The sequence below is a fragment of the Tachyglossus aculeatus genome, chromosome 2 (genome assembly GCF_015852505.1).
Source record: "Tachyglossus aculeatus isolate mTacAcu1 chromosome 2, mTacAcu1.pri, whole genome shotgun sequence".
NCBI classification, from domain to species: Eukaryota; Metazoa; Chordata; class Mammalia; order Monotremata; family Tachyglossidae; genus Tachyglossus; species Tachyglossus aculeatus.
Genome location: NC_052067.1, coordinates 3000236 through 3060913, shown reverse-complemented (window position 1 = coordinate 3060913; position 60678 = coordinate 3000236). Strand labels below are relative to the sequence as shown.

Here is a 60678-nt window from a genome sequence, read left to right as displayed (position 1 = left end):
TCCGGTTTCTCTCGTCAGAAAGAGCCGACTGGCCGGACGGGTGGGGACAGGGCGAGGGGAGCCTTTGGGTGGGGGGAATGAGGTGAACGTCTAAGGAATTGGAGAAGAGCCCCCGCCTTCCCCCTGGTCGGCGGGCTGCTTCGGGCCCAAGCTGTGGGGTCTTTGTTAAATCTGCCTTAGGAAGATTGGACCCAGGCTGGAAGACTCCCACCCACCCTCCACGGAGCCCGAGACGACTGCCCGGAAAGGAGGAGGGGGAAGGGGTTTGAAGACCCCGCATCCGGAGCAGAGGAGATGGAGGCAGTGGGCCTGTCCAGGTCGCGACCCTCGTGGGATCGAAAGCCCGAGACGACCGAAAGCTGGATTCCAGTCGCCCCTGGTTTCCTCTCGGGGTCTCCCCGTGTTAGCAGGGAGGCCGAGCACGCTGGCGGACCCTCCTAGCACGGTCCCAGGTAAGCGGGCCGCCAAACGACTTGTAGATGACCACCAAAGCAGCCCGCCCGGGGCCTTCTCCCGGGCCGAGGACGGTGGGACGCGGGGAGGCTGCCCGCGGGCCGGACGAGGGGCGAGAGGCCCGGCCTGAGCCGGAATGTCCCGGGGGGACCGCGGTGGAATGGGCAGAGCGTCGTAGGCCCCGCCAGGTCCGACGGGAAGCGGATTTTGCTGCCCTTCTTCCAAGGGGAATCACCGGCAACGGGGCGAGTCCCTTGAGGCGGGAGCCCCAGACGCTAAGGGGCAGCGGGCAACTCGTCTCCATCCGGGCAGTCGTTCTCAGCGGTCTCGGGAACCTCCCCAGCCCAAAGCCTCGCTACGGTCCCGGAAACCCAGAGCTCGGGGGTCAGGCTGGAGGTAGATGTGGCTAGCGGAGAGAAGCGGGGGGCAACTATCGAGACCGAGGAGTGGGCAGAGCCCAGCCGGCAGCAGGTTGAAGGGCCTAGGGAGCGTCGGAATCGCGGGCCGGGATTTCGGGCTCCCCCTCGGCCGGCTTCTCTGTCACAACGGGGAATCCGGAAACATTCAGTGGTTAATCGCTCTGGCTGAGGAAGGGGCGACACAAACATTTCCCTCTGGATCTGACGTCCTTAAACTAAGCTTCGACTCCCGTCCGCCGCCCGGACGTCCGGTCCGGTTCCCGGGGGCCGGCGAGCTCGACGGCCGACGTTCCTCCGCGTGAGAAGAGGAAGCCCTGGACTTGAAAACGAACCTATGGTCCTGGGAGTAGCTGGCCGGCCCCAAAACGGCCTAGTCCGGCTCGGCTGTTCCTCGAGACTCGGGTTCTAGTCCTGGCTCTGCCAGGCCACCTCAGGTGAGTCGCTTCTTCGTGCCGGGCCTCCGCTCCCCCTTCAGCAAGGTGGGGCTGAAGCCACTTCTCCCCGTCTCAGCGGGCCGGGGACTCTGTCCGCTCTGAAGACGCTGCCTCCACCCCAGCTTTGGGCGCGGAGTTGGGCACGTGGTCGGCATTTAATACCTCTCACCTTAGGAAGCGGGGCCCGCTCCCTTGACGTCTAGCCAGGTTCTTGTGACGAAACGGTTGAAACGTGTGAGCTCCTGAGGTCTGCTAGGGAAGGACCAGCCGACCACCTTCGACGACCACTCGGGTGAGACTCGGGGCGCTCCCTTTCTCCCCGGGGACCGCCACCAGGGTCGCGCGCCTACCGATCGAAAGCGGCGGGGCTCCCACCTGAGGGTCGGCGCGCCTTTCAAGGGCGGACCGGGTCGTCGCCGGACGACGGACCGGACGGTTGCCGGGTCCATGAAGGAAGTTGCGCTCTGGGCTTGCGGGGACACTCTCCGTCTGGAAGATCGGGGCTCCCGGCTCACCCATCCGGTGGAGGGGTCTCTCCATCTCCCTCCTCCTCCCTCTCCCTCCACATTCTTCCTGTCTGGGACTCGTGCTCGCTCTCTAAACCACACGGGGATGGGTTTTCGCTCCCGGAAGGCTCCCGTCCTGCCCACCGGTCCTCAGGTGGACGTTCCAGTTCGGCCCCCACCCTGCCGTTTTCCTCGGCCCGAAGCCGACTCTGAAACCCCTGGGAGTGGACCTCTTCTACACGACCCCCGGGGTGGGTCCCCCACGCCCCCGGCCTCGATTCCCACAGAACTCCGCAGAGGTAACCAACGATCCACAGCCCCGCCGAATAACTCGGGTCCGTAAACACTAGTAAACTCCTTGGCACAGTGGAGGAAAAAACCGCCCGCAAAGAGCGGTAAAACCCTGACTGGAGACAGAGATCCGGAGTCACTTGGGGATGGGGGATAAAGTGCAGCCGGCTAAAGACGGGAAGACACCTCTCCAACATGTCAGGGAGTGTGCGTGCGTGTGTTTGAGGGGGAGGAGAAGGGGCCTTTTTGTTGGAACCACAGGTCAACCGCCTCCTGGGTGAGCTGGGGGCTCAATCCCACGCCCCCCACTTCCAGTTTGGCAAAATCACCGCTCAGGGAGAGACCTCCCCTCCCCGCCGGTGTCGAGACCCCTTCCCGATGGGGTTTCCGTTCCCGGACGAGGAGAGCGGAAGTTGGGAAAAATCACCTTCCCCCCCTCCCGGGGCCGCATCTCAGATCCGAACCCAGATTCGGAGGGAAGGGACGCCGGAGCGTCCTCGGGGCGGCGGGTCCGGCTCGGAACTGCCAATCCTTCTTGGGGGGGCACCCCCTCGGCCCCCCGAGATCCCAGCCCGATCCCGCCGTCCGCCTCGCGGTGCGGTGCCGGGGTCGGTCGGGGTCTCTCAGCCTTTATCCCGCCCGCCCACCAACCCCCGGCCCGGCTGAGTTTTTCAAATACAAATTCTTCATGTGCGTGTGTATATATATATATATACATATAAGTATATATATTACCATCACCTGCACACGCACACACCACATACGCACCCGACACACACACACAGCACGCACACATTTCACAGCTCAAATCCCAGCTTCCTTCTCGCAGCCGCTGACGGTCGGGAACGCGTGGGCCGATCCCACCCTTCCCGTCCCTCCGTGGGCGTCTCGGGGGTCGGGGTTCGGGGGGGGGGGTGGTCAGGGGCTGCCGACGCTCGTCTTGGAAGCTTCGTGGCCGTTGGCTTGGCTGGTCTGCCTCTCGGGGGGCTCGGGGGCCTCGGGCTGGTACCTGTACCTGTAGCCGTACGGACGGAGGTGGTAGGTCAGATATTCCAGCTGGTACATAGTGGTGGGGTCCACGTAGTGGAATGAGATGGCGAGATCCGAACAGCACCCGGGACCCTAAAGGGGAAAGAAAAAAACCCCGCCAAAATTGGCTTCATCGTAACCCTCTTCCCCAATTCGGCACATCCGGTCTCGGATTTAGCATCACGAGGGCTTCTCCCTGGCAATTCATTCATTCATTCCTTCAATCGTATTGATTGAGCGCTTCCTGTGTGCACAGCACTGGACTAAGCGCTCGGGAAGTACAAACTGGCAACAGATAGAGACGATCCCTACCCAACGACGGGCTCCCAGTCTAGAAGGGGGGGGGGGGGCAGACGACAAAACATGCAGACGGGTGTCAAAATCGTCAGAACAAAAATAAGCGCTTAGTACAGTGCTCTGCACACAGTAAGCGCTCAATAATAATAATAATAATAATGGCATTTATTAAGCGCTTACAACGTGCAAAGCACTGTTCTAAGCGCTGGGGAGTTTACAAGGTGATCAGGTTGTCCCACGGGGGGCTCACAGTTTTAATCCCCATTTTCCAGATGAGGTAATAACTGAGGCACAGAGAAGTTAAGTGACTTGCCCAAGGTCACACACAGTTTTAATCCCCATTTTCCAGATGAGGTAATAACTGAGGCCCAGAGAAGTGAAGTGACTTGCCCAAGGTCACACAGCTGACAAGTGGCAGAGACAATCCCTACCCAACGACGGGCTCCCAGTCTAGAAGGGGGAGACAGACGACAAAACATGCAGACGGGGGTCAAAATCGTCAGAACAAAAATAAGCGCTTAGTACAGTGCTCTGCACACAGTAAGCGCTCAATAATAATAATAATAATAATAATGGCATTTATTAAGTGCTTACAACGTGCAAAGCACTGTTCTAAGCGCTGGGGAGCTTACAAGGTGATCAGGTTGTCCCACGGGGGGCTCACAGTTTTAATCCCCATTTTCCAGATGAGGTAATAAGTGAGGCACAGAGAAGTGAAGTGACTTGCCCAAGGTCACCCACAGTTTTAATCCCCATTTTCCGGATGAGGTAATAACTGAGGCCCAGAGAAGTGAAGTGACTTGCCCAAGGTCACACAGCTGACAAGTGGCAGAGCCGGGATTTGAACTGATGACCGCTGACTCCAAAGCCCGTGGTCTTTCCACTGAGCCACGCTGCTTCCATGAATAAATCAATCAATCAATAAATACGACTGAATGAAAATACAATTATAGCTATATATACACCATCAATAAAGCAGAGTAATAAATAAGTACAAATGTACCCAATTGGGTAGTGATAATAATAATGGCATTTGTTAAGCGCTTACTATGTGCCAAGCACCATTTTAAGCACTGGAGTAGATACAGGGTAATCAGGTTGTCCCACATCATCATCATCATCATCAATCGTATTTATTGAGCGCTTACTATGTGCAGAGCACTGTACTAAGCGCTTGGGAAGTACAAATTGGCAACACATAGAGACAGTCCCTACACAACAGTGGGCTCACAGTCTAAAAGGGGGAGACAGAGAACGAAACCAAACATATCAACAAAATAAAATAAATAAGATAGATATGTACAAGTAAAATAAATAAATAAATAAATAGAGTAATAGAGCCCACATGGGGCTCAGGTATTTGTTAAGCGCTTACTATGTGCCAAGCACTATTTTAAGCGCTGGAGTAGATACAGAGTAATCAGGTTGTCCCACATGGGGCTCACAGTCTTCATCCCCATTTTACAGATGAGGCCACTGAGGCCCAGAGAAGTTAAGTGACTTGTCCAAAGTCACACAGCTGACGAGTGGCGGAGCCGGGATTAGAACCCATGACCTCGGACTCCCAAGTCCGGGCTCGTTCCACTAAGCCACGCTGTTTTTTCTGGAAGGGAAAATGAAAACCCACCTACGTTGTGACTCAAGGATCCATTTGGGAGAAATGTCGGGGCGAGGAACTGAATCCATCAGATTAAATCAATCGTATTTATCGAGCGTTAATCAGTCTTAATCAGATTAAGGCCGTGAGCCCCGTGCGCGACACGGACTGTGCCCGGCCTGATTACTCACTGAAATTTTCATCTGTAAAATGGGGATTAAGACTGTGAGCCCCACGTGGGACAACCTGATCACTTTGTATCCCCCAAGCGCTTAGAACAGTGCTTTGCACATAGTAAGCGCTTAACAAATGCCAACATTATTATTATTATTATTATTATTATTATTATTATTATTACTCGATCTACCCAGAGTTTAGTAAAGTGCCTGACCCAGGATAAATACAGGCCTTAAATACCATTAAAATAGCTTTCAAGACCAATTAATCCTACTCATTGAGCACTTACTGTGTGCAGAGCACTGTAATAAGAATAATAATAATAATGTTGGTATTTGTTAAGCGCTTTCTATGTGCAAAGCACTGTTCTAAGCGCTGGGGGGAATGCAAGAAGATGAGGTTGTCCCATGTGGGGCTCACAGTCTTCATCCCCATTTTACAGATGAGGGAACTGAGGCCCAGAGAAGTGAAGTGACTTGCCCGAGGTCACACAGCAGACATGTGGGGGAGGCGGGATTCGAACCCCTGACCTGTGACACCCAAGCCCGCGCTCTTTCCACCGAGCCACGCTGCTGTACTAAGAGCTTAGGCGAGTACAATCAAACAAGTACGCAGGCAGGATAATAATAACATTAATAATAATATTTAATAATAATTAATAAGAATAATAACGGTATTTGTTAAGCACTTACTAATTGCCAGGCACTGTACTAAGCACTGGCGTGGCTCACTGGAAAGAGCCTGGGCTTTGGAGTCAGAGGTCATGGGTTCAAATCCCAGCTCCACCAACTGTCAGCTGTGTGACTTTGGGCAAGTCACTTCACTTCTCTGGGCCTCAGTTACCTCATCTGTAAAATGGGGATGAAGCCTGTGAGCCCCCCGTGGGACAACCTGATCACCTTGTAACCTCCCCAGCGCTTAGAACGGTGCTTTGCACATAGTAGGCGCTTAATAAATGCCATCATTATTATTATTATTACAAGCAAATTGGATTGGGCACAATCCCTGTCCCACGTGGGGCTCACAGTCTTCATCCCAATTTCGCAGATGAGGCAACTGAGGCCCAGAGACGGGAAGCGGCTTGCCCAAGGTCACACAGCAGACGAGTGGAGGAGCCAGGATTAGAACCCATGACCTGCTGACTCCCAAGCCTGGGCTCTATCCATTATGCCATGCTGCTTCTTATTTGTTTAGCTTTATGTGCCAAGCACTGTTCTAAACACTGGGGAAGATCCCGGTTCTGCCACTTGCCCGCTGTGTGACCTTGGGTGAGTCACTTCACTCCTCTGGGCCTCAGTTCCCTCATCTGTAAAATGGGGATTGAGACCGTGAGCCCCATGTGGGCCGGGGACTGTGTCCAACCCGATTAGCTTGTATCTACCCCAGTGCTTAGAACAGTGCTAGGCATATAATAAGCACCTAATAGAACTATTGTTATTTATTAAAAGGAATTTGGGGGAGCAGGGTTATTTATTTTACTTGTACTTATCTATTCTATTTATTTTATTTTGTTAGTATGTTTGGTTTTGTTCTCTGTCTCCCCCTTTTCGACTGTGAGCCCACTGTTGGGTAGGGACTGTCTCTATATGTTGCCAATTTGTACTTCCCAAGCGCTTAGTACAGTGGTCTGCACACAGTAAGCGCTCAATAAATACGATTGATGATGATGATGATGATTCTTCGCCCCCTTCTCCCGTAGGCTACGACCAGAAGAGGGGGATTCCACACTCCTCACTGTCCTCTAGACTGTAAGCTCACTGTGGGCAGGGAATGTGTCTGTTTATTGTTCTAGCGTCCTCTCCTGAGCGCTTAGTAATAATAATAATAATAATAATAATAATAATAATGACATTTATTAAGCGCTTACTATGTGCAAAGCACTGTTCTAAGCGCTAGGAAGGTTACACAGTGATCAGGTTGTCCCACAGGGGGCTCACAGTCTTAATCCCCATTTTACGGATGAGGGAACTGAGGCCCAGAGAAGTGACGTGACTTGCCCAAAGTCACCCAGCTGACAACTGGCGGAGCCAGGATTTGAACCCATGACCTCTGACTCCAAATCCTGTGCTCTTTCCACTGAGCAACGCTGCTTCTCTACAGTGCTTAGTACAGCGCTTAGGAGCAGCAGCGTGGCTCAGTGGAAAGAGCAGGGGCTTTGGAGTCAGAGGTTAGGGGTTCAAATCCTGGCTCCGCCAACTGTCAGCTTAACTTTTCTGTGCCTCAGTTTCCTCATCTGTAAAATGGGGATTAAAACCGTGACCCCCTCCCGTGGGACAACCTGATCACCTTGTAACCTCCCTAGTGCTTAGAACGGTGCTTTGCACATAGTAAGCGCTTAACAAATACCATCATTATTATTATTACAGCGCTCTGCACATAGTAAGCGCTTAACAAATACCATCATTATTATCATTACAGCGCTCTGCACACAGGAAGCGCTCGATAAATACGACCGACTGAATCCCGGTGCCACCGTGGCCTCCCGCTGTGCCGACACGTGGCTCTCTGGGCGGTGGGGCCTCCGAGGGGCCTCCCGGGGGAGGAGGAAGAGGAGGAGGAGGAGGAGGAGGAGGAGGAGGGTGCCCTGGGTGGGAGGAGGAGAGGGTGTGTTTGCCCAAGGGCCACTGGCTTATCTGATTGTGACTCACCTCCTCCGAGGTGTGGGTTACTCTGGGGCCTGGGCCAAAGGCCATTTTAACCACGTCATTCACGGGCTCCATCCTCTGCCTCTCCCTCCTCGGCCTCCGCTTCCGGCTCCTCAGCCTCCGCCTCCCCCTTCCTCAGTCTCCCTCTCTCCCTTTTCCACCTCAGCCTCCGCATCTCTCCTCAGGCTCCGCCTCCCCCTTCCTCAGTCTCCCTCTCTCCCTTTTCCACCTCAGCCCCTGCATCCCCCCTCAGCCTCCACCTCCCCCTTCCTCAGTCTCCCTCTCTCCCTTTTCCACCTCAGCCTCCACCTCCCCCCTTCCTCAGTCTCCCTCTCTCCCTTTTCCACCTCAGCCTCCGCATCTCTCCTCAGCCTCCGCCTCCCCCTTCCTCAGTCTCCCTCTCTCCCTTTTCCACCTCAGCCCCTGCATCCCCCCTCAGCCTCCACCTCCCCCCTTCCTCAGTCTCCCTCTCTCCCTTTTCCACCTCAGCCTCCACCTCCCCCTTCCTCAGTCTCCCTCTCTCCCTTTTCCACCTCAGCCTCCGCATCTCTCCTCAGGCTCCGCCTCCCCCTTCCTCAGTCTCCCTCTCTCCCTTTTCCACCTCAGCCCCTGCATCCCCCCTCAGCCTCCACCTCCCCCTTCCTCAGTCTCCCTCTCTCCCTTTTCCACCTCAGCCTCCACCTCCCCCTTCCTCAGTCTCCCTCTCTCCCTTTTCCACCTCAGCCTCCGCATCTCTCCTCAGCCTCCGCCTCCCCCTTCCTCAGTCTCCCTCTCTCCCTTTTCCACCTCAGCCCCTGCATCCCCCCTCAGCCTCCACCTCCCCCTTCCTCAGTCTCCCTCTCTCCCTTTTCCACCTCAGCCTCCACCTCCCCCTTCCTCAGTCTCCCTCTCTCCCTTTTCCACCTCAGCCTCCGCATCTCTCCTCAGCCTCCGCCTCCCCCTTCCTCAGTCTCCCTCTCTCCCTTTTCCACCTCAGCCCCTGCATCCCTCCTCAGCCTCCACCTCCCCCTTCCTCAGTCTCCCTCTCTCCCTTTTCCACCTCAGCCCCTGCATCCCTCCTCAGCCTCCACCTCCCCCTTCCTCAGTCTCCCTCTCTCCCTTTTCCACCTCAGCCTCCGCATCTCTCCTTAGCCCCCACCTCCCCCTTCCTCAGACTCCCTCTCTCCCTTTTCCACCTCAGCCCCCGCATCTCTCCTCAGCCTCCTCCTGCCCCTTCCTCAGTCTCCCTCTCTCCCTTTTCCACCTCAGCCTCCGCATCTCTCAATCAATCAATCAATCGTATTTATTGAGCGCTTACTGTGTGCAGAGCACTGTACTAAGCACTTGGGAAGTACAAGTTGGCAACATATAGAGACGGTCCCTACCCAACAGTGGGCTCACAGTCTAAAAGAGTGTGGAGTCCTCAGCCTCCACCTCCCCCTTCCTCAGTCTCCCCCCTCCCCTCTTCCGCCTCAGCCTCATCTCCCTCCTCAGCCTCCGCCTCTCATTCATTCAGTCGCATTTATTGAGCGCTTACTGCGTGCAGAGCACTATACTAAGCGCTTGGAAAGCACAATTCAGAAACAGAGACAATCCCTGCCCACACGGGCTCACGTCTAGAAGTGGGGTAGACACACATCAAAACATCCCCTTCCTCAGCCTCAGCCTCTCATTCATTCAGGCGCATTTATTGAGCGCTTACTGTGTGCAGAGCACTGTACTAAGCACTTGGAAAGTACAATTCAGAAACAGATAGAGACAATCCCTGCCCTCAACGGGCTCACAGTCTAGAAGTGGGGGAGACAGACATCAAAAGATCCCCTTCCTCAGCCTCCGCCTCTCATTCATTCAGTCGCATTTATTGAGCGCTTACTGTGTGCAGAGCACTGTACTAAGCGCTTGGAAAGCACAATTCAGAAACAGATAGAGACAATCCCTGCCCACACGGGCTCACGTCTAGAAGTGGGGGAGACACACATCAAAACATCCCCTTCCTCAGCCTCAGCCTCTCATTCATTCAGGCGCATTTATTGAGCACTTACTGTGTGCAGAGCACTGTACTAAGCACTTGGAAAGTACAATTCAGAAACAGATAGAGACAATCCCTGCCCTCAACGGGCTCACAGTCTAGAAGTGGGGGAGACAGACATCAAAAGATCCCCTTCCTCAGCCTCTGCCTCTCATTCATTGTCGCATTTATTGAGCGCTTACTGTGTGCAGAGCACTGTACTAAGCGCTTGGAAAGTACAATTCTGAAACAAATAGAGACAATCCCTGCCCTCAATGGGCTCACAGTCTAGAAGGGGGGAGACAGACATCAGAACGAGTCAGGGGCCCAGAGAAATGGTCAGAGACAAGAGGAGAGAGGGAAAGAAAGACATATTCATTCATTCATTCATTCAATCGTATTTATTGAGCGCTTACTGTGTGCAGAGCACTGTACTAAGCAGCGTGGCTCAGTGGAAGGAGCCTGGGCTTTGCAGTCAGAGGTCATGGGTTCAAATCTCACTCCGCCAATTGTCAGTTGTGTGACTTTGGGCAAGTCACTTAACCTTTAGACTGTGAGCCCACTGTTGGGTAGGGACCGTCTCTATATGTTGCGAACTTGTAATTCGCAAGTGCTTAGTACAGTGCTCTGCACGCAGTAAGCGTTCAATAAATATGATTGATTGACTGATTAACTTCTCTGTGCCTCAGTTACCTCATTTGTAAAAATGGGGATTAAGATTGTAAGCCCTCTGTGGGACAACCTGATCACCTTGTAACCTCCCCCAGCGCTTAGAACAGGGCTTTGCACATAGTAAGTGCTTAATAAATGCCATCATTATTATTATTATTATTATTATACTAAGCGCTTGGGAAGTGCAAGTTGGCAACGTATAGAGACGGTCCCAACCCAACAGCGGGCTCACAGTCTAGAAGGGGACATATAGTCGGAGACTCGGCGAAACAGCCAGAGAGCAGGGATGAACAGAGACAAGAAGAGAGAGACACACAGTAAAGGATCCAGAGACACAGAGGGTAAGTAGAGTCACAGTCTCAGCAAAACAGCCAGAGAGCAGGGATGGACAGAGACAAGAAGAGAGAGAGAGACACACAGTGACACACTATTTATTTATGTATTTATTTTACTTGTACATATCTATTCTATTTATTTTATTTTGTTAGTAGGTTTGGTTTTGTTCTCTGTCTCCCCCTTTTAGACTGTGAACCCACTGGTGGGTAGGGACCGTCTCTATATGTTGCCAACTTGGACTTCCCAAACGCTTAGTACAGTGCTCTGCACACAGTAAGCGCTCAGTGAATACGATTGATTGATTGATTGAAGGAGCCAGAGACACAGAGGGAAGTAGAGTCACGGTCTCAGCAAAACAGCCAGAGAGCAGGGGTGGACAGAGACAAGAAGAGAGAGAGAGACACACAGTGAAGGAGCCAGAGACACAGAGGGAAGTAGAGTCACGGTCTCAGCAAAACAGCCAGAGAGCAGGGATGAACAGAGACAAGAAGACAAGAATGTATATATGTATATATGTTTATTTTACCTCTACATATTCTATTTATTTTCTTTGGTTAATATGTTTTGTTTTGTTGTCGGTCTCCCCCTTCTAGACTGTGAGCCCGCTGTTGGGTAGGGACCGTCTCTATATGTTGCCAATTTGGACTTCCCAAGCGCTTAGTACAGTGCTCTGCACACAGTAAGAGCTCAATAAATACGATTGATTGATTGATTAACGATGGCATTTGCTAAGCGCTTACTATGTGCAGAGCACTGTTCTAAGCGCTGGGGGGGACACAAGGTGATCAAGTTGTCCCACAGGGGGCTCACAGTCTTAATCCCCATTTTACAGATGAGGTAACTGAGGCTCAGAGAAGTTAAGTGACTTGCCCAAGGTCACACAGCAGACATGTAGTGGAGTCGGAATTCGAACCCATAACCTCTGACTCCAAAGCCTGTGCTCTTTCCACTGAGCCACGCTGCTTCTCTATGCCATCAAAAAAAAAAAAAGAGACACTGAAAGAAGAGTTAGAACCCAGTAAAACAGCCACAGGGCAGGGACGGACAGAGAAAAGAAGAGAGCCCCATGTGGGACAACCCGATCACCTTGTAACCTCCCCAGCGCTTAGAACAGTGCTTTGCACATAGTAAGCGCTTAATAAATGCCATCAGAAAAAAAAAAAGAGACACTGAAAGGAGAGTTAGAACCCAGTAAAACAGCCAGAGGGCAGGGACGGACAGAGAAAAGGAGAGAGAGACACAGGCAGGGAGCCAGAGACATGGAGAGAAGTCCACAGGCGATGATCCGGCAAAATGGCCAATCAGTCAATCAATCAATCAATCAGTCGTATTTATTGAGCGCTCACTGTGTGCACAGCACTGTACTAAGCCCTTGGGAAGTCCAAGTTGGCAACATATAGAGACGGTCCCTACCCAGCAGTGGGCTCACAGTCTAGAAGACCAGCCCTGCCAGAGAGCAGGGACAGAGAAGGAGCCAGAGATAATGAGAGAAGAGACGTCCACAGTCCGAAAAGGCGAGATAAGTGGGCGGACTGACTCTCTCCCTCTTTCTTTCTTCTTTCTTTTTCTTTCTCTCTCTCTCTCTCTCTCTCTTTCTTTCTTTCTGTCTTTCTGTATTTCTTTCTTTCTTTCTGTCTTTCTGTCTGTCTGTCTTTCTTTCTTTCTTTCTGTCTGTCTTTCTTCCTTCCTCCCTCCCTCCCTTCTTTCTTTCTTTCTTTCTCTTTCTTTCTTTCTTTCTTTCTCTTTCTCTCTCTCTCTCTCTCTCTCTTTCTTTCTCTCTCTCTGTCTGTCTCTCTCTCTCTCTCTTTTCTCGGCCTCCCTCCTCATCCTCTGCCTCTCCTCAGCCTCCCGCTCTCCTTCTCGCCCATCCCGCCATCAACCCCTGCCCCACGTCCTACCTCTGTCCTGGAACGCCCTCCCTCCTCACGTAAGCGCTTAGTCCAGTGCTCTGCACACAGTAAGCACTGCTCAGGGAAGCTGCGTGGCTCAGGGGACAGAGCCCGGGCTTTGAAGTCAGAGGTCATGGGTTCGAGTCCCGGCTCCGCCACTTGTCAGCTGTGTGACTTTGGGCAAGTTACTTCACTTCTCTGGGCCTCAGTTACCTCCTCTGTAAAATGGGGATTAAGACTGTGAGCCCCCTGTGGGACAACTTGATTTCCTTGTATCTACCCCAGTGCTTAGAACAGTGCTTTGCACATAGTAAGCGCTTAATAAATGCCATTATTATTATTATTATTATTATTCTCTGGGCCTCAGTTACCTCCTCTGTAAAATGGGGATTAAGACGATGAGCCCCACGTGGGACAAACTGATCACCTTGTAACCTCCCCAGCGCTTAGAACAGTGCTTTGCACAGAGTAAGCACTTAATAAATGCTATCATTATTATTATTATTAATAAATACGAATGACTGAATCCGCCAAAATAGCTCTCTTCCTCCCTTCAAATCCTTACTGAGAGCTCACCTCCTCCAGGAGGCCTTCCCAGACTGAGCCCCCCTTTTCCTCTGCTTCTCCTCCCCTCCTCATCGCCCCGAATCGCATGGTTCAGTGGAAAGAGCCCAGGCTTTGGAGTCAGAAGTCATGGGTTCAAATCCCAGCTTCGCCAACTGTCAGCTGTGTGACTCTGGGCAAGTCACTTCACTTCTCTGGGCCTCAGTTCCCTCATCTATAAAATGGGGATTATTCATTCATTCATTCAATCGTATTTATTGAGCGCTTACTGTGTGCAGAGCACTGTACTAAGCGCTTGGGAAGTCCAAGTTGGCAACATATAGAGACGGTCCCTACCCAACAGCGGGCTCACAGTCTAGAAACTGGATTAAGACTGTGAGCCCCACGTGGGACAACCTGATCACCTTGTATCCTTCCCAGCGCTAAGAACAGTGCTTTGCACAGAGTAAGCACTTAATAAATGCCATCATTATTATTATTATCATTAGTATTATTGGGAGCCAGAGGTCGTGGGTTCTAATGCCAGCTCTGCCACTTGTCTGCTGTGGGACTCTGGGTAAGTCACTTCACTTCTCTGTGCCTCAGTTCCCTCATCTGTAAAATGGGGATGAAGACTGTGAGCCCCCCGTGGGACAACCTGATCACCTTGTATCCCCCCCAGCACTTAGAATGGTGCTTTGCACATTGTAAGCGCTTAACAAATGCCATCATTATCATTATTATTATTCTCTGGGCCTCAGTTCCCTCAACTGGAAAATGGGGATGAAGACGGTGAGCCCCACGTGGGACAATCTGATCACCTTGTATCCCCCCAGCGCTTAGAACAGTGCTTTGCACAGAGTAAGCGCTTAACAAATATCATTATTATTATTGTTATTAGACTGTGAGACCAATGTGGGACAGGGACCGTGTCTTCGAGAAGTGACGTGACTTGTCCAAGGTCACCCAGAAGGCTGGTGGCGCAGCTGGGATGAGAACCTGCATATATGTATTTATTTTACTTGTACATATTTATTCTATTTATTTTATTTTGTTAATATGTTTGGTTTGCTTCTCTGTCTCCCCCTTCTAGACTGTGAGCCCACTGTTGGGTAGGGACCGTCTCTCTAGGTTGCCAACTTGGACTTCCCAAGCGCTTAGTACAGTCCTCTGCACGCAGTAAGTGCTCAATAAATACAATTGAATGAATGAATGTTTGTACATATTTATTACTCTATTTAATTTGTAGATATTTATTCTATTTATTTTATTTTGTTAATATGCTTTGTTGTCTGTCTCCCCCTTCTAGACTGTGAGCCCACTGTTGGGTGGGGACAGTCTCTATATGTTGCCAACTTGGACTTCCCAAGCGCTTAGTACAGCGCTCTGCATACAGTAAGCGCTCAATAAATACGATTGAATGAATGAATGTTTGTACGTATTTATTACTCTATTTAATTTGTACATATTTATTCTATTTATTTTATTTTGTCAATATGCTTTGTTCTCTGTCTCCCCCTTCTAGACTGTGAGCCCACTGCTGGGTGGGGACCGTCTCTATATGTTGCCAACTTGGACTTCCCAAGCGCTTAGTACAGCGCTCTGCACACAGTAAGCGCTCAATAAATACGATTGAATAAATGAATGTTTGTACATATTTATTACTCTATTTAATTTGTACATATTTATTCTATTTGTTTTATTTTGTCAATATGCTTTGTTCTCTGTCTCCCTCTTCTAGACTGTAAGCCCACTGTTGGGTGGGGACCGTCTCTATATGTTGCCAACTTGGACTTCCCAAGCGCTTAGTACAGCGCTCTGCACACAGTAAGGGCTCAATAAATACGATTGAATGAATGAATGTTTGTACGTATTTATTACTCTAATTTGTACATATTTATTCTATCGATTTTATTTTGTTAATATGCTTTGTTCTCTGTCTCCCCCTTCTAGACTGTGAGCCCACTGCTGGGTGGGGACCGTCTCTATATGTTGCCAACTTGGACTTCCCAAGCGCTTAGTACAGCGCTCTGCACACAGTAAGCGCTCAATAAATACGATTGAATGAATGAATGAATGAACCCAGGCCCTCCGATTCCCAGGCCCGGGCTTTTTCCAAGAGACCACGCCACTTCTCTATCGTGATGGCCGATGACGACGGTTGGTTGCCCCTCATTATGCCTCAGGCCCGTGCTCGGGGGGAAGAGTCTAAATTCTTGAACTCGCCGGTGTGGGAGGGGAAATAGGGTCCGTGGGCTCTCGAACCCGGCGCACGGAGGAGGGGAAGAGGTCCGTCTCCCCTCTAGACTGTAAGCTCATTGCGGGCAGGGAATCATCATCATCATCAATCGTATTTATTGAGCACTTACTATGTGCAGAGCACTGTACTAAGCGCTTGCAAAGTACAAATTGGCAACATATAGAGACATGTGCCTGCTTATTGTTCTACTGTCTTCTCCCAAGCACTTAGTACAGAGCTCTGCACACAGTAAGCGCTCAATAATAATAATAATAATGGCATTTATTAAGCGCTTACTACGTGTAAAGCGCTGTGGGGGTTACAAGGTGATCAGCTTGTCCCACTGGGGGCTCACAGTCTTAATCCCCATTTTGCAGATGAGGGAACTGAGGCACAGAGAAGTGAAGTGACTTGCCCAGAGTCCCACAGCTGACAATTGGCAGAGCCGGGATTGGAACCCATGACCTCTGACCCCAAAGCCCGTGCTCTTTCCACTGCGCCACGCTGCTTCTCAATAAATCCGACTGAGCGAATGAGTATTATTATTATCTACCCCAGCGCTTTGCACGGTGCCTGGCACATAGTAAGCGCTCAACAAAAAACACAGCGATGAGTAAGGGCTCAACCAATACGACCGAATGAACTGGACGATGACGATGATGAGGACGATACCATAACTGTTATCAGCGTCTACCCCAGCGCTTCGTACAGTGCCTGGCACAGAGTAAGCGCTTAATAAACGCCACCCACGATGGGTAGCGCTCCGCCGATACGGCCGAACGAAGCGGCGCGGCGTAGCGGACGGAGCCCGGGTTTGGGAGTCGGAAGGCCGTAGGGTCTAATCCCGGCTCCGCCACTCATTCATTCAATCGTATTTATTGAGCGCTTACCGTGCGCAGAGCACTGTACTGAGCGCTTGGGAAGTACAAGTTGGCACCATATAGGTCCCTACCCAACAGCGGGCTCACACTCATCCGACTGGGGCGAGTCGCCTCACGCCTCCGGCCCTCGGTTCCCTCACCCGGAGGGAACTGCCCGACCGGCCCGCCCCAGCGCCGGGCACGTAGTAAAGCCGCTTAACGAACACCACCGGTCTTAACCGTCCCGAAAGCTCACCTCGACGGCCGGGTAATAGTTATAGTTCCAGTACCAGAAGGTCTTGGGCAGGTAGCCTCTGATGAGGTGATGCTCGGGCACGAAGGGGTGGAAGGTCTCCTTGCCGCTGCCGTCGCGCGAGTCGCCGGCCCGCACGTCCAGGGCCTCCAGGCACTTGCCCAGCGCCAGGTCCTCGATGGAGGAGCTGTGGGAGCACTTGTTGGTGCGGAAGGCGCCCACGAAGCGCCGCAGGGCCTCGCGGCTCAGCACGTAGCCGGCCCCGCCGCTCATGTAGCCCTGCTTCACGTACGGCTTGAACCGGCGGCCGAAGTAGAGGGGCCGCTCGGGGTCGTGGCGGGCCAGCAGCCGCCGCAGGTTGTCCAGCACCACGTACGTGTCGTCGTCCGCCTTGAGGAACCAGTCCGCCTGGGTCAAGTGGCGGTCGTGGACGTACTGGAAGGCGCGGATGGTCTTCCAGTACAGCTGGTCGCGGCCCTCTTTGGTCTCCAGGCCCACGGCCGGGAAGTCCGCGTCCGCCTCCGAGCTCATGAACAGCACCCGGTTGCAGCGGCGGGCCCACGTGGCCTTGACGTGCTTGGCTTTCTTCTCCAGGTTCTGCGGGCCCGTCATCACCCAGCACAGCACCTTCACCTTCTCGTACAGGGCGGACGCCACGGCCGTGTCCTCATCTCCGGGCGGGCGGGCGGGCGGGCGGGGGGAGAGGGAGGGAGACGACACACTCTCTCGTTAGAAAACCCTCTTTCGCCCGCTCGTTTCCATCGCTCCTACTTACCGAGCGCTGACTGCCCGCCCAGCGCCGGACTCGGCGCTCGGGAGAGGGCAATGTGATAATAACGATAACGATAACGGTGATGATGGCGGTTGGTAAGCGCTGACTACGTGCCAAGCGCCGTTCGGAGCGCTGGGGGAGATACCAGGTCATCAGGCTGTCCCACGGGGGGCTCACAGTACATTTCTATCCTATTTATTTTATTTTGTTGGTAAGTTTGGTTCTGTTCTCTGTCTCCCCCTTTTAGACTGTGAGCCCACTGTTGGGTAGGGACTGTCTCTATGTGTTGCCAATCTGTACTTCCCAAGCGCTTAGTACAGTGCTCTGCACATAGTAAGCGCTCAATAAATACGATTGATTGATTGATTGATCCCCATTTTCCAGGTGAGGGAACTGAGGCCCAGAGAAGTGAGGCGACTTGCCCAGAGTCACCCAGCTGACAGGTGGCGGAGCCGGGATTCAAACCCACGACCTCTGACTCCCAAGCCCGGGCTCTTCCCACTGAGCCGCACTGCTTCTCACTATAGCAAAAAGCAGACACACTCCCCGCCCTCCGCTCTGTTAATATGGCATCCCTTAAGCGCTTACTACGCGCCGGGGTGGATAGGAGCTGATTCATTCATTCATCCATTCGTATTTATTGAGCGCTTACTGCGTGCAGTGCACCGTACTAAACGCTCGGGAAGTACAAGTTGGCAACATATAGAGACGGTCCCTCCGTTGGATACGGTCCCTGTCCCCACAAGGGGCTCAAAGCTTTAATTTCCATTCTTCAGGTGAGGGAACTGAGGCCTGGAGAAGTGATGATAATAAGGGTTATGGTCGCTGTTAAGCGCCTACTATAATAATAATAATGGCATTTATTAAGCGCTTACTATGTGCAAAGCACTGTTCTAAGCGCTGGGGGGGATACAAGGTAATGAGGTTGTCCCACGTGGGGCTCACAGTCTTAATCCCCATTTTACAGATGAGGTAACTGAGGCTCAGAGAAGTGAAGTAACTTGCCCATGGTCACACAGCAGACATAATAATAATAATAATAATAATGGCATTTATTAAGCACTTACTATGTGCCAAGCACTGTTCTAAGTGCTGGGGGGGATGCAAGGTGATCAGGTTGTCCCGGGGGGGCTCAGAGTCTTAATCCCCATTTTACAGATGAGGTAACTGAGGCCCAGAGAAGTGAAGTGACTTGCCCAAAGTCACACAGCTGACAATTGGCGGAGATCGTCAGCTCTATTACTCTATTATTACTCTATTTATTTATTTATTTTACTTGTACATATTTCTTCTATTTATTGTATTTTGTTAATACGTTTTGTTTTGTTCTCTGTCCCCCCCTTCTAGACTGTGAGCCCACTGTTGGGTAGGGACCGCCTCTCTGTGTTGCCAACTTGGACTTCCCAAGCGCTTAGTCCAGTGCTCTGCACACAGTAAGCGCTCAATAAATACGATCGAATGAATGAATGAATGGAGATGGGATTAGAAGCCATGACCTCTGGCTCCCAAGCTTCAAGCCTGGGCTCTTCCCACTGAGCCATGCTGCACGGTAATAACTACCCTGGGTGTGTTGGGGGTGGGTGGGAGGGCACTGGGAAGGCACAGGAGCCTACTATGTGTCAGGCACTGCTCTAAGCGCTGGGGTAAGTACGAGGTAATCGGGTCAGACTCACAGATACGGGGCTCACGGCTCCTCCAGACTGTAAGCTCGCCGTGGGCAGGGAATGTCACTCTTTACTGTTGTACTGTACTGTCCCAAGCACTTAGTACGGTGCTCTGCGCACCGTTAAGTGCTCAATAAATACGACTGAATGGATGAATGAATAATCCCCATTTTCCAGGAGGGAACCGAGGCCCAGAGAAGTAGTGATAATAGTAAGCGTGTTTGTTAAGCGCTTACTATGTGTCAAGCGCTGTTCTAAGCCCTGGGTTCGATACAAGATAATCAGGCTGGACACGGTCCCTGTCCCACAAGGGGTTCACAGTCTTCATCCCCATTTCCCAGCTGAGGGAACTGAGGCCCAGAGAAGTGAAGTGACTTGCCCGAGGTCACACAGCACACAAGGAGCGGAGTTGGGATTAGAACCCAGGTTCTCTGACTCAGAGAGTGTGTACTACATGCCCGGCACTGTACTGAGCGCTGGGGCAGATCCGAGCTAATCAGGTTGGACACGGTCCCCGTTCCACTTGGGGCTCACGGCCTTCACCCCCATTTTCCAGATGAGGGAAGTGAGGCCGGCTCTGCCGCACGTCTGCTGTGTGACCTTGGGGAAGTCACTTCACTTCTCTGGACCCCAGTTCCCTCACCTGGAAAACGGGGATTGAGACTGGGAGCCCCACGTGGGACAGGGACTGCGTCCGATCTGATTATTTGCCTCTAGACCGTAAGGTCTTCGTGGGCAGGGGACGGGTCTGTTATACTGTGTTGTCCTCTCCCAGGAACTTAATACGGCCCCCTGCGTGCGGTAAGCGCTCAATAAATGCGAATGATCGATTCTTCCTGCTCTGCCTGGAAATCTCCAGAAGCCCTTTCGCATTCCCAGAGGTACCTGGAACACAAACCCCAGAGGCTGCAAACTGGCTTCTACCCCAGCGCTTGGAACAGTGCTTGGCACAGAGTAAGCGCTTGACAAATACCATTATTATTATTATTATTATTATTATTAAATACCATTAAAAACCCTCCACCCTTTTCCTTTCCCTCTCATCTTCCTCCCACTCTGCTCTGTAGACTACAGCACCTGTATATATGTATATATGTTTGTACGTATTTATTACTCTATTTATTTCCTTATTTTACTTGCACATATCTATTCTATTTATTTTATTTTGTTAATCTGTTTGGTTTTGTTCTCTGTCTCCCCCTTCTAGACTGTGAGCCCGCTGTCGGGTAGGGACCGTCTCTATATGTTGCCAGCTTGTACTTCCCAAGCGCTTAGTCCAGTGCTCTGCACACAGTAAGCGCTCAATAAATACGATTGATTGATTGATTGATTGAAAGGAGTCTGTCTGCTCCTGGGCTGGACTTTGGGACGCCCCACGGGGAGGTTCGGACGGACAGGCTGGGGCTGGCCGTCAGCACGGCTTGCCGGGAGGTGCCCGGGGGGCTCAGGCTCTCCGGAGGCCAGGAGGAAAACGGCCCCCGCGGAGCCCTGCCGGGCCAACCCACCGTGGCAGTCAGTCCTGGGCTTCTGCATGGCACTTGGAAGGAAGGAGAGGGAGGGGAGAGAGAGAGAAAAAACGAGAGATAAGTGAGAGAGACAGGGGAAGGGGTATGGGGAGAGAGGAGAGGGAGAGACAGGGGAGAAAAAGATAGAGGGTAAGAGAACGAGAGAGAGGAGATGGGGAGAAAGAGAGAGAGGAGGGGGAGAGGGGAGAGAAGAGAGAAAAGAGGGGAGAGAGGAGAGGGAGAGATGGGGAGAAAAAGAGAGGGGGAAGAGAGGGAGAGAGACAGGAGATGGGAGAGAGAGAGGAGAGAGGGGAGAGAAGAGAGAGAATGGGGGAGAGAGGAGAGGGAGAGATGGGGGAGAAAAAGAGAGAGGGGAAGAGAGGGAGAGAGACAGGAGATGGTAGAGAGAGAGGAAAGAGGGGAGAGAAGAGAATGGGGGAGAGAGGAGGGAGAGATGGGGGAGAAAAAGAGAGAGGGGAAGAGAGGGAGAGAGACAGGAGATGGGAGAGAGAGAGGAGAGAGGGGAGAGGAGAGAGAGAGAAGGGGGAGAGAGGAGAGGGAGAGATGGGGGAGAAAAAGAGAGAGGGGAAGAGAGGGAGAGAGACAGGAGATGGGAGAGAGAGAGGAGAGAGGGGAGAGAAGAGAGAGAATGGGGGAGAGAGGAGAGGGAGAGATGGGGGAGAAAAAGAGAGAGGGGAAGAGAGGGAGAGAGACAGGAGATGGGAGAGAGAGAGGAGAGAGGGGAGAGGAGAGAGAGAAGGGGGAGAGAGGAGAGGGAGAGATGGGGGAGAAAAAGAGAGAGGGGAAGAGAGGGAGAGAGACAGGAGATGGGAGAGAGAGAGGAGAGAGGGGACAGAAGAGAGAGAATGGGGGAGAGAGGAGGGACAGAGACAGGAAAGAAAGAGAGAGGGGGAAGAAAGTGAGAAGCAGCATGGCTCAGTGAGAAGCAGCACGGCTCAGTGGAAAGAGACCGGGCTTTGGAGTCTGAGGTCATGGGTTCGAATCCCAGCTCCGCCACCGTGTCTGCTGTGTGACCTTGGGCAAGTCACTTCATTTCTCGGAGTCTCGGTTCCCTCATCTGTAAAATGGGGATGATGACTGTGAGCCCCACGTGGGACAACCTGATCACCCTGTATCCCCCTCGTATCTCCGAGGCACCCAATCAATGTGATTGAATTGAATGAACGGCTGTCATTTATTGATTTCTCTCCATGTCTCTCTCCCCCTTTAGACTGTAAATGTGTTGTGGGCTGGGAATACACCTCCTTCCCCTCCCCACAGCACCTGTATATATATACAAGTAAAATAGAGTAATAAATACGTACAAACATATATACATATATATATGAGTAATGTACAAGTACATATATATATGAGTAATGTACAATATATGTACAAGTAAAATGAGTAATAAATACGTACAAACATATATATATATATGTTTGTACGTATTTATTACTCATTTTACTTGTACATATTTATTCTATTTAGTTCATATGTTTTGTTTTGTTGTCTGTCTTTCCCTTCTAGACTGTGAACCCGCTGTTGGGTAGGGACCGTCTCTATATGGTGCCAACTTGTACTTCCCATGTGCTTTGCACATAGTAAGCGCTTATACTGTTGAGAAGCAGCGTGGCTCAGTGGAAGGAGCCCGGCCTTTGGAGTCAGAGGTCATGGGTTCAAATCCCGGGTCTGCCAGTTGCCAGCTGTGTGACTTGGGCAAGTCTCTGTGCCTCAGTTACCTCATCTGTAAAATGGAGATTAAGACTGTGAGCCCCACGTGGGACAACCTGATCACCTTGTAACCTCCCCAGCGCTTAGAACAGTGTTTTAAATAAAAAAAACCAGCGCTTAGTACAGTGCTCTGCACACAGTAAGCGCTCAATAAATACGATTGATTGATTGATTGAGAGGGAGATGGGAGATGGGGAGAGAAGAGAGAGAGAAGGAGGGGAGAGAGGAGAAAAGGAGGGGAGAGAGGAGAGAAAGAGGGAAAGGGGTTTGGTTAGAGAGTTCAGGGTGGGAGTCCCCCTCTAGACTGTAAGCTCGTTGTGGGCAGGGAATGCGTCCGTTATACTCTTGTATTTAACTTTCCCAAGCGCTTAGTCCAGTGCTCTGCACACAGTACGCGCTCAGTCGATACAACTGAATTGCATGAATGAATATCTGTAACTTTTATTTCTACTAATGTCTGTCTCCCTCTCTAGACCGTATGCTCGTTGTGGGCAGGGAATGTGTCTGCTATATCGAGACACTGTCCTCTCCCAGGCGCCCAATCAATGCGATTGAATTGAATGAACAGCTGTCATTTATTGATTTCTCTCCATGTCTGTCTCCCTTTTAGACTGTGAGCCCACTGTTGGGTAGGGACTGTCTCTATATGTTGCCAACTTGTACTTCCCAAGCGCTTAGTACAGTGCTCTGCACACAGTAAGCGCTCAATAAATACGATTGATTGATTTAGACTGTAAACGTGCTGTGGGCCGGGAATACACCTCGTTCCCCTCCCCACAGCACCTGTATATGTGTACAAGTAAAATAGAGTAATAAATACGTACAAACATATATATATATATATATATATATATATATATATATGTTTGTACGTATTTATTACTCTATTTTACTTGTACATATTTATTCTAATTAGTTCATATGTTTTGTTTTGTTGTCTGTCTCCCCCTTCTAGACTGTGAGCCCGCTGTTGGGTAGAGACCGTCTCTATATGTTGCCAACTTGGACTTCCCAAGCGCTTAGTACAGTGCTCTGCACACAGTAAGCGCTCAATAAATGCAACTGAATGAATTAATGAATATATATATATATGTTTGTACGTATTTATTGCTCTATTTTACTTGTACATATTTATTCTATTTAGTTCATATGTTTTGTTTTGTTCTCTGTCTCCCCCTTCTAGACTGTGAGCCCGCTGTTGGGTAGGGACCGTCTCTATATGTTGCCAACTTGTACTTCCCAAGTGCTTAGTACAGTGCTCTGCACACAGTAAGCGCTCAATAAATGCAACTGAATGAATGAATGAATGTATATATATATATATATATGTTTGTACGTATTTATTACTCTATTTTACTTGTACATATTTATTCTAATTAGTTCATATGTTTTGTTTTGTTGTCTGTCTCCCCCTTCTAGACTGTGAGCCCGCTGTTGGGTAGGGACCATCTCTACATGTTGCCAACTTGGACTTCCCAAGCGCTTAGTCCAGTGCTCTGCAACTGAATGAATGAGTGAATCTGTCATATTGTGATGCTGTCCTTTCCAAGGCGCTGATTCCAGCGCTCCGCACACAGTGAGCGCTCAGTCGATACGACTGAACTGAACGACCAGCTGTCATTTACCGATCTCTAGTCCCGTCCGCCTCCCGCTCTCGACTGTCAGCTCGCTGTGGGCGGGGACCGCGTCTGTTCCACCGCGATGCCGTCCTCTCCCAAGCCCCGAGTCCGGCGCGCTCCGACGGCGACGCGGGGACGACGGAGCGGCCGGGTGAAGCGGGGAGGCGGCGGGGCCTACCTCTGTGCTGCGCGGCGTCGGCGTCGAAGTCCATCTGGGCGAGGAGGGGGCCGGCCCCGGGTTGCTGGTCGTCGGCGTGGCGGCCGTGGGGATCGTTGTGCAGGACGCGGGGCTGGCCGCGGAGGCGGTCCTCCAGCACGACGCTCAGCAGCAGGGAGCACAGGACGAAGCCCACCGCCGACCCGCACGTGAACGTCACCAGGCTCAGCACCGACTTGGCGGCCATCGGGCCCCACGGCGGGCGCCGGGCTGTGGAGGGGGAGGCCGCGTTAGTCTTAAACGTGTCCAAAACCCAACTCCTCAGCTTCCAGCGCTGCCTGGCACACAGCGAGCGCTTAACAAATACCAGAATTAGTATTATTATTCCCACCCGAACCCCGTCCTCCCATCCTTCCCCCCGGGCCTGGAATGCCCCCAATCCCTCTGCCCATCCGCCAAGCTAGCTCTCTTCCTCCCTTCAAGGCCCTACTGAGAGCTCACCTCCTCCAGGAGGCCTTCCCAGGCTGAGCCCCTTCCTTCCTCTCCCCCTCGTCCCCCTCTCCATCCCTCCCTTCTTACCTCCTTCCCTTCCCCACAGCACCTGCATATATGTATATATGTTTGTACATATTTATTACTCTATTTATTTATTATTCTATTTATTATTATTTATTTATTACTCAATTTATTTATTTATTCTGCTTGTACATATCTATTCTATTTATTTTATTTTGTTAGTATGTTTGGTTTTGTTCTCTGTCTCCCCCTTATAGACTGTGAGCCCACTGTTGGGTAGGGACTGTCTCTATAGGTTGCCAATTTGTACTTCCCAAGCGCTTAGTACAGTGCTCTGCACATAGTAAGCGCTCAATAAATACGATTGATGATGACGATGATGATGATCCTTCCTGCCTCACGAGCCCGCGACCTTGGCGTTATCCTCGACTCTTCGCTCTCATTCAACCCACATCGCCAATCCCTCACTAAATCCCGGCGGTTCCCGCTTCACCACCTGGCTAAAATCGGCCCTTTCCTCTCCCATCCGAACTGCTGCCACGTTAGGCCAAGCCCTTCTCCGATCCTGCCTTGATGACTGTGAGCTCGTTGTTGGGTAGGGACCGTCTCTCTATAATAATAATAATAATAATGGCATTTATTAAGTGCTTACTGTGTGCAAAGCCCTGTTCTAAGCGCTGGGGAGGCTACAAGGTGATCAGGTTGCCCCACTGGGGGCTCACCGTCTTCATCCCCATTTTACAGATGAGGTCACTGAGGCCCAGAGAAGTTAAGCGACTTGCCCAAAGTCACCCAGCTGACAATTGGCAGAGCCGGGATTTGAACCCGTGACCTCTGACTCCAAAGCCCGGGCTCTTCCCACTGAGCCATGCTGCTTCTATATGTTGCCAACTTGTACTTCCCAAGCGCTTAGTACAGTGCTCGGCACATAGTAAGCAGCGTGCCTCGGTGGAAAGAGCACGGACTTTGGAGTCAGAGGTCATGGGTTCCAATCCCAGCTCCGCCACTTGTCAGCTGTGTGACTTTGGGCAAGTCGCTTAACTTGCCTGTGCCTCAGCTACCTCATCTGTAAAATGGGGATTAAGACTGTGAGCCCCCTGCGGGACAACCTGATCACCTTGTAACCTCCCCAGCGCTTAGAACAGTGCTTTGCACATAGTAAGTGCTTAATAAATGCCATCATTATTATTATTATCAAGAGGCGGAGCCGGGATTAGAATCCACGACCTCTGATTCCCAAGCCTGTATACTTTCCACTAAGCCACGCTGCTTCTCATTATAAGTTTATAATGTTATTATAGTATTGACCCCCAGCCTCCCTCCAGTTATGACCCCCTCTCCCTCCTACCCTTCCTCTCCAAACTCCTTGAGCGAGTTGTCTACGTCAGCCATTTCCACTTCTCCCATTCTCTCCCTGACCCGCTCCGATCTGGCTCCCGTCCCCTCCGCTCCACGGAAACGGCCCTCTCGAAGGTCACCGATGATCAATCAATCAATCAATCAATCGTATTTATTGAGCGCTTCCTATGTGCAGAGCACTGTACTAAGCGCTTGGGAAGTACAAATTGGCAACATATAGAGACAGTCCCTACCCAACAGTGGGCTCACACTCTAAAATAATAAAATAATGATCTCCTTCCGGCCAAATCCAACGGCCTCTACTCCATCCTCATCCTCCTCGACCTCTCGGCTGCCTTCGACACTGCGGACCACCCCCGTCTCCCGGAAACTTTATCCAACCTCGGCTTCATTGACCCTGTGCTTTCCTGGTTCTCCGCTTATCTCTCTAGCTCTCTTCCTCCTTTCAAGGCCCTGCTGAGAGCTCACCTCCTCCAGGAGGCCTTCCCAGACTGAGCCCCTTCTTTCCTCTCCCCCTCGTCCCCCTCTCCATCCCCCCGTCTTACCTCCTTCCCTTCCCCACAGCACCTGTATATATGTATATATGCTTGTACATATTTATTACTCTATTTATTTATTTATTTATTTATTTATTTATTTATTTTACTTGTACATTTCTATCCTACTTATTTTATTTTGTTGGTATGTTTGGTTCTGTTCTCTGTCTCCCCCTTTTAGACTGTGAGCCCACTGTTGGGTAGGGACTGTCTCTATGTGATGCCAATTTGTACTTCCCAAGCGCTTAGTACAGTGCTCTGCACATAGTAAGCGCTCAATAAATACGATTGATTGATTGATTGATTGATTGTGGCCGCTCAATCCCGGTCTCTTCCGCGGGCTCCTCCTCTGCCTCCCACCCCCTAATTGTGGGGGGCCCTCGGGCTCAGTGCTGACTCCCCTTCTCTCCTCCATTTACACCCACTCCCTTGGAGAACTCATCAGGGCAAGCAGTGTGGCTCGGTGGAAAGAGCCCAGGCTTTGGAGTCCGAGGTCGTGGGTTCAAATCCCGGCTCCGCCACTTGTCAGCTGTGTGACTTTGGGCAAGTCGCTTAACTTCTCTGTGCCTCAGTTCCCTCATCTGTAAAATGGGGATTAAGACTGTGAGCCTCCCGCGGGACAACCTGATGACCTTGTAACCTCCCCAGCGCTTAGAACAGTGCTTTGCACGTAGTAAGCGCTTAATAAACGCCATCATTATTATTCGCTCCCACGGCTTCAACAGTCACCTCTATGCAGATGATTCCCCAAAACTCCATCTCCAGCCCTGATCGCTCTCCCTCTCTTCGGCCTCGAATCTCCTCCTGCCTTCACGGCACCTCTGATGGGATGTCCCACGGACGCCCTCAAATTTAACACGTCCGAAACAGGACTCCTCACCTTCCCATCCAAACCTGGTCCTCCCCGGGACTTTCCCCTCCCTGTACACAAGCCCGGGACCTCGGCATTGTCCTCGACTCATCTCTCCCGTTCAATTCACAGGCTCAATCTGTTCCCGAATCCCGCCGGTTCGACCTTCGCCACATCGCTACAGTCCACCCTTTCCTCTCCAAGCAAAGGGCCACCCCGTTAACCCCCGCGCTGACCCCATCCCGCCTCGATGACTGCATCGGCCTCCTTGCTGACCTCCCAGCCTCCGGTCTCTCCTCTCTCCTGTCCGTAATTCACTCCGCCGCCTGGATCCTTTGTCTGTAAAACCATTCCGTCCATGTCTCCCCACTCCTCAAGAACCCCCGGAGGTTGCCCCTCCACCTCCAGCTCAAACAGAAGCCCTTCCCGTTGGCTTTCGGGCGCTCCATCCCCTTTCCCCCTTCTCCGCTCTTACCTAGCTGCTTCTCCTACCCAGCCCGAAAACTTCGCTCCTCTAACAGCGACCTTCTCCCTGGGCCTCCGTCTCGTCTGCCTCGCCTCCGACCTCTCTCCCGTGACTTGCCCCTGGCCTGGACCGCCCTCCCTCCTCAAATCCTACAGGCGTTTACTCTCTCCACCTTCAAAGCCTTATTAAAAGCACACCCCCTCCAAAAGGCCTTGCCTAATCCCTTTTCCCTTCATCTTCTCCCACTCCCTTCTGTGTCACCCTTGAACTTGGATTTGCCCCCTTTATTCACCCCTCCCTCAGCCCCACACCACTTATAAGGCCCTACTGAGAGCTCACCTCCTCCAGGAGGCCTTCCCAGACTGAGCCCCTTCCTTCCTCTCCCCCTCGTCCCCCTCTCCATCCCCCTCATCTTACCTCCTTCCCTTCCCCACAGCACCTGTATATATGTTTGTACATATTTATTACTCTATTTTATTTTGTTAGTATGTTTGGTTTTGTTCTCTGTCTCCCCCTTTTAGACTGTGAGCCCACTGTTGGGTAGGGACTGTCTCTGTATGTTGCCAGCTTGTACTTCCCAAGCGCTTAGTCCAGTGCTCTGCACACAGTAAGTGCTCAATAAATACGATTGAATGAATGAATGAATTCATAATAATAATACTATTAATGGTATTTGTTACAAGCGCTTACTATGTGCCAGGCACTGTTTTAAGCACTGGGGTAGATACAAGCTAATCAGGTTGGACGCATGATTGATTGATTGATTGATTGATATGCATTGATTATTACCACTGTCTCTGTGGCTCCCCAGACACAGGAAATGTGCAGAGACCGTAACATCATGTTCGTTCATTGATAATAATATTTGTTACGTGCTCACAATGTGTCAAGCACTGTACTAAGCGCTGGGGTAGACAGACAAGATCATCAGGTCCCATATGGGGCTAATCGTCCAAGTAGGAGAACAGGTTTTCTGATGGTTTGGACACCTGTCTACATGTTTTGTTTCTAGACTGTGAGCCGGTTGGGTAGGGACCGTCTCTACATGTTGCCGACTTGTACTTCCCAAGCGCTTAGTACAGTGCTCTGCACACAGTAAGCGCTCAATAAATATGACTGAATGAATGAATGAATTCATAATAATAATAATGCTATTAATGGTATTTGTTACAAGCGCTTACTATGTGCCAGGCACTGTTCTAAGCACTGGGGTAGATACAAGCTAATCAGGTTGGACGCAGTCCCTGTCCCACGTGGGGTTTACGGTCTTAATCCCCCAGAGTGAGCAGCGTGGCTCAGTGGAAAGAGCCCGGGCTTTGGAGTCAGAGGTCATGGGTTCAAATCCCGACGCCGCCACGTCAGCTGTGTGACTCTGGGCAAGTCACTTCACTTCTCTGGGCCTCAGTTCCCTCATCTGTAAAATGGGGATTAAGACTGTGAGCCCCACGTGGGACAACCTTGTAACCTCCCCAGCGCTGAGAACAGTGCTTTGCACATAGTAAGCGCTTAATAAATGCCATTATATTTTCATGAGGTCGCTGAGGCCCAGAGAAGTCAAGTGAATCAACCAAGGTCACACGGCAGACAAATGGCGGAGCCGGGATTAGAACCCAGGGCCTTCTGAAGCCCGGGTTTCCACCAGGCCAAGCTGCTTCTCGTCGATCGCACCTGGCGTGATTCCTCCCAACACTTACGTTCCCCGCAACCCCTACGAACACCGGGGCCTGGATTTTGACCGGTCTAACCAGCCTCCCTCACGCTGTTTGCTCGTCTACCTTTCTCTGACCCGTGAAGGGGTGGGGGGCAGAGGAGGAGCCCGAGAAGGCAGAGGAGATCATCGAAAGGGGACGGAGACGGGAGGAGGATTAGCGTCTTTTGTGTGGCTTCTCCTCCCAGAGATGTGAAGCTTAATTTCTTTTCCGTCCTCTCCTCAGAGGCGTGAGGATTAGAGGGGATAACACGGAACGGGTTTTGGGTTCCACGGATCGATCAATCAATCAATCAATCGTATTTATTGAGCTATTACTCTATTTATTTATTTATTTTACTTGTACATTTCTATCCTATTTATTTTATTCTGTTGGTATGTTTGGTTCTGTTCTCTGTCTCCCCCTTTTAGACTGTGAGCCCACTGTTGGGTAGGGACTGTCTCTATGTGTTGCCAATTTGTACTTCCCAAGCGCTTAGTACAGTGCTCTGCACATAGTAAGCGCTCAATAAATACAATTGATTGATTGATTGATTGATTGAGCGCTTACTGTGTGCAAAGCACTGTACTAAGCGCACACGGATGGCAGGCCTTAGGGACACACGGGTTGTTGCCGCCCCCGGACCCAACAGCCCCATTTCTTTCGGTGTGGGCTCTGCTCGGTTGTCTGCCCTGACTCCGGGATGGACGGACTCAATCAATCAATCAATCAATTGTATTTATTGAACGCTTACTGTGTGCAGAGCACTGTACTAAGCGCTTGGGAAGTACAAGTCGGCAACACATAGAGACAGTCCCTACCCAACAGCGGGCTCACAGTCTAGAAGCGGGCTCACAGTCTAGAAATTCATTCATTCATTCATTCATTCAATTCATTCACTCATATGTATTGAGCCCTTACTATGTGCAGAGCACTGCAGCGTGGCTCAGTGGAAAGAGCCCGGGCTTTGGAGTCCAAGGTCATGGGTTCAAATCCCAGCCCCGCCAATTGTCAGCTTTGTGACCTTGGGCAAGTCACTTCACTTCTCTGGGCCTCAGTTCCCTCATCTGTAAAATGGGGATGAAGACCGTGAGCCCCCCGGGGGACAACCTGATCACCTTGTAACCTCCCCGGCGCTTAGAAAAGTGTTTTGCACATAGTAAGCGCTTAACAAATGCCATTATTATTGGAGAAGCAGCGTGGCTCAATGGAAAGAGCCCGGGCTTTGGAGTCAGAGGTCATGGGTTCAAATCCCAGTTCCACCAGTTGTCAGCTGGGTGACTTTGGGCAAGTCACTTCACTTCTCTGCGCCTCAGTTCCCTCATCTGGAAAATGGGGATGAAGACCGTGAGCCCCCGGAGGACAACCTGATTACCTTGTAACCTCCCCGGTGCTTAGAAAAGTGCTTTGCGCATAGTAAGCGCTTAATAAATGCCATTATTATTGGAGAAGCAGCGTGGCTCAATGGAAAGAGCCCGGGCTTTGGAGTCAGAGGTCATGGGTTCAAATCCCAGCTCCGCCAGTTGTCAGCTGGGTGACTTTGGGCAAGTCACTTCACTTCTCTGGGCTTCAGTTACCTCATCTGTAAAATGGGGATTAAGACTGTGAGCCCCAAGTGGGACAACCTCATCACCTTGTATCCCCCCCCAGCGCTTAGAACAGTGCTTTGCACATAGTAAGTGCTTAACAAATGCCATCATCATTATTATTATTATATAATACATATTATATAATAATATAGCATATTATATAATATAATAACATAATATATTATAATTATACAATAATATTATAACATATAATTATACAATAATATTATAACATATTATTATACAATATTATTATATAATAATATAATATATGATATAATAATATGATATTATAATTATATAATAATATTATAATAGTAATGCCATCATTATCGTTATTGTTATTATTATTATTACTAAGCACTTGGAAAGTACAATTCAGCAACAGATAGAGACGGTCCCTACCCAACAACGGGCTCACAGTCTAGAAGGGGAAGACAGACAACAAAACAAGTAGACAGGCGTCAATCCCATCAGAATAGATCGACAGAATTAGAGCTATATACAAATCACTAATAAAATAAATAGAGTAAAAAATAGGTAGAAATATACACAAGGGCTTTGGGGAGGGGGGTGATGGGGAGGGGAGGAGGAGGAGCGGAAAAGGGGGGCTCAGTCTGGGAAGGCCTCCTGGAGGAGGTGAGCTCTCAGTAGGGCTTTGAAGGGGGGGAAGAGAGCTAGTTGGGTGGACGCCTCGTTTGTGCTTGTTCTAGAGGTCTGGAAAGTGACCTCTTCCCCCTTTTTAGACTGTGAGCCCACTGTTGGGTAGGGACTGTCTCTATATGTTGCCAACTTGTACTTCCCAAGCGCTTAGTACAGTGCTCTGCACATAGTAAGCGCTCAATAAACACGATTGATGATGATGATGACCTCTGTTGCCGTGAAGTCATTCGGAAACTGTAGAAAGAAAGGTTTGCCTGCAAAGTTGTCAAGTAGCCGTTCAGTGCCCTGCACACAGCATCATCATCATCATCAATCATATTTATTGAGCGCTTACTATGTGCAGAGCACTGGACTAAGCGCTTGGGAAGTACAAGTTGGCAACACATAGAGACAGTCCCTACCCAACAGCGGGCTCACAGTCTAAAAGGGGGAGACAGAGAACAAAACCAAACATACTAACAAAATAAAATAAAAAGAACAGATATGTACAAGTAAAATATATAAATAAATAAATAGAGTAATAAATATGTACAAACATATATACATATATACAGGTGCTGTGGGGAAGGGAAGGAGGTAAGATGGGGGGGATGGAGAGGGAGACGAGGGGGAGAGGAAGGAAGGGGCTCAGTCTGCATTCCTGGGCAGGAAATGTGTCTGTTTATTGTTGTATCGTCCTCTCCCCAGCGCTTCGTGCAGTGCTCTGCACACGGTAAGCACTCACGGGCGGGGGTGTGTCTGTTTATTGTTAGATCATCCTCTCCCAAGCGCTTAGTACAGTGCTCTGCACACAGTAAGCACTGGTGGGCAGGGAATGTGTCTGTTTATTGTTGTACTGTCCTCTCCCAATCGCTTAGTACAGTGCTCTGCACACATAAGCACTCGTGGGCAGGGACTGTGTCTTCTAAACCATGAGCCCGTTGTTGGGTAGGGACCATCTCTATATGTTGCCAACTTGTGCTTCCTAAGCGCTTAGTCCAGTGCTCTGCACACAGTAAGTGCTCAATAAATACGACTGAATGAATGAATAACATGGGGATGAAGACTGTGAGCCCCACGTGGGACAACCTGATTACCTTGTATCCCCCCCAGCGCTTAGAACAGTGCTTTGCACATAGTAAGTGCTTAACAAATACCATTATTATTATTATTATTATTATTATTACAAGGTGATCAGGTTGTCCCATTGGGGGCTCACAGTCTTAATCCCCATTTTACAGATGAGGTAACTGAGGCCCAGAGAAGTGAAGTGACTTGCCCAAAGTCACACAGCTGACAGTTGGTGAGCCCGCTGTCGGGTGGGGACCGTCTCTATATGTTGCCAACTTGTGCTTCCTAAGCGCTTAGTCCAGTGCTCTGCACACAGTAAGCGCTCAATAAATACGATTGAACGAATGAACGAATGTTTATTGTTGCACTGTCCTCTCCCCAGTGCCGCACACAGTAAGTGCTCAACAAATACGACTGCCTGAATGAATGAAAGAAGGAAGGAAGCATCTGATAAATATGATTGATCGACTGCTTTTTGTACAACTCATTTCTTAAAACAGCCCTGGGAGTTGGGCTGGCGTTCTTTCCTTTTGTAAGCAGAAGAGAAGGCGGTCACGTAATATTCTCCATGGACTAGACCTCAACTCTCAATCACAAATAATAATAACAATATCATGAAAAAGGTACTTATTAAGTGATTACCACGCACAGTGCCAAGTGCTGGGATAAATACTAATTAGATCGGACGTGTTCCCGTCCCACCCTGGACTTGGTCTAAGAAGGAGGAAGAACACGTATCGTAATCCCATTTCATAGAGGAAGAAACTGAGGCCCAGAGAGGTTAGGTGACTTGCCCAGGTGAAGTGAAGAAGCAGCAGCAGAAGCAGCGAAGCAGTGGGGCTCAGTGGAAAGAGCCCGGGCTTTGGAGTCAGACGTCATGGGTTCAAATCCCGGCTCCGCCATTCATTCATTCATTCAATCATATTTATTGAGTGCTTACTGTGTGCATAGCACTGTACTAAGCGCTTGGGAAGTCCAAGTAGGCAACATATAGAGACGATCCCTACCTGACAGCAGGCTCACCAACTGTCAGCTGTGTGACTTTGGGCAAGTCACTTAACTTCTCTGGGCCTCAGTTACCTCATCTGTAAAATGGGGATTAAGACTGTGAGCCCCCAATGGGACAACCTGATCACCTTGTAATAATAATAATAATAATAATGGTATTTGTTAAGCGCTTACTATGTGCAAAGCACTGTTCTAAGCGCTGGGGGGGATACAAGGTAATCAGGTTGTCCCACGTGAGGCTCACAGTCTTCATCCCCATTTTATTCATTCATTCAATCGTATTTATTGAGCGCTTACTGTGTGCAGAGCACTGGACTAAGCGCTTGGGAAGTACAAGCTGGCAACATAGAGAGACGGTCCCTACCCAACAGTGGGCTCACAGTCTAGAAGGGGGAGACAGACAACAAAACAAAACATATTAACCAAATAAAATAAGTAGAATAAATGTGTACAAGTAAAATAGAGTAATAAATCCGTACAAACATATATACATATATACAGGTGCTGTGGGGAAGGGAAGGAGGTAAGGCGGGGGGGGTGAGTTACCTCAGATGAGGTAACTGAGGCCCAGAGGAGTGAAGTGACTTGCCCAAAGTCACACAGCTGACAAGCGGCAGAGCTGGGATTAGAACCCACAATCTCTGACTCCCAAGCACGGGCTCTTTCCACTGAGCCACACAGCGCTTAGGACAGTGCTTTGCACATAGTAAGCGCTTAATAATAATAATGATGATGATGGCATTTATTAAGCACTTACTATGTGCAAAGCACTGTTCTAAGCGCTTAATAAATGCCATCATTAGTGTTATTATTATTAGTGGGAAAGGTGGGCTTAGAACCTGGGTCTCCTGACTCCTGTGCCAATCAATCAAGCATATTTATTGAGCGCTTACTGTGTGCAGAGCACTGTACTAAGCGCTTGGGAAGTATAAGTTGGCAACATCTAGAGACGGTCCCTACCCAACAACGGGCTCACAGTCTAGAAGGGGGAGACAGAGAACAAAATAAAACATGTGGACGGGTGTCAAGTCGTCAGAACAAATAGAATTAAAGCTGGTAATTGAGGCCCAGAAAAGCAATAATAATGACGGTATTTGTGAAGCACTTACCACGTGCGAAGCACTGTTCTAAGCGCTGTGGGGGGATACAAGGTGATCAAGTTGTCCCACGTGGGGCTCACAGCGTGGCTCAGTGGAAAGAGCCCGGGCTTTGGAGTCAGAGGTCATGGGTTCGAATCCCGGCTCCACCACATGTCTGCTGTGTGACCTTGGGCAAGTCACTTCACTTCTCTGAGCCTCAGTTCCCTCATCTGGAAAATGGGGATCACAACTGTGAGCCCCACGTGGGACAACCTGATCACCTTGTATCCCCCCCAGCGCTTAGAACAGTGCTTTGCACATAGAAAGCGCTTAACAAATGCCATCATTGTTATTATTATTATCCCCATTTTCCAGCTGAGGCCCAGAGAAGTGAGGTGGCTTGCCCAAAGTCACCCAGCGGACAAGTGGCGGAGCCGGGATTGGAACCCATGACCTCTGACTCCCAAGCCCGGGCTCTTTCCACTGAGCCACGCTGCTTTGCGTGACTTGCCCAAGGTCACCCGGCAGACGAACGGCAGAGATGGGATTAGAACCCACGCCCTTCTGACTCCAATCAATCAATCAATCAATCGTATTTATTGAGCGCTTACAGTGTGCAGAGCACTGCACTAAGCGCTTGGGAAGTGCAAGTCGGCAACACATAGGGACAGTCCCTACCCAACAGCGGGCTCACAGTCTAGAAGGGGGAGACAGAGAACAAAACCAAACATACTAACAAAATAAAATAAATAGAATAGATATGTACAAGATAAATAAATAAATAGAGTAATAAATATGTACAAACATATATACATATATACAGGTGCTGTGGGGAAGGGAAGGAGGTAAGATGAGGGGGATGGAGAGGGGGACTCCAAGGCTCGGGCTCTACCCACTAAGCCGTAGTACAGTGCCTGGCACAAAGTAAATGCTTCACAAATACCATTAATAATTAAAAAAAAAAAAGAGGGAGCGATATAATAATTTTTTTTTAAAAAAGAGGGAGCGAGCGCAGGCTGAGGGGGGAGAGCAGGTGATTGGGATTCAGGAGATCTGAGTTCCAGCTCCAGCCCGGCTGCTGGCCTGCTGTGAGACCTTGGCCAAGTCACTTCACCGCTCCGTGCTCGTTTAATAATAATAATAATAATAATGGCATTGATTAAGCGCTTACTATGTGCAAAGCACTGTTCTAAGTGCTGGAGAGGTTACAAAGTGATCAGGCTGTCCCTCGGGGGGCTCACAGTCTTCATCCCCAATTGTTGGTTGCCAATTGGCGGAGCCGGGATTTGAACCCATGACCTCTGACTCCAAAGCCCGGGCTCTTTCCACTGAGCCACACTGCTCGTTTCCTCCCCCGCTCTTCTCCTCCCTCTCAGTCTGGGGCCCTTAATAATAAGAATGAGGGTATTTGTTAAGCGCTTACTATTCATTCATTCATTCAATCGTATTTATTGGGCGTTTACTGTGTGCAGAGCCCTGTACTAAGCGCTGAGGAGGATGCTTAGAGACTTAGTGGCAAGAGCCCGGGCTTGGGTTCTAATCCCAGCTCCACCAATCAATCAATCAATCGTATTTATTGAGCGCTTACTGTGTGCAGAGCACTGTACTAAGCGCTTGGGAAGTCCAAGTTGGCAACATATAGACAGTCCCTACCCAACAGTGGGCTCACAGTCTAAAATCCCACTTATCAGCTGTGGGATTTTGGGCAAGTCCCATGGCTTCTCTGGGCCTCGGTTACCTCATCTGTAAAATGGGGATTAAGACTGTGAGCCCCAAAGGGGGCAACCTGATGACCTTGTATCTAGGAGAAGCAGCTTGGCTCAGTGGGAAGAGCCCGGGTTTTGAGTCAGAAGTCATGGGTTCAAATCCCGACGCCGCCAGCTGTGTGACTTTGGGCAAGTCACTTCTCCGGGCCTCGGTTCCCTCATCTGGAAAACGGGGATGAAGACTGTGAGCCGCCCATGGGACAACCCGATCGCCTTGTAACCTCCCTGGTGCTTAGAACAGTGCTTTGCACATAGTAAGCGCTTAATCAATGCTATCATTAGTACTCCGGCGCTTAGAACGGTGCTTGGCCCGCGGTAAGCGCTTAATCAATGCTATCATTAGTATTCCGGCGCTTAGAACAGTGCTTGGCCCACGATAAGCGCTTAACAGATCCCATCACTATTACCGTTATGTCTGCTCTGTGATGTCCTCCTTTTAGACTGTGAGCCCACTGTTGGGTAGGGACTGTCTCTCTATGTTGCCAACTTGTGCTTCCCAAGCGCTTAGTCCAGTGCTCTGCACACCGTAAGCGCTCAATAAATACGATTGATGATGATGATGATGACGCTCTGACGATTCCGCCACTATCCGGGCCGGGAACGTGGCTGCTGATTCTGTCGTCCGTCCCCTCCCGAGGGCTTCACGCCGCGCTCTGCACACAGTAACAGCGGCCAATAAGTACCACTGACTGACTGATGGGGCCCGGCGGCCTGGTGCTCAGCGAGCGCTTGACCCCCTAATTATTCTTACGGCTACAGCGTGAAACGAAGCCACGGGCATTTGACTGGGGGAAAAGGAAGGCGTCTATTGCAGCCCTGCCTTCTGCACAGGTGGGGTGTCAGCGGGTCTTAAATCTGTCACCGAGGCGTTGCTACAATTTCAAAAATGGTGCCGAACCCGTCTCTCGCCTTCTCTCCCTGCTCCCGAGCACCCCACCAAAGAGACGCCCCTAAATCAAAGAGACCCCTCTAAACACAGTCCCTTGTCCCGCTTGGGGCTCCTGGCCTCAATCCCCACTTTACAGACAAAGTCACTGAGGCCCGGAGATGATGATAATCAAAATAATGATGGCATCTGTTAAGCGCTTACTATGTGCCAAGCGCTGTTCTGGGCGCTGGGGGGGGGGGATACATGGTTATCAGGTTGTCCCCCATGGGGCTCCCAGTCTTAAGCAGTGCTCTGCGCACAGTAAGCACTCAATAAATACGATTGATTGATTAAGCAGAGAAGCAGTGTGGCTCAGTGGAAAGACCACGGGCTTTGGAGTCAGAGGTCACGGGTTCAAATCCCGGCTCTGCCAAGTGTCAGCTGTGTGACTTTGGGCAATCAATCAGTCGTATTTATTGAGCACTTACTGCGTGCAGAGCACTGTACTAAGCGCTTGGGAAGTACAAGTTGGCAACATAAGTACAAGTTGGCAAGTCACTTCACTTCTCTGGCCCTCAGTCACCTCATCTGTAAAATGGGGATTAAGACTGTGAGCCCCCTGCGGGACAACCTGATCACCTTTATAACCTCCCCAGCGCTTAGAACAGTGCTTTGCACATAGTAAGCGCTTAATGAATGCCATCATTATTATTAATCCCCAGTTTCCAGATGAGGTAACTGAGGCCCAGAGAAGTGAAGTGCCTTGCCCAAAGTCACACAGCAGACAAGTGGCGGAGCCAGGATAATAATAATAATAATACTAATAGTAATAATAATAATAATAATAATAATAATAATAATAATAATAATAATAATGACGGCATTTGTTAAGCACTTACTATGTGCAAAGCACTGTTCTAAGCGCTGGGGGGATACAATGGGATCAAGCTGTCCCACATGGGGCTCACAGTCTTAATCCTCATTTTACAGATGAGGTACCTGAGGCTCAGAGAAGTTAAGTGACTTGCCCAAGGTCACACAACAGACATGTGGTGGAGCCAGGATTCGAACCCATGACCCCTGACTCCCAAGCCCGGGCTCTTTCCACTGAGCCACGCTGCCTCTCTAAGCTGAGATGTGAAGCGGGCTCTACCCAGTAGATTGTGTAGGCGGATATGGATTGTGTACATGATTGTCCAACTTGTACTTCCCAAGCGCTTAGTACAGTGCTCTGCACACAGTAAGCGCTCAATAAATACGATTGATTGATTGATTGATTGATTGTGTATCTGCGTGGGGGCTGGGGGGAGAAAGTGGGGGAAAAGAGCGAGAAAGAAACGGGGGAAAGAGATCAGTACTGGGAATATTAACGTCCATCTCCCCCCTTCGGACTGTCAGCTTGTTGTGAGTTGGGACCATGTCCAATTAATGTTCTCTGTCCTCCCCCAAGTGCTTAGACTAGTGTTCCGCACACCGTAAGTGCGTAGTACATACGGTTGAATGAATGAATCAATCAATCAATCATATTTATTGAGCACTTACTATGTGCAGAGCACTGTACTAAGCGCTTGGGAAGTACAAATTGGCAAAATATAGAGACAGCCCCTACCCAACAGTGGGCTCACAGTCTAAAAGGGGGAGACAGAGAATAAAACCAAACATACTAACAAAATAAAATAAATAGGATAGAGATGGACAAGCAAAATAAATAAATAGAGTAATAAATATGTACAAGCATATATACATATATACAGGTGCTGTGGGGAAGGGAAGGAGGTAAGATGGGGGGATGGAGAGGGGGACGAGGGGGAGAGGAAGGAAGGGGCTCAGTCTGGGAAGGCCTCCTGGAGGAGGTGGGCTCTCAGCAGGGCCTTGAAGGGAATGAATGAGCCTGGAAGTTCCACTTTAACACGGGAAGCAGAGCGGCTTAGTGGAAAGAGCCCGGGCTTGGGAGTCAGAGGAGGTGGGTTCCAATCCCGCCTCCACCACTGATCGGCTGGGTGACCTTGGGCAAGTCACTTCTCTGTGCCTCAGTTCCCTCACCTGGAAAATGGGGATTAAAAGTGTGAGCCCCACATGGGACCACCTGAGTACCCTGTATCTACCCCGGTGCTTGGAACAGCGCCTGGCACATTGTAAGCGCTTAACAAATACCATCATTATTATTATTATTAAATAGAGAAGCAGAAAAGAATCAGAGCCATCAGACTGAAGAGGGAAACCAAAACTGTTGGGCCCGGAATTAGGGTCTCCCCGCCCCCGTGGCCCCCCATTCATTCATCCATTCATTCAATCTTATTTATTGAGCACTTACTGTGTGCAGAGCACTGTACTAAGCGCTTGGGAAGTCCAAGTTGGCAACATATAGAGACGGTCCCTACCCAACAGCGGGCTCACAGTCTAGAAGGGTTCCCCATTTCTAACCGTCCGGGTTGGGGCAGGCAATTGGGTCCCCACCCCCCCAACCTTTGTCCTCCACCTACTCGACCTCTGGGAAACACGGCAAGCAATTCTGCAATTTATTATTATATCCGTAATAAATTATAGCTGCAACATATTTATAACATTATACTTGTAACTTATATTTGTAACTTATCTCTAACTTATTGTATCTATGTCATTGTGTATCTATAACTTCTTTTGTACCTGTAACTTCTTTTGTTACTGTAAAATTTCTTTTGCATTTGTAACTTCTTCTATCTGTAATTTATTTCTTAATATTGCCTGTCTCCCCCTCCAGACTGTTAAGCTTGTTGCTGGCAGGGAATGTGTCTGTTATATTGTTCTGCTGTCCTCTCCCAAGCGCTTAGTACAGTGCTCCGCACACAGTAAGTGCTCACTAAATACAACTGATGGATTGAATTTCACTATTCCTGAAGTCATTTGCTTTGAAAAAGAGTGTCACGTTGGAATGAGGGGGGGGGACGGGTCCCAAGGGCAACCCAATTCCCAATTTGGAAGCCGCTTTGGGGCTCGGGGGAGGAGGAGAGGGGGGGGGGGGAGGAGGAGGGGGAGGAGGAGGAGGAGGAGGAGGGGGGAGGAGGAGGAGGAGGAGCCGAAGAAGAAGAAGAAGAAGAAGAAGAAGAAGAAGAAGAAGAAGAAAAGAGAAGAGAAGAAGAGAAGAGAAGAAAAGAAGAGAAGAAAAGAAGAAAAGAGGAGAAGAAAAGAAGAGAAGAAAAGAGAAGAAAAGATGAGAAGAAAAGAAAAGAAAAGAAGAAGAAAAAAGAAGAAGAGAAGAAGAAGAAGAAGAAGAAGAAGAAGAAGAAGAAGAAGAAGAAGAAGAAAAGGAGGAGAGGAGTAGGAGGAGGAGGAGAAGGAGAGGAGGAGGAGAAGGAGAGGAGGAGGAGGATGGGAGGAGGATGGGAGGAGGGGAGGAGGAGGAGCATGGGGAGGAGGAGGATGGGAGGAGAAGGAGGAAGAGAAGAAGAAGGAGTAGTAGGAGAAGGAGGAGGAGGAGGAGAAGGAGAAGAAGAAAGAGAAGAAGAGAAGAAGAAGAAAAGAGAAGAAGAAAAGAAAAGAAGAGAAGAAGAAGAAAAGAGGAGAAGAAAAGAGGAGAAAAAAGAAGAGACGAAAAGAGAAGAAAAGAAGGAAAGAAGAGAAGAAAAAAGAAAAAGAAGAAAAGAAGAGAAGAAGAAGAATCAATCAATCAATCAATCGTATTTACTGAGCGCTTACTATGTGCAGAGCACTGGACTAAGCGCTTGGGAAGTACAAATTGGCAACACATAGAGACAGTCCCTACCCAACAGTGGGCTCACAGTCTAAAAGGGGGAGACAGAGAACAGAACCAAACATACCAACAAAATAAAATAAATAGGATAGAAATGTACAAGTAAAATAAATAAATAAATAAATAAATAGAGTAATAAATATGTACAACCATAGAAGAAGAAGAAGAAGAAGAAGAAGAAGAAGAGGAGGAGGAGGAGGAGGAGGAGGAGGAGGAGGAGAGGAGGAGGAGAAGAGGAGGAGAAGATGAGAGGAGGGGGGAAGGGAGGAGGAGGAAGAGGAAGCAGAGGGTGGCCCATGCAGCTGGCACCTGACTGGCGGTGACCTCGGCTGCTTGCGTAAGCAGGCTGGCGCATCCGGCAGAGGGCCGGGGCTCCGGGGCCCCAGGGCCTCCCGCCCCCGGATCCCCAGGGCCCCAGGATCATCCCCGGATGGCCCCCGGATCCCCAGGGTCCCCCCACCCCCGGATGCCCAGGGCCTGGGGACCCCCCAACGGCAGCCGGCAAATGGAGGCACTGGGCGCTGGGCTCAGCTCCCCTGCCCTCCCCCCTTCTCCTGACAGCCCGTCGGCGTTGGGTAGGGACCGTCTCTATCTGCTGCCAAACTGGACTTTCCAAGCGCTTAGTACAGTGCTCTGCACACAGGAAGCGTTCAATAAATACAACTGAATGAATGAATGAATACATAGAATAGTAATAATAATGATGATGGCATTTATTAAGCGCTTCCTATGTGCAAGGCACTGTTCTAAGCGCTGGGGAGGTTACGAGGTGATCAGGTTGTCCCACGTGGGACTCACAGTCTTCATCCCCATTTTACAGATGAGGGAACTGAGGCCCAGAGAAGTGAAGTGACTTGCCCAAAGTCACACAGCTGAGAAGTGGCAGAGCTGGGATTTGAACCCATGACATCTGACTCCAAAGCCCATGCTCTTTCCACTGAGCCACGCTGCTTCTCAGATATATACACATCAGAATAATAATAACAACAATGTAAGTATTTGCTAAGCACTTACTATGTGCCAAGCACTGTTCTAAGTGCTGGGGGGGGGGGGCGGGGGGGATACAAGGCGATCAGGTTGTCCCATGTGGGGCTCACAGTCTTCAGCCCCATTTTACAGATGAGGGAACTGAGGCCCAGAGAAGTGAAGTGACTTGCTCAAGGTCACACAGCACACGAGTGGCGGAGCCAGGATTAGAACCCATAATAATGGCATTTATTCAGCGCTTACTATGTGCAAAGCACCATTCTAAGCGCTGGGGAGGTTACAAGGTGATCAGGTTGTCCCACGGGGGGCTCACAGTCTTAATCCCCATTTGACAGATGAGGTAACTGAGGCCCAGAGAAGTGAAGTGACTTGCCCCAAATCACAGAGCTGACAATTGGCAGAGCAGGGATTTGAACCCATGACCTCTGGCTCCCCAGCCCGTGCTCTTTCCACTGAGCCATACATCAGGCATCAATATCAATCAATCAATCGTATTTATTGAGCACTTACTGTGTGCAGAGCACTGTACTAAGCGCTTGGGAAGTACAAGTTGGCCACGTATAGAGACAGTCCCTACCCAACAGTGGGCTCACAGTCTAAAAGGGGGAGACGGAGAACAAAACCAAACATACTAACAAAATAAAATAAATAGAATAGATATGTACAAGTAAAATAAATAGAGCAATAAATATATACAGATATACAGGTATACATATATACATATATATATATTTATCAATATAAATAAATAGAATTATAGATACGCACATATATACACCAGTGCTGTGGGGTGGGGGGGGGGGTAGATAAAGGGAGAGAATCGGGGTGATGGGGAGGGGAGGAGGAGCTGAGGAAAGGGGGGCTTAATCTGGGAAGACCTCCTGGAGGAGGTGAGCCTTCAGCAGGGCTTTGAAGGGGGGAATATTAATTGTTCTACGGTAATTCATTCAATCGCATTTATCGAGCGCTGTGTGCAGAGCACTGTACTAAGCGCTGTCCTCTTCCAGGCGCTTAGCACAGCGCTCCGCACCAGTAAGCACTCGATGAATACGACTGAATGCATCCACTGAGAGTTCGACGCTTAGTACCTTGCTCTGTGCAGTCAGCGCTCAATAAATACGACTGAATATGTATATATGTATATACCATGTATATATGGTTGTACATATTTATTACTTTATTTATTTATTTATTTATTTATTTTACTTGTACATTTCTATCCTATTTATTTTATTTTGTTGGTATGTTTGGTTCTGTTCTCTGTCTCCCCCTTTTAGACTGTGAGCCCACTGTTGGGTAGGGACTGTCTCTTTGTGTTGCCAATTTGTACTTCCCAAGCGCTTAGTACAGTGCTCTGCACATAGTAAGTGCTCAATAAATACGATTGATTGATTGATTGATTGACTGAATGAATGAAAGAAAGAACCTTGGCCTTTGGAATTCCCGAAAGTCCGATCCAACAGGAAGGAGGATCCCAAGCCGAACCGGTCGAGGTGGAAGGAATCACGGCTCTTCCCTAGAACGAGATAAACTGGTGTTTAGCAGGGATTACCTTAATCAGTCTTTACACAGTTCGCCGGGGCATGACGTGAGGAGATTTCGCGCTCGGCTGAACTTGCTGAACGCCCTCTCCCCGAAAACCAGTCCTGTAAGCAGGGTTTTGTGGGTGCCCCTCCCTCCGGGAATTCGATTAGCCACTGTAATTTTTATAACCGGCACCTGTGCGTATGTTTGTACAGATTTACTGCCCCATTTATTTTACTTGTACATATTTACTATTTATTTTGTTAATCATCATCAGTCGTATTTATTGAGCGCTTACTGTGTGCAGAGCGCTGTACTAAGCGCTTGGGAAGTCCAAGTTGGCACCATGTAGAGACGGGCCCTACCCAACAGTGGGCTCACAGTCTAAAAGATGTGCAGATAGCTTTAATTCTATTTATTCTGACGATTTTCTGACACCTATCTCCGTGTTTTGTTCTGTTGTCTGTCTCCCCCTTCTAGACTGTGAGCCCGCTGTTGGGTAGGGACCGTCTCTATATGTTGCTGACTTATCAATCAATCAATCAATCGCATTTATTGAGTGCTTACTGTGTGCAGGGCACTGGACTAAGCGCTTGGGAAGTACAAGTCGGCAACACATACAGTCCCTACCCAACAGCGGGCTCGCAGTCTAGAAGGGGGAGACAGAGAACAAAACCAAGCATACTAACAAAATAAAATAAATAGAATAGATCATCATCAATTGTATTTATTGAGCGCTTACTGTGTGCAGAGCACTGTACTAAGCGCTTGGGAAGTACAAGTTGGCAACATATAGAGACAGTCCCTGCCCAACAGTGGGCTCAAAGTCTAACAGAGTGGGCTCACAGTCTAAAAGAATAGATATGTACAAGATAAATAAATAGAGTAATAAATATGTACAAACATATATACAGGTGCTGTGGGGAAGGGAAGGAAGTAAGATGGGGGGGATGGAGAGGGGGACAAGCGCTTAGTACAGTGCTGGGCACACAGTAAGCGCTCAATAAATACGACTGAATGAATGAATAACGAGGCACCTCCACCCTCTGCCTTGCTCTGCACACGGTAAGCGCTCAGTAAATACTGAATAAATGAATAAATAGCGAATGAATGGACTGGGGTCGATCGGTCCATCGGTGGTGTGCGTTGAGCCCTGACTCTGCGCGGAGCGCTGTGCTAAGCCCTTCAGGGAATAAGCGCTAGACTTGTCAGCTCGTTGTGGGCCGGGAATGTGTCTGGTTATTGGACTCTCCCAAGCGCTCCATACGGTGCTCTGCACACGGTAAGGGCCTGATAAATACGGCAGCTCCGCCGCCTGTCAATCAATCAATCAATTGTATTTATTGAGCGCTTACTATGTGCAGAGCACTGTACTAAGCGCTTGGGAAGTACAAATTGGCAACACATAGAGACAGTCCCTACCCAACAGTGGGCTCACAGTCTAAAAGGGGGGGACAGAGAACAGAACCAAACATACCAACAAAATAAAATAAATAGGATAGAAATGTACAAGTAAAATAAATAAATAAATAAATAAACAGAGTAATAAATATGTACAACCATATATACATATATACAGGTGCTGTGGGGAAGGGAAGGAGGTAAGATGGGGGGATGGAGAGGGGGACGAGGGGGAGAGGAAGGAAGGCGCTCAGTCTGGGAAGGCCTCTTGGAGGAGGTGAGCTCTCAGCAGGGCCTTGAAGGGAGGAAGAGAGCTAGCTTGGCGGAGGGGCAGAGGGAGGGCATTCCAGGCCCTGTCAGCTGTGTGACTTTGGGCAAGTCACTTAACTTCTCTGTGCCTCAGTTACCCCATCGGTCAAATAGGGATGAAGACTGTGAGTGCCACTTGGGACAACCTGATCACCTTGTATCCTCCCCAGCGCTTAGAACAGTGCTTGCCACATAGTGAGCGCTTAACAAATACCAACAATATTATCATTATTACTGAGTGAATGAATAAGCTCATTGTGGGCAGGGAATGTGTCTGCTTATTGTTGTACTGGACTCTTCCAAGCGCTCACAACAGAGCTCTGCACACAGTAAGCATTTAATAAATGCTTACTGTATATATGTTTGTACATATTTATTACTCTATTCATTTATTTTACTTGTACATATCTATTCTATTTATTTTATTTTGTGAGTATGTTTGGTTTTGTTCTCTGTCTCCCCCTTTTAGACTGTGAGCCCACTGTTGGGTAGGGACCGTCTCTATATGTTGCCAACTTGGACTTCCCAAGCGCTTAGTGCAGTGCTCTGCACACAGTAAGCGCTCAATAAATACGATTGATTGATGGACTGATTAATAAATGACTGAATGAATGAATAAGCTCGTTGTAGGCAGGGAATGTGTCTGTTTATTGTTCTGTTGTGCTTTCCCAAGCGCTTAGTACAGTGCTCTGTGCACAGTAAGCGCTCAATATATACAATTGAATGAATGAATGAATAAGCTCATTATGGGCAGCGAATATGTCTGTTTATTGTTCTGCTGTAATAATAATAATTTTGGTATTTAAGTGCTTACAACGTGCCAAGCACTGTTCTAAGCGCTGGGGTAGATACAAGCTGATCAGGTTGTCCCACGTGGGGCTCACAGGCTTAACCCCCATTTTACAGATGAGGGAACTGAGGCCCAGAGAAGTGAAGTGACTTGCTCAAAGTCACAGCTGACAAGCGGTGGAGCCTAGATTTGAACTCATGACCTCTGACTCCCAAGCCTGTGCTCTTTCCACTGAGCCACGCTGCTTCTCACGCCGCTGCTGAACTCATCATCAATCGTATTTATTGAGCGCTTACTATGTGCAGAGCACTGTACTAAGCGCTTGGGAAGTACAAATTGGCAACATATAGAGACAGTGCCTACCCAACAGTGGGCCCACAGTCTAAAGCGCTTAGTCTCCCAAGCGCTTAGTACAGTGCTCTGCCCACAGTAAGCACTCAATAAATACGACCGAATGGACGAATAGGCTCGTTGTGGGCCGGGAATGTGTCCGGTTATTATTCTATTGGACTTGCCCAAGTGCTTAGTACAGTGCTCTGTGCACAGCAAGCGCTCAATAAATACGACTGAATCCATGAAGACTGAAACCCAAATCGGTGGAGCGGAGGCCAATTGGGAGAACGTTGCTACCGCTGAGGTTTGCCTACAGAACCCGACATCGAGACTGTTGGAGAGGCAGCGTGGCTCAGTGGAAAGAGCCCGGGCTTGGGAATCATCATCATCATCATCATCATCAATCGTATTTATTGAGCGCTTACTATGTGCAGAGCACTGTACTAAGCGCTTGGGAAGTACAAATTGGCAACACATAGAGACAGTCCCTACCCAACAGTGGGCTCACGGTCTAAAAGGGGGAGACAGAGAACAAAACCAAACATACTAACAAAATAAAATAAATAGGATAGATATGGACAAGTAAAATAAATAAATAAATAGAGTAATAAATCTGTACAAACATCTATACATATATACAGGTGCTGTGGGGAAGGGAAGGAGGTAAGATGGGGGGGATGGAGAGGGGGAGAGGAAGGAAATCAGAGGTTGTGGGTTCTAATCTCAGCTCTGCCACTGTCATTCATTCATTCTATCATATTTATTGAGCACTTACTGTGTGCAGAGCACTGGACAAGTTGGCAACATCCCTACCCGACAGCAGGCTCACAGCCTAGAAGGGGCAGACAGACAACAAAACAAAACATACTAAGAAAATAAAATAAACAGAATAGATATGTACAAGTAAAATTTGCCACTCGTCTGCTGTGTGACTCTGGGCAAGTCACTTCACTTCTCTGTGCCTCAGTTACCACATCTGGAAAATGGGGATTGAAAGTGTGAGCCCCACGTGGGATGACCTGATTACCTTGTATCCTCCCAGCGCTTAGGAGAAGCAGCGTGGCTCAGTGGAAAGAGCCTGGGCTTTGGAGTCAGAAGTCACAGGTTCAAATCCTGGCTCTGCCAATTGTCAGCTGTGTGACTTTGGGTAAGTCACTTAACTTCTCTGTGCCTCAGTTCCCTCATCTGTAAAATGGGGATGAAGACTGTGAGCCCCACGTGGGACAACCTGATCATCTCTGTAACCTCCCCAGCACTTAGAACAGTGCTTTGCACATAGTAAGTGCTTAATAAATGCCATCATTATTATTATTATTAGGACAGTGCTTAGCACATAGTAAGAGCTTAACAAATACCATCGTTATTATTATTATCATATTTTTTTAACAGGACTGGCGTTTTCAATCAGGCGGTCAGTGGGATTTATTGAGCGCTTAAAGCTGTAAGCGTTTGGGAGAACGCCACACAACAGGGTTGGTAAACCCGAGTCCTGCCCACAAGGAGAAGCAGAGAAGCAGCGTGGCTCAGTGGAAAGAGCCCGGGCTTTGGAGTCAGAGGTCATGGGTTCAAATCCCGGCTCCGCCACTTGTCAGCTGGGTGACTTTGGGCACGTCACTTCACTTCTCTGGGCCTCAGTTGGAAAATGGGGATTAAGTCTGTGAGCCGCACGTGGGACAACTTGATTACCTTGTACCTACCCCAGCGCTTAGAACGGTGCTTTGCACATAGTAAGCGCTTAATAAATGCCATCATTAAGGAGCTTGCAGCCTATAAGGGGAGACAGACATTAACATAAATTATAGATGAGGGGAAAGAGTACAGTAAAAAGATCCTAAATGCTGTGGGGCTGGGGGAAGGATTCATTCAATCATATTTACTAAGCACTTATGGTGTGCAAAGCAATGTACTAAACGCTTGGGAGAGGACAATATAACAACAAATAGGCACATTCCTGCCCACAACAAGCTCACAGTCCATTCATTCATTCAAACATATTCACTGAGCGCTTAGTGTGTGCACAACAGTGGACTAAGCACTTGGAGAGTACAATTCGGCAACAAATAGAGACAATCCTTACCCCAAAACGGGCTCCCGGTCTAGAAGCGGGGGAGACAGACAACAAAACAAAGCAAAACAAATAAGACAGGCAAGTCCTTACTATGTGCCAGGCACTGTACTAAGCACTGGAGAGACGGACATGACTATAAATAAACAGCTAAAGAAATAAATTGCAGATATAGACCTATGTGCTGTGGGGAATGGGAGGGAGGATAAATGAAAGAGCAAGTCAGGGTGACACTTGTTGACTTATTTGTCTCTATATGTTACCAACTTGGACTTCCCAAGCGCTTAGTACAGTGTTCTGCACACGGTAAGCGCTCAATAAATATGATTGATTGATTGATTTGGATGCCTGTCTCCCCCCTTCTGGTCTGTGAGCCCGCTGTGGGCAGGGAATGTGTCTGTTTATTGTTGTATTGTACTTTCCAAGCGCTTAGTACAGTGCTCTGCACACAGTAAGTGCTCAAGGAATATGACTGAATGAATGACACAGAAGGGAGTGGGAGAAGAAGAGAGGAGGGCTTAGTCAGGGAAGGCTTCTTGGAGGAGATGGGCCTTCAAAAAAGGCTTTGAAGAGGGGGGGAGAAATAATCTGTCTGCTATGAGGAGGGAACAAGATTAGTCTAGAGAACTGCACTGTATACATTCATTCAGTCACCATCCCCACAGCACCTGTATATATGTTTGTACATATTTATTACTCTATTTTACTTGTACATATCTATTCTATTTATTTTATTTTGTTAGTACGTTTGGTTTTATTCTCTGTCTCCCCCTTTTAGACTGTGAGCCCACTGCTGGGTAGGGACTGTGTCTATATGTTGCCAACTTGTACTTCCCAAGCGTTTAGTCCAGTGCTCTGCACACAGTAAGCACTCAATAAATACGATTGATTGATATTTGAGCGCCACTCTGTGCAGAGCACTGGACTAAGCGCTTGGGAGAGGACAACAGAACAGACACATTCCCTGCCCACGATGAGTCTGCAGTCTATTCATTCATTCATTCAATCGTATTTATTGAGAGCTTACTGTGTGCGGAGCACTGTACTAAGCGCTTGGGAAGTACAAGTTATTTATTTATTTTACTTGTACATATCTATTCTATTTATTTTATTTTGTTAGTATGTTTGGTTTTGTTCTCTGTCTCCCCCTTTTAGACTGTGAGCCCACTGTTGGGTAGGGACTGTCTCTATATGTTGCCAACTTGGACTTCCCAAGCGCTTAGTACAGTGCTCTGCACACAGTAAGCACTAAATAAATACGACTGATTGATTGATTGATATTTGAGCGCCACTCTGTGCAGAGCACTGGACTAAGCGCTTGGGAGAGGACAACAGAACAACAGAACAGACACATTCCCTGCCCACGATGAGTTTGCAGTCCATTCATTCATTCATTCAATCGTATTTATTGAGAGCTTACTGTGTGCGGAGCACTGTACTAAGTGCTTGGGAATTACAAGTTGGCAACATATGGAGACGGTCCCGACCCAACATCAACATCATCATCATCAATCGTATTTATTGAGCGCTTACTGTGTGCAGAGCACTGTACTAAGTGCTTGGGAAGTACAAGTTGGCAACATATGGAGACGGTCCCGACCCAACAGTGGGCTCACAGTCTAGAAGATCATATTTACTGAGCGCTTACTGTGTGCACAGCACTGTACTAAGCGCCTGGGAAAGTAGAATATGGCAACAGAGACAATCCCTGCCCACAAAGAGCTGACAGTTTGGAGGAGTGGACTGAAGGGTGATGGAGAGGGGACGGCAGAGAGTCCTAACAGAGGGGGCTTAGAGGAGGGGTGATTTTAGGGGGGCTTTAAAGGTGGGGAGAGCGGGAGTCTGTGGGATGTGAGGAGGGAGGGCGTCCCAGGCCGGAGGCGGGACGGTGGCGAGATGGAGGCCCAGGGAGAAGGTTGGCATTCGGAGAGCCAAGTGTGTGGGCTGGGTTGGAAGGAGGGGGCAACCTGATGGACGACCTTAAAGCCAAAGGAGATGAGTGTCTGTTTGATGTGGAGGTGGATGGGCAACCGCTGGAGATCATCATCATCAATCGTATTTATTGAGCGCCTACTGTGTGCAGAGATCTTGGAGGAGCGGGGTGACCTGCCCTGAACGTTTCTGTAGAAAAATGATCCGGGCAGCGGAGTGAAGCACGGACCGGAGTGGGGAGAGACGGGAGGCTGGGAGGTCGGCGAGGAGGCCGACACGGGCGGGAGAGGAGAAGGGCTTGGCCTGATGGGTTCCAGGAATGCTGTGAAGGAAGAAGGGATGGCATTTCCATGAGGGTTGAATGGGAGAGAGGAGGCCAGAAGAGTGCCAAGCTTCTGGGCACGTGAGACGGGCAGGACGGGGTTTGGCTGGGAACACGAGGAGTTCTGGACAGGTTTCCTTTGAGGGGTTGGCGGGGCATTCATTCATTCATTCAATCGTATTGATTGAGCGCTTACTGTGTGCACAGCACTGGACTGAGCGCTTGGGAAGTCCAAGGCGGCAACAGATAGAGACGGGCCCTACCCCCCCCAACGGGCTCGTCGTCTAGAAAGGGGAGACGGACAACAAAACAAAAGACGTGGACAGGTTTCAAAATCGTCAGAACAAACAGAATTATAGCTAGACGCACATCATTAACAAAATCAATAGAACAGTAAACACGTTCAAGTGGATGTCCCGAAGGCAAGAGGAAATGTGAGCCCGCAGAGACGGAGAGACGTCAAGGCTGAAGGAGATGTGCGCTTTGTGATCGCCAAATCTGCAAGCAGAAACTTTTGGTCTCTGGCTCTCATCAGCAATTTTTCTACTTCTGCAGTGGAATGGGGGGGGGAATTTTCTTGTCTTTTAAATCCCCCACACGCTAATCAGACCATCAAAAAACGGGTCTCCAAAATTAACACTCCACCAGAACGACTTTTCCGTTTTTCTGCCATGGACCGCCGACAGGACGGTATCGGGCGGATGGGGAAATCATTCCGTCTGCAGGGGAAAAATGTTTGCTTCAAGAGCCAGGAGGCCAGAGGTCTTGAAGTGGGTTTGCTTCCTTCTCGCAATGACACGTTAGCAAACAGATTAATTCATTCATCCATTCAATCGTATTTATTGAGCGCTTACTGCGTGCGGAGCACTGTACAAAGCGCTTGCCCTGTACTAAGCACTTACATAATCCATTCGGTTAAGCCGAGCTTAATCTAGTCGATTAATCAAACAGTTATATTTCTCGAGCACTAACTGTGTGCGGAGCACTGTACTAAGCACTGGAGAGGCAGCGTGGCTCAGTGGAAGGAGCCCGGGCTTGGGAGTCAGAGGTCGTGGGTTCTAATCCTGGCTCCGCCACTTGTCACCTGGGTGACTTTGGGCAAGTCACTTCACTTCTCTGGGCCTCAGTTCCCTCATCTGGAAAATGGGGATGAAGGCTGTGAGCCCCACGTGGGACAACCTGATGACCTTGTATCTCCCCCAGTGCTTAGAACAGTGCTTGGCACAGAGTAAGCGCTTAGCAAATACCAGCATGATTATTATCTTACTTCCAACTTCACGAACTCTAGCCGGCGCCGAGGGGAAACGTGTGGGAAAAACTGTCGGTTCCTTCGGCAATCTTAAACCCCGGCCGACCCTTAAGCCCTATTTCAGTCCTTCAATCGTATTTATTGAGCGCTTACTGTGTGCAGAGCACTGTACTGAGCGCTTGGGAAGTACAAATCAGCAACAGAGAGAGACGGTCCCTCCCCAACAACGGGCTCACGGTGCGTTTCGACATAGGCGGAAAGGTTTTTCTTTTGATAAAGGTGCAGGCGTCTTCCGGTAGCTGAAACGGAGTTACGCCCTGTCCAAACAGCGCCCAGCCCTCGTCACCTATCAAAGAGCCTCCCCCCCGATGTTGTTCTTTCAGGACGCCTAATCCCAGCGCGGTGTCCAACAGATGGTTAGCCGGGTACTGGGCCGCCTTTCTGGGCTCCCGTTTCCCGGGGCCCGCGGGGCCGGGAATCGCGACCTCCTTGACGTGAGGAGCCCCGGGAAAATAGCACCGTTCGGGATGTTCCCATCCGAGATTAAGGATCGTCCGCTCCGATACCTTAATTACGCAAAGTACCGGCTGTTCAGTGGGTGAAATCCGCAGTAGCAGGAGAAACCTTGGAAACCGGACCGCTGAAGAAAGGGGTAGGATGAGGCGCAAATTCCCTCATCTGTAAAATGGGGATTAAGACTGTGAGCACCAGAACGGGGACTGTGTCCAACCTGATCAGCTTGTATCACGTAATTAAGCGCTTCACAAATACCACTGTTATTACACATATGTGCCTAGCATTATTCCCAGTTGCTTTCCTTACCTGCAATTTATTATAGTGTCTGTCTCCCCCTCCCGATAATAAGAGCAAGGATCATGTCTTCTCTTTGTTAATATGTTTTGTTTTGTCGTCCGTCTCCCCCTTCTAGACTGTGAGCCCGCTGCTGGGTAGCGACTGTCTCTATATTTTGCCGATTTGTACTTCCCAAGTGCTTAGTACAGTGCTCTGCATACAGTAAGTGCTCAATAAATACGATTGAATGAATGAATGAATGAATGAATGGAAAGAGACCGGGCTTGGGAGTCGGAGGTCATGGGTTCTAATCCTGGCTCCACCACTTGTCCGCTGGGTGACTTTGGGCAAATCACCTAACTCCTCTGGGCCTCAGTTCCCTCATCTGTAAAATGGGGGTGAAGACTGTGAGCCCCATGTGGGACAACCTGATTACCTTGTATCCCCCCCAATCAATCGTATTTATTGAGCGCTTACTGTGTGCAGAGCACTGTACTAAGCGCTTGGGAAGTACAAGTTGGCAACACATAGAGACAGTCCCTACCCAACAGTGGGCTCACAGTCTAAAAGGGGGAGACAGACAACAAAACCAAACATAGTAACAAAATAAAATAAATAGAATAGATATGTACAGATGTATAGATAAGCCCAGAGCTTAGAACAGTGCTTGGCACATAGTAAGTGCTTAACAAATGCCATCATCATCATTATTATTATAGAATTGGAAAGGCCATCATCATTATTATTATTATAGAATTGGAAAGAGCCCGGGAGTCCCGGGACCTGGGTTCTAATTCCAGCTCCGCCACATGTCTGTTGTGTGACCTTGGACAAATCCCTTTTTTTATATTATTTGTTAAGCACCTAATATGTGTCAGGCACTGTTCTATGAACAAGGCACAAGCTACCTTGAGAAGCGGCATGGCCTAGTGGCTACAGCCCCCGTCTGGAGTCAGAAGGTCATGGGTTCTAATCCCGGCTCTGCCATTTGTCCGCTGTGTGACCTTGGGCTGAGTCACTTCACTTCTCCGGGCCTCAGTTCCCTCATCTGTAAAATGGGGATTGAGACCGTGGGCCCCACGTGGGACGGGGACTGCGTCTAATCTGATTTGCTTGAATCAATCAATCGTATTTATTGAGCGCTCACTGTGTGCAGAGCACTGTACTAAGCTCTTGGGAAGTACACATTGGCAACATGTAGAGACGGTCCCTACCCAACAGCGGGCTCACAGTCTAGAAGGGGGAGACAGACAACAAAACAAGACATATTAACAAAATAAATATTTATCTATCTATTTATCTATCTATCCCAGCAATTAGTACAGTGCCTGGCACACAGTAAACACTTAATACCATAATAATAATAATAATAATAATTACTGTTATTAATAAATAGGGAGGGGAAATGAGGGCTTAGTCTGGGAAGGCCTCTTGGAAGTGACCTGATTACTCCCTCCCTCAGCCTTACCCCCTTCCCCTCCCCACAGCACTTGTGCATATTTCTACATATTTGTTACTCTATTTATTTTATTAATGACGTGTGTATAGCTATAATTCTATTTCCCTATTTTGATGCTATCGATGCCTACTTGTTTCGTTGTCTGTCTCCCCCCTTCTGGCCTGTGAGCCCATTGTGGGGTAGGGACCCTCTCTATATGTTGCCGACTTGGACTTCCCAAGCGCTTAGTCCAGTGCTCTGCACAGAGTAAGCGCTCAATAAATGCGACTGAATGAATAAGATGATCCCTTCCTCTGTTACCTTCAGAAAATCGGATGCCCTTCCACCTCCTGAGGCTGACCTAATGATATCAAAATAGCTGCGGTACTGGTGAAGCGCCCACTCTGCACCAAGCCCTGCGCTGAGCGCTAGGATAGATGCCTCCCAATCGGCGTAGGGATGATCCCTGCCGTACGCCGGGGTTCACTGGCCAAAAGGGAGGGAAAACAGAGCGTTTCTCCCCGTTTTACACACGATGACCTCGTCGGCAATAAGCAGGAAAAAAAAAGGCACATTCTGCCCGCTCCTCGTAAAGAGGAGACGCTGCAAAGGAATAGCATTCATTCAATCGCATTTATTGAGCGCTTACTGTGTGCAGAGCACTGGACTAAGCGCTTGGGAAGTACAAATCGGCAACTTATAGAGACAGTCCCTACCCAACAACGGGCTCACAGTCTAGAAGTGGGGAGGAGACGGTCAATCAATCAATCAATCAAACTTAATGAGCGCTTACTGTGTGTTCTATTGATTTGATTTTGTTAGTATGTTTGGTTTTGTTCTCTGTCTCCCCCTTCTAGACTGTGAGCCCGCTGTTGGGTAGGGACCGTCTCTAGATGTTGCCAATTTGTACTTCCCAAGCGCTTAGTCCAGTGCTCTGCACGTAGTAAGCGCTCAATAAATACGATTGATGATGACGATGCAGAGCACTGTACTAAGCACTTGGGAAGTACAGGTTGGTCCCTACCCAACAACGGGCTCCCAGTCGAGAAGCGGGGGAGACAGACAACAAAACAGAACACGTAGACAGGCGACAATACCATCAGAATAAATAGAAGTATAGCTATAGCCACATCATTAATAGAATAAATAGAGTAATAAATATGTTCAAATAAAATAAATAAATAAAATAAATAAAATAAAAATAAAAAATAAAAAATAAATAAAATAAATAAATAAGGTAAATAGCAAGATGGAGAAACCTATGGGCCACTGCCCGGGTAGCCCTAGTAACCTTCTTTCTCCGGAACCGCTACGAAAATCCAACCTCAAGGACGAAAACCCTGCGACGCAAGGGAACGGAATTCCCGGGAACTAAATTTTCCTGCTCCTTGGAGGGGAAATCTGCATCACGCCAGTGTCTCTCAGACTTCCCCAACCCCGCTGATTTAAAAGGATGTTTTTTTACCCTCTTTATGGAGACCCTTTGAGTCACCCCACCCTCTGTCCCACTGCCCTTTTATAATCAATCAATCAATCAATCGTATTTATTGAGCGCTTGTGTGCAGAGCACTGTACTAAGTGCTTGGGAAGTACAAGTTGGCAACATATAGAGACAGTCCCTACCCAACAGTAGGCTCACAGTCTAAAAATTATTATTATATTATTATTATATAATAATAATAATGGCATTTATTAAGCGCTCACTAGGTGCAAAGCCCTGTTCTAAGCGCTGGGGAGGTTACAAGGTGATCAGGTTGTCCCACGGGGGGCTCACAGTCTTAATCCCCATTTTACAGATGAGGTCACTGAGGCCCAGAGAAGTGAAGTGACTGGCCCAAAGTCACACAGCTGACAGCTGGCAGAGCCGGGATTCGAACCCATGAGCTCTGACTCCGAAGCCCGGGCTCTTTCCACTGAGCCACGCTGTCAATAAGCGGCATTTGTTTCGGTGGCTCCCAGCCCCTCCGGACCGCAGGCTTGTCTTTGTTTCTAATGGTACGGGTTAAGTGCTTATTACGTGTCAAGCACTGTTCCAAGCTAGAGAAGTTAGAGAAGCAGCGTGGCTCAGTGGAAAGAGCCCGGGCTTTGGAGTCAGAGGTCATGGGTTCAAATCCCGGCTCCGCCACTTGCCAGCTGTGTGACTTTGGGCAAGTCACTTCGCTTCTCTGGGCCTCAGTTCCCTCATCTGGAAAATGGGGATGAAGACTGTGAGTCCCCTCGTGGGACAACCTGATCGCCTTGTATCTCCCCTAGCGCTTAGAACAGTGCTTTGCACATAGTAAGCGCTTAACAAATGCCATTATTATTATTATTATTATTATTATTATTATTATTATTATTATTATTACAAGCGCTGGAGTAGATCCAAGTGAATTAGGTTAGACGTGGTGGGCGTCCTGCATGGGGCTCACGGTCTAAGTAGGAGGGCAAACGGACGAACGGAGAAGCAGGATGGCCTCATGGGGAGCGCCCGGGCCTGGTATTCTCACCCTGGCTCTGCCACTTGTCCACTGTGTGACCTTGGGAGAATGAACTGGCGGAGCTGGGATTTGAACCCATGACCTGTGACTCATCACCATCATCATCATCATCAATCGTATTTATTGAGCGCTTACTATGTGCAGAGCACTGCACTAAGCGCTTGGGAAGTACAAATTGGCAACATATAGAGACAGTCCCTACCCAACAGTGGGCTCACAGTCTGAAAGGGGGAGACAGAGAACAAAACCAAACATACTAACAAAATAAAATAAATAGAATAGATATGTACAAGTAAAATAAATAGAGTAATAAATATGTACAAACATATATACAGGTGCTGTGGGGAAGGGAAGGAGGTAAGATGGGGGGATGGAGAGGGGGAGAGGAAGGAAGGGGCTCAGTCTGGGAAGGCCTCCTGGAGGAGGTGAGCTCTCAGCAGGGCCTTGAAGGGAGGAAGAGAGCGAGCTCGGCGGGTGGGCAGAGGGATTGGGGGCATTCCAGGCCCGGGGGATGATGTGGGCCGGGGGTCGACGGCGGGACAGGCGAGAACGAGGTACAGTGAGGAGATTAGTGGCGGAGGAGCGGAGGGTGCAGGCTGGGCAGTAGAAGGAGAGAAGGGAGGTGAGGTAGGAGGGGGCCAGGGGATGGATGGACAGCCTTGAAGCCCAGGGTGAGGAGTTTCTGCCGGATGCGCAGATTGATTGGGAGCCACTGGAGATTTTTGAGAGGGGAGTAATATGCCCAGAGCGTTTCTGGACAAAGATAATCCGGGCAGCAGTATGAAGTATGGATTGAAGTGGAGAGAGACACGAGGATGGGAGATCGGAGAGCCCGTGCTCTTTCCACTGAGCCACGCTGCTTCTCTAGCGCTTAATACAGTACTGTGCACACAGTGAGTGCTCAGTGAATACGACTGACTGACGGACGGACAAGAAAGCCAGACAGCAAACGCACGGATGGACACGTTCACCTTCCGCCGCAGACCCATCCCCATCCTGGTGCCCACTGCTGCCCATAACGGTGGTATCTGTTAAGTGCTTATTACCAGCTTGTAATTCCCAAGCGCTTAGTACAGTGCTCTGCACACAGTAAGCGCTCAATAAATACGATTGAATGAATGAATGTGCCAGGCACTGTACTCGGCACTAGGATAGTTACAGGCTAATCGGGTTGGGCACAGTCCCTGTCCCACACAGAGCTCAACTTGTACTTCTCAAGCGCTTAGTACAGTGCTCTGCACACAGTAAGCGCTCAATAAATACGATTGATTGATTGAGGATCACGGGTAGGGAGGACCAGAGATGGAGAGGATCGTGGGTAGGGAGGACCACAGGGAGGGAGGATCACTGACCGGGAGGACCACAGGTGGGGAGGGCCATGGGTAGGGAGGATCACAGGTACGGAGGACTACGGGCGGGGGGGATCACAGGTGGGCAAGACCACAGACAGAGAGGATCACGGGTAGGGAGGACGACGAATAGGGGGGATCACAGACCGAGAGGATCACGGGTAGGGAGGACCACGGGCGGGAGGATCAGAGGTAGGAGGACTACAGGCGGGGAGGATCATGGGTAGGGAGGATCACAGACAGGGAGGACCATGGGTAGGGAGGTTCACAGATGGGGAGGACCATGGGTAGGGAGGACCATGGGAAGGGAGGATCACAGATGGGGAGGACCATGGGTAGGGAGGATCACAGATGGGGAGGGTCACAGACAGGGAGGACCATGGGTAGGGAGGGCCACGGGTAGGGAGGATCATGGGTAGGGAGGATCACGGGCAGGGAGGACCATGGGCAGGGAGCATCACGAGTAGGGAGGGGCACAGGCATGGAGGATAATGGGTAGGGAGGACCACAGGCAGGGAGGATCACGGGTAGGGAGGATCACGGGTAGGGAGGAGCACAGGCAGGGAGGATCACGGGTAGGGAGGATCATAGGCAGGGAGGCTCACGGGTAGGGAGGATCATAGGCAGGGAGGCTCACGGGTAGGGAGGACCAAAGACAGGGAGGATCACGGGTAGGGAGAATCACGGGTAGGGAGGACCAAAGACACGGAGGATCACGGGTAGGGAGGACTAAAGACAGGGAGGACCACAGGCATGGAGGATAATGGGTAGGGAGGAACACGGGTAGGGAGGACCAAAGACAGGGAGGATCACGGGTAGGGAGGCCCACTGGCAGAGCGGGGCACAGGCAGGGAGGATAACGGGTAGGGAGGACCACAGGCAGGGAGGACCACGGGCAGGGAGGATGACGGGTAGGGAGAACGATGGGCAGGGAGGATCACGGGTAGGGAGCAGCACAGGCAGGGAGGATAACGGGTAGGGAGGACCGTAGGCAGGGAGGATCACGGGTAGGGAGGACCAAAGACAGGGAGGATCACGGGTAGGGAGGGCCAAAGACAGGGAGGACCACAGGCAGGGAGGATAACGGGTAGGGAGGACCACGGGTAGGGAGGACAACAGACAGGGAGGATCAGGGGTAGGGAGGATCACGGGTAGGGAGGAGCTCAGGCAGGGAGGATAACGGGTATGGAGGACCACAGGCAGGGAGGAGCACAGGCATGGAGGATCACAGGTAGGGAGGACCAAAGACAGGGAGGATCACGGGTAGGGAGGGCCACAGGCATGGAGGATAACGGGTAGGGAGGACCATGGGCAGGGAGGGGCACAGGCAGGGAGGATCACGGGTAGGGAGGACCATGGGCAGGGAGGATCACGGGTAGGGAGAACCATGGGCAGGGAGGATCACGGGTAGGGAGGAGCACAGGCAGGGAGGATCACGGGTAGGGAGGACCAAAGACAGGGAGGATCACGGGTAGGGAGGACCAAAGACAGGGAGGATCACGGGTAGGGAGGGCCACAGGCATGGAGGATCACGGGTAGGGAGGATCACGGGTAGGGAGGACCACAGGCAGGGAGGACTACAGGCATGGAGGACTACAGGCATGGAGGATAACGGGTAGGGAGGACCACTGGCAGGGAGGATCACGGGTAGGGAGGAGCACAGGCAGGGAGGGGCACAGGCAGGGAGGATCACGGGTAGGGAGGACCATGGGCAGGGAGGATCATGGGTAGGGAGAACCATGGGCAGGGAGGATCACGGGTAGGGAGGAGCACAGGCAGGGAGGATCACGGGTAGGGAGGACCAAAGACAGGGAGAATCACGGGTAGGGAGGACCAAAGACAGGGAGGATCACGGGTAGGGAGGGCCACAGGCATGGAGGACCACAGGCATGGAGGATAACGGGTAGGGAGGATCACGGGTAGGGAGGACTACAGGCATGGAGGATAACGGGTAGGGAGGACCACAGGCAGGGAGGATCACGGGTAAGGAGGGCAACAGACAGGGAGGATGACGGGTAGGGAGGCCCATGGGCAGAGAGGGGCCCAGGCAGGGAGGCTGATGGGTAGGGAGGAGCCCAGGAGGTCCCGGGGCCCCGGGCAGCAGCGGGTCCGACCGTCCTACCTCTGTCCGTCGTCTCCGGGGGCTGCAGGGCGGAGGCCTTCCCGGAGGAGGAGGAGGAGGAGGAGGCGGAGGCCGGCCGAGGGGCGGGGCCGCCAGGGGGCGCGCGCCCGGGGGGCGGAGTCTCCTGCCCCCCCCCACCCCCACCCCCACCGCCAACCCCTACTGCGCAGCCGCGGCCGCGACCGCTAGCGCCGAAGGGACTGGAGCGGGACAGGCCTCCTACTGCGCAGCCGCAGTCCCCGCCGCCAGCTCTGACGTCACCGTGGGCGGGAGAAGGGGCGGGGCCGCGCCCTCCGGCCGCGCGCGGGGATTGGCCGCCGCCTCGGGACGGCCCCGCCC

The 60678-nt window shown here is 50.0% G+C and overlaps 1 protein-coding gene across 1 annotated transcript; it reads right to left on the bottom strand.

The window, feature by feature from the left end:
* Positions 1–1128: 1128 nt before the first annotated feature.
* On the bottom strand, positions 1129–60443 carry C1GALT1 (core 1 synthase, glycoprotein-N-acetylgalactosamine 3-beta-galactosyltransferase 1). Its single transcript, XM_038770328.1, has 4 exons — positions 60340–60443; positions 24100–24348; positions 16631–17298; positions 1129–3225 (listed from the first exon to the last, which is right to left on the bottom strand). The coding sequence occupies exons 2-4, from the start codon at positions 24323–24325 to the stop codon at positions 3022–3024; spliced, it is 1098 nt and encodes a 365-aa protein (XP_038626256.1). The 5' UTR covers positions 24326–24348; positions 60340–60443; the 3' UTR covers positions 1129–3021.
* Positions 60444–60678: the final 235 nt, after the last annotated feature.

Bases quoted from the DNA above. Each gene is read 5' to 3' on its own strand.
- C1GALT1 (XM_038770328.1), bottom strand. From the start codon at position 24,325: ATGGCCGCCAAGTCGGTGCTGAGCCTGGTGACGTTCACGTGCGGGTCG. The intron at 17,299-24,099 runs GTAGGCCCCGCC...GCCCGCCCGGAG, and splicing joins CGACGCCGCGCAGCACAGAG to ATGAGGACACGGCCGTGGCG. The intron at 3,226-16,630 runs GTGAGCTTTCGG...TTTCCCCTTTAG, and splicing joins ACTATTACCCGGCCGTCGAG to GGTCCCGGGTGCTGTTCGGA.